The sequence below is a fragment of the Populus trichocarpa genome, chromosome 10 (assembly GCF_000002775.5).
Source record: "Populus trichocarpa isolate Nisqually-1 chromosome 10, P.trichocarpa_v4.1, whole genome shotgun sequence".
Taxonomy (NCBI): Eukaryota; Viridiplantae; Streptophyta; class Magnoliopsida; order Malpighiales; family Salicaceae; genus Populus; species Populus trichocarpa.
The window spans coordinates 16015602-16087690 of NC_037294.2; the positions used below are offsets into that span (position 1 = coordinate 16015602).

General features: G+C 32.3%; 5 protein-coding genes, 1 long non-coding RNA gene and 1 pseudogene across 7 annotated transcripts; 5 read left to right on the plus strand and 2 right to left on the minus strand.

Annotated features, from left to right (window-relative positions):
• The first annotated feature begins 25300 nt into the window (after positions 1-25300).
• On the plus strand, positions 25301-40088 carry LOC7468121 (E3 ubiquitin-protein ligase UPL6). Of its 2 annotated transcripts, XM_024609438.2 has the most exons (26): positions 25302-25606; positions 26042-26139; positions 26267-26394; positions 27803-27914; positions 28609-28789; positions 29933-30115; positions 30380-30559; positions 31512-31593; positions 31783-31898; positions 32023-32324; positions 32532-32628; positions 32791-32934; positions 33170-33253; positions 33337-33423; positions 33515-33655; positions 33750-33875; positions 34243-34341; positions 35414-35481; positions 36455-36521; positions 37401-37571; positions 37648-37737; positions 37933-38013; positions 38765-38838; positions 38947-39018; positions 39173-39262; positions 39407-40088. In XM_024609438.2, the coding sequence occupies exons 1-26, from the start codon at positions 25448-25450 to the stop codon at positions 39471-39473; spliced, it is 3099 nt and encodes a 1032-aa protein (XP_024465206.1). In that variant the 5' UTR covers positions 25302-25447; the 3' UTR covers positions 39474-40088. The 2 variants fall into 2 exon arrangements, with proteins under 2 accessions (XP_024465207.1, XP_024465206.1); XM_024609439.2 differs by lacking the exons at positions 37648-37737; positions 37933-38013; positions 38765-38838; ... (1 more) ...; positions 39173-39262; positions 39407-40088 and adding an exon at positions 37223-37316 and having other exon boundaries at positions 25301-25606; positions 37401-37547.
• A 568-nt stretch (positions 40089-40656) lies between these two features.
• On the plus strand, positions 40657-44016 carry LOC127905867 (uncharacterized; annotated as a pseudogene).
• A 91-nt stretch (positions 44017-44107) lies between these two features.
• LOC7485852 (30S ribosomal protein S1, chloroplastic) lies at positions 44108-47338 on the minus strand. The gene is made up of 7 exons (XM_002316025.4): positions 46898-47338; positions 46108-46383; positions 45674-45754; positions 45305-45586; positions 45115-45225; positions 44835-44921; positions 44108-44350 (listed from the first exon to the last, which is right to left on the minus strand). Exons 1-7 carry the CDS (start codon positions 47192-47194, stop codon positions 44213-44215), a joined length of 1272 nt encoding a protein of 423 aa, XP_002316061.2. The 5' UTR covers positions 47195-47338; the 3' UTR covers positions 44108-44212.
• A 3718-nt stretch (positions 47339-51056) lies between these two features.
• LOC7468122 (galactinol synthase 1) lies at positions 51057-52766 on the plus strand. Its single transcript, XM_002314939.4, has 4 exons — positions 51057-51438; positions 51563-51883; positions 52062-52196; positions 52294-52766. Exons 1-4 carry the CDS (start codon positions 51133-51135, stop codon positions 52507-52509), a joined length of 978 nt encoding a protein of 325 aa, XP_002314975.1. The 5' UTR covers positions 51057-51132; the 3' UTR covers positions 52510-52766.
• Positions 52767-65515: 12749 nt separating this feature from the next.
• Positions 65516-66403, plus strand: LOC7485853 (stable protein 1). The gene is made up of 2 exons (XM_002314940.4): positions 65516-65821; positions 66035-66403. The coding sequence occupies exons 1-2, from the start codon at positions 65679-65681 to the stop codon at positions 66216-66218; spliced, it is 327 nt and encodes a 108-aa protein (XP_002314976.1). The 5' UTR covers positions 65516-65678; the 3' UTR covers positions 66219-66403.
• Positions 66404-68406: 2003 nt separating this feature from the next.
• Positions 68407-69716, minus strand: LOC112329023 (uncharacterized). The gene is made up of 2 exons (XR_002984490.2): positions 69005-69716; positions 68407-68895 (listed from the first exon to the last, which is right to left on the minus strand). It is a non-coding gene; the product is annotated as an uncharacterized LOC112329023 (long non-coding RNA).
• A 1000-nt stretch (positions 69717-70716) lies between these two features.
• Positions 70717-71638, plus strand: LOC7485854 (stress-response A/B barrel domain-containing protein HS1). The gene is made up of 2 exons (XM_002314941.4): positions 70717-71105; positions 71269-71638. Exons 1-2 carry the CDS (start codon positions 70942-70944, stop codon positions 71444-71446), a joined length of 342 nt encoding a protein of 113 aa, XP_002314977.1. The 5' UTR covers positions 70717-70941; the 3' UTR covers positions 71447-71638.
• The last annotated feature ends 451 nt before the right edge of the window (positions 71639-72089 follow it).

The window sequence follows — 72089 nt, forward strand, 5'->3', positions numbered from 1 at the left end:
TATCAATAATTTTAGTTAATTTACAAATTAATTTAAAGATATTTTTACTGTTGAATAAAAAATATATACGATCTACGGTACTGTTCTTCTTTCTGGAAACGCCGTTTCTTCTTAAAGCAAGAATCAACTTGTCCTTTTCTTCTTCTTTTTTACACTTTGTATTTTCTTTTTACTCTTTTTTTTTTTTTTTGCTGGTTAAAAAATAAGGCAATCCTATACCCTCTATACGTGGATGTGACGCCATTGGTCGGTTGTTGTAATTGGCTACAAATTCTACATTTTACTGCCTTCGTATAAACAAAAATGCTATCAGGCTCGTCAATGAAAAGTATCAAAACTGGCTTGTTCATCTATCTCGCAAAGTTGACTATTTTTATCTTCTCGACAAACAAAAGGGTAGGTGCTCTCTTGCAGTGAAAATCTCACTCGGTTTTCAAAGTGAACATACAGGTGATGGTAGACTTTTGAGAATCACTTCCAGAATACATATAATTTATAATTTTATTATGTTACTGTTAATTTAGCATATGGCTAGCTATTTGACTTTTCTTTTTCACGGCTTGGAATTTTTTTATTAATTAAAAAATTCAATACATAGATTTTTTAATGTTTTTTTATATCAAAATATTTTTTAATAATAAAAAAAAATTATGCATGCATCTAATTAAATAAATCAATAATCATTTATATAAATAAAAAAATATTAAGGACTAATAGAATTAAAATTGAAAAGATTGTGAGACATATACAGATCAAAATATTTAGTCTCGCAACAAAGATCATTTAACCAATTTTTTTTAATGAATTTGTTTGTTTAAATTATTTTTTTATTAAATTAAATGATAATAAAAATCATCACATGTATAAAATTGATTGGGTAAAATAAAAGGAAAACAATAATATTATGTAAGGTTACATATATTAGAAATATTATCCAAAAATATATTTTATATTAAAAATAAATTTAATCTATATAAAATGTAAAACAAAAAAAGTATATATGAATCATATTAACCTCTTGAAAACTTAAATATACACAATATAATTTTTAAAAAATCACTAATTAAAAAAGATTGAATGAAAAAAAGTCACAGAGAATAGGTATTAATTAAAATATAAATTAAAAAAATATTTTAAAAAAACATGTATAAAAAGTATTAATTATAAACAAAAAATTAAAATAAAATAAAAGGGTCGGTCACCTGGTCCATAAGGAAAGGGCCCACGTGTGCAAGCTTTTAATTTTTTTAAAACATTTATTTAAATAAAAAAGAGGATGCGTCGTCTGAAATTACCAAGGTTCTAGCCGCAATGGTGATTGAAAAATCAAAAGTCTTGTTTTTTGTTTTGTTTAGAAATCTAATTTTCAACCTATTTTTACATGAAATATTTAGAAAACACCCCAAACACTTTCATAAACCCATAAATATCTATACCAAACGTTTAAAAAAAAACGAAGTCAATCAAAAACAAAAACTCTTCCCAAGCTTAGATCTAGTCATCTGCAAGCCAAGACTTCAATCACCACTGTGGTGCCTGAAAAATTAGAGCAATATTGTTTTTTCTTAAAACCCTAATTTTTTTTTGTCATTTCAACAAAAAAAATACCTCACCAACAAATGAATCCTTTAGCCCAAAATACCTAAAAAAAAGTTAATAAACCTGAAATCAAACAGGGTTAGTTTTGGTTTTCCTGGCTTAGATCTATTTTTTCAGGCAACACTGAAATTTTAAAAAACTACCATCAAGTCCCTCTCATTGTATGAAACAGACGCTAAGAAAAACCGTTTTAATGGCGTGAGTATAATTTTCTCTTTTATCACCGGAATCGAGTGTCTGATCTCTTTCTCATATATCTAATTAGAGACTGAAAAATAATTCAGAAAAACTTGCATACCAAAAATGAATTTTAAAAATTTAAAGGGATCTAAATTATATAAATTATGTTATTTTTTAAAATTGAGGATTCATGTGTATTACGTTGCTTAATATTTTCATCCACTAGTTTTCTTTATTAACTTAGGTGTTTAGCCAGCTTGCATGTATCTTGATTAATTTCATAAATTTTAAAATTAACAATCATATAAATCTCTCGTAACCGTAAAATTTACAAAACTAGAACCGGTTACCTCTGTTCATCTACTAGTTTTGTTTTTACTTATATGTGGTCTCGATCAGGTTATCTTTGTCCTATACGAGATTACGCCTTATGTTTACAAGAATACGCTTACAGGAACGTTATTTATTAACACCCACAGCGAAGTGCCTTGAAATTGTCTACATCACCATTATTGAACATTTAATGTTTATTTTGTTTCTCCACTCTCGTTTTGCTTTTAATTAGGATAACCGCAGCCTAGCTAGTACCTTCTCGCATCATACACTCTGAGTTGAGATTTTTATTTTTATCTTTTGTATCTTTATTAATTCGAGGAGACTAGAAGTGTGCAATACTGCAATGGACATTGAAGTGCCATCATGAATTAAGTGGATACGCCCAATCAGAGTACATTTGCTTGTCACAAGTCAACAATCTTGATGGTAACTGTTACATAAATGAGCAAAAATGGACACACTGAAGTTACAATTCAATTCGTTTTCTAGAAAGTGAATTTTGGTAAATTACTTTTCAATTTTTTTTATATTTGTTTGTCAAAAAAAAAGTTGGTTAATAAAAAATATTTTCTGATAAAAAAAAATTTGGTTTGGTTACCAGGAAAGTATTTTTCTTTTATTTTGGACGGAAAACACTTTCCGGAAGTTGTGAAAAATTTAGAAATATCATACTATTTCTTTTGTTTTGAATATTTATTTTTCAATTTCATCCCTTATAATTTAATTTTTATATTAATTTTGGTCCTCATTTTTATAATTGTTATTTGTTTTTTTCTTATCATTTTTTAATTGAAATTTTTGATCTATCAAATTTGATTCTCATTCTTTTGATTGTTATTTATTTTATTTGAAATAATTTATGAAATATTAATTATTATTATTTTAATTTCTTCATCTTTCAATTTTTTTTATTTTTTAGATTTGATCTCTATTATTTTGATTATTATTTATTTTATTTGAGATAATTTATGAAATTATGTTTTTTTTCAATTTCATTCTAATTCAACTTTTTAATTTGTAAGATTTGTTCCTCGTTATTTTAATAAACTTGAAAAAAAATAAAATATTAATAAGTTATTTTTCAGCTCATTTTCCATGACATAACCAAATACTGAAAAGTATTTTCCAACTTATTTTTCATTATACTATCAAATATCAAAAAGTAATTCACCTTTCTAAAATTTAATTTTTTTAAAAAACTACTTTATAGTAAATAAACAGATATTAGCCCTCTAGCAAATAAACGGGATCTATGCTCGGCAATATTTCCATTACTGAAGAAGGTTACAAAAGAGGGGCCACTTCATTGTTACTGGGCTCTCCCCCCACAGATAGCATAGTTATTAACTTTCTAGCTTGGTAATTTATTTATTTTATTATTATTATAGAGGAGAGGCTTGAACATGAAGTTTTTCAGAGGAGAAAGAACTCACTGTCAGTCGAGCCTGTTGATTTAACTTTTAAGCAGTAATGTTTCTGTTTTCCCAGGGGAAAACGAATCATGTCCTTTTCTCTCCCTTTCCTCCAAATTGGACTGTTGCTTGTTAGTGTATTGTTCCTTACCTCTAGAAATTGGTTTCGATAGGAAATGAGAAATAGTTTTTTTCCCATGAATATACCATGTTTTGCTGTGGATGAATTATCTAAATTGGGATTTGAGAAACTCTTTATATATATTTTTGAAAAGATCTATGATTAATCATTCATCAAAATTACAAAAGTAGTTTCATATACTTTACTGGATTTTTCAAGTAGTTCTCTTCCCAGACATTATGTAGTGCAGAGAGCGTCATTTTAATTAGCCGGATTAATTGAATGCTTCGATTTGCCTAGAAGGCGGGGTACAGCCTTATTAAATTGTTGCATTCAATTAAATCGCCACAAAAATTAACCCTCTCAAGAAGTTGTAACCGGCAAAATAGATATAGGATTGTAGATGCTGGGCAATTAGTTAATTGTTTTTCCCCTGTTTTAGACTCACCAGCTTCATTAATTCATTGAACTATAGTTAAGAGTAATTAACTTGAGGTTTATGCATTTCATGTACCGTGTCGAAGAACGATTAGACCTACAAGTTAAAGCTAAGGTTTATAATTTAATAATCTAACATTTATCACTTTATCTTCTTTCTTGCTGTTTTTTCTGACTTTTATTTAGTTCTCTCTCAATTAAGTTCTGTGTGAGGAAACAAAGAGTATTAATATTGAAAAGTCTTGGGATCATTCATGATTTAAAAGGTCAGTTGGGAGGCCATGGATCGAATGCAGCTCCGTCCTGTAAGAAGTATTAATATATACCATTTCGTTTTTAATTAAATACCCTAGTAGGGATGCCTACGTGCTACTCCTTGGTCCACCATATGCTTTCGTATTTTTTGAGACGAAATCGAAACGATAATTAGAAGCAGCTAATATATGGACAAAACGTTACCAAAAAAAAAGTTGAAAATGGAAATTAAGTGATATTTTTCGAAAGTAAGTTAATAAGGTTAGCTAAATCGGAAAGACTGGAATAAATTAATTATATAAAGTTGTATTCGATTCGAAGTTAAAAATCGAAGGTTAACTGTTAAGAAATTATAATATTAAGGCATAAAAAAGAGTTAAAAATGATGCGTGGAATATATTTTTGTAAGTGTAAAAAACAAAACAGTGGAATGGTGGATTTTAATAAAAAAAAATCATCAAAATTTATATTAAATATAATAAATAAATTAGTAAATAAAGTATATTAATGGTGATAATACCCCCTCCCCCCGGCGGTGACTCTAGTAGGTTTGATGATACTAAGTGGCCGTTTGGGAGTGTGGCTGCGGGTGAGGTTCACCCGCAGCCACACGCAATATCGTTTGGTAAGGGAAAAAAATTCCTTTTCACTGGTAGGACCCACTACAAATTAAAATGAAACCGCAAGTTTTGGAGAAGCAGCATTTGGCTGCTTCTCCTGAGGCAGGAAGTTGTAACAGTGGAGCATGGCTCCACTGTACAGTGCGAGTGAATTAATTCACTCGCTCTGTACACTTAAACTTAAATCAGTTTTTTTTTAAAAAAAAAAACCAGGAAAAGTTTAGGTTTTTTTTTTTAATTATTATTTCGAAAAACCAGGAAAAGTTTAGTTTTTTTTTAATTATTATTTGGACAAACCAGGAAAAGTTTAGTTTTTTTTTTAATTATTATTTGGACAAACCAGGAAAAGTTTAGTTTTTTTTTTAATTATTAATTCGAAAAACCAGGAAAAGTTTAGGTTTTTTTTTTAATTATTATTTCGAAAAACCAGGAAAAGTTTAGTTTTTTTTTTAATTATTATTTGGACAAACCAGGAAAAGTTTCGTTTTTTTTTAATTATTATTTGGACAAACCAGGAAAAGTTTAGTTTTTTTTTTAATTATTAATTCGAAAAACCAGGAAAAGTTTAGTTTTTTTTTTCTGAAAAACTAGTGCAGTTAAGTGATTTTACTCGCACTATTCACGTGAACATGAACAATATTTTTTTTTTAAAAAATTAGTTTAAGGTGAATTAAATTTACTCGTACTGTAATCTCAATTTTATTTCTGACAATATTTTAACTAATTTTATTGCATGCTCAAAAAATCATGAAAACTGTAGTTTTTATCGAATGAATTTTGTACGTAATGAAATTGTAAAATATTTTTTAAAAAATTAAGTTTTACTCGAAAAACTAGTATTTAATATTATTTAATAACACTATATAAATTAGAAGGATATCGCATGATGACGCAACATTTGTGGAATTTAATCGCAATTCCAATTATATTCTTAACGGGTCTGACCCAGTTAAAAAAAATTCAGGTTATATATTTATTTTAATTGTATTTTATTCAAAAAATTAGAAGGAGATCGCTTGATGACGTAACAAAAAATGCAGTTTTTGTTGTTGCGTGCTTAAGAAACCATGAAAAATATAGTTATTGTTGGATATATTTCGTATGTGATGACATTGCATATAATTTAATGGAATAATAAAAAATATTTGATATCAATATTATTTATTTCATGATGTAATAATAGTAGTTAAATCTACAATATTTAAATTAAAAATATTTTTTAATTATTTTATAACCTCAATTTGAAAAGCATTTTTTTAACCAAACACATTAAACTACTTTTTTTTCAACCTCAATTTCAACCACAGTTTTAACCAAACATCTATTTTTTCAAACCAACCTCAACTAAAAGTACTTTTTATAAAACAATTTTTTTCAAACCACAACCACAACAGCTACTGCAATACCAAACACATTCTAAATGTTTTTGTTGCTTTGATTTCTAATAAATAAAACAACGATATTTTCAATTTGAACAATGAAGTTTTTGTGATTTAATCTGATTAGTGGTTGATGTCCTTACATTCATATGTGTTAGATTTTTATTTGATATAACTAAAAAAAGAAAAGAATTAAAATACAAATCAATAAATTAAATTATTAAAAACAATTTTGTTAATAATTTATATGTTTACCACTGGAATTGTTTTTATATTTCTGAATTTTTTATTTACGTTAGAACAAGCTTTTTATTTTATTTTAAGAAGTAAAAAACCATTAATTTTTTTGTTTATTAATATATTTATGCTGGTACTGTTCTTATATTGGAAATTTTATTTTGCTTTATTTTAGAAAGTTAAAAAAAGTTACGTTAAATTTTATTTATTTAAAAATGACTTTTATTTTACTTTTTAAAATAAAGTAAAAAGATTTTTTTCCAACTTGAATAAAAAATAAAGTAAATAAATAAAATCTTAGAAAAATATCTTAATAGTTTTTTTAAAAATTTAAACCAATAGAAATCTAACATGTGTTTCTTCTCCTTTTACTTAAAAATCAAGATTATAAAAAAGAAAATGACTTCATTTTGCATAAAATCTAACATGCGCCGGGCCTAGTTTTGAGTAGAGCTTTCTTTGAATGAAGTTTTGAAAATGACTGCATATTTATTCCTCCCACTTACTCCTCGTCGTCGCGGATACTTCTCTCGCAACTAGTCATTGTAATGCAGCGGAACCTGGCGTCGAAATGGAGACCGCTCAGTTGAGCGGGTGCGTACTAACTAACGAGAAAGAGCCAGGCCCTACTCACTTCCAAAGATTTAGCAGGAATCCTCTGCTCTCGCCTGAGAATATTTAACCGCACATGGATAAGGTCTTCCTTCCTTCCTTCCTTCCTTCCTTCAAGGAGAAGCCGGGAATGGCCTGTATGAGTATTTGTATTGCATTCAAGTTGATTATGTTTTGCCGGATTAACCAATAACCAATCATATATAATCCTTGCAGATCACAAAAGGCATTCAAGGTAGATTTATTCCCATTGTGCCTCGATCCTTTAACTATATTTTAAAAACTCAGAAAACAAAAATATTATTAGAAGTCTTTTTTTTGTTGATTTTTTATTTATTTAAGTTGGCATTTTTTATTTTTGAATTCTTAAAATGAAGTAAGAGTTTCTGCGAACATAAATAGAAATATTTTATATGGTAAATAAATTAGATACATTTTCATTTTGTTTTTTGATTTCTTAACTTTTTTATTATATTCTCAAATTCTGATAATATTTTCTTTCTAAGAAAAAACTGAAATCAATAAAACCATGACATGCTTTCTTCTTTTCTATAAATTTCTTTAAAAAAAAAAGACTTTTAAGTGATTATCTTAAATAAATGTCACCCTCTGATTTTCATATCCATGATCCGATGGATATGAAGTTTTTGGCACATTAAGATTAATTATGAAGTCTAATAAGATGCTTGTTTTGTAAAGTTTTTTTTATCTTAAAATAAAAAAAATTAAATTTTTATAAAATAATGGTTCGTTCAATCGTAGCCCAAATTAAATCAAAGGTTTCCAAATGTGTTTTGAACACTTTCTATCCTCCATTAAACCACTAATCGTGGGGAGTTCTAATCTACCAAAAAAAAAAGCGTTAAAAAATGAAAGCAACAAACTAAAAGCATGTTAATTAATCACCTTGTTGGGGGCAAGGACCCAGATGGACTATTATTTTTTTAAAAAAATAAGTAATTTATATGATGTTGAAGATAAGATGATTAGATAAACCAAAAACGAGGAAATATTTTCATAACATGGCATGATGATCACGTGTTATGGGCTTAAAAGAAAACATTACTTTCTTGTCATTTACTACTTTTAAGTTATTGCTCTGTGTCCAGTATACCTTTCCTGTCTCTTATGGCGGGGGACATCTCTGTGTTCCACAATCATTTTTCTTTTTTCGGTGTTTTTTTTTGTTGGTCGGAGGGTAATATTAATGTTGTCTTTTTTTAAAAAAACTTTTAATAATACGGCATCTGAAGTTGCAGGCCAACGAGATCGAAATGCCACTCGAATAGTTAATTAGCCCCCCATAAAGCAAAGAGAAGAGGCAATATAGCAGCAGCAGCAGCAGCAGCAGCAGCAAAGAGAGAGTAAAGGGAAAGGGAACCGCGCACATAACATGCCGAACTAGATGTTAAACAAGGGACCCATATTATCATACTCGCACACTTCAATCCATTCGTCAACATTTATATCAGTGGCACTTATCAGCAAAGGGATAAAATTTGTGGAGGCCTTTATACATAATTGACATGTGAATGGAGGTTAATCATGATCGAGTATGCTCACGAGTATAATCGATCGTCCGTCTAGGTTCATGTCTCTCCTTGATTGATGTGAAGCATTGTGTTCAAGTTGCTTTTGAGGAACTCATTGTTCAAAGAAAAATCTTTAGAATCTTTACTTATTCGATGAATCTATTGTCTGTGAGCGGAGCTATAATCCAGACACACACGTTCATTGTTGATTGGATATGGTTTTGATGGTGAAAATTTAATTTTCCATGTTCGCCATAATAATAATAATAAAATGCAAGACAAGACTTTGGTATGCGGCGAGGCAAGGGTGACTGACAGGGCCAAAGCCCCTGCAGAGATTAAAAAAAAAATACAAAATCTTCGGAGCTTTTTAGCATATCGATAGAGAGATAGAAGTAGCATATTTACCTAGTAACTCTTTAAACCTTAAAAATGTTATATTTTAGTCGTTCGACATCCGGTTTTCGAATCCGTCTTTCGTACTTTTATCCGAGTATTTTTGCTGTCCCACTTACAAGAATTCTTGGCTCCACCGTCGGCTTGGTGGTACGCAGGGAACATAATCATGCCTAGCTAGGGCCAAGGTTCCATTCCCATTGCCTTTGCATAACTACTCTTAAAATTCATGTGTTATTAGAGTTAGATTTAAATTGGGTTTAATGGTCGATGTTCTAGTGTGGCCAGCCTAGGTAACGCTGGAATAGTAGTGGATAACCACATCGATATTCTACTGTTTGGAGATATAAAAATAAAAAAATGACACATAAAGTATTTTTGAGATAAATAACTTAATTTATATATAGAATTAGAATTGAAAAGGGTTATTTTATGTGAAGTTTAATTAGATGAAGTCTAGCACCATTCATTTTTTTCAACGAGGAAATCACTATACATATTGGCCACTTCCTGCGGAAAGAGAGGCCACTGATTAAAACATCATAAATAGGCCTTTCCTGTTGAAGTTATAAACTTACATTGTTTCAAAGCAAGTTGCTGTGATTGTATCTTATTAACGAAAATTAATTGAGAAATTAGAGGGGAATTCACTTTGATGCAATGTTAACTTAAATAATGCTTTTTATTTTTTTATTTTTTTCTCAATTTTATCATTTCATATTGGATTTTCTTATCTTGATATCATTACTTAGATCTTGAATTCAGTATAATAACTTGGATCGAACTTAGACTATATAGTTTTTTTATTTGTTTTTTACAAGGTTATCTCAATCTTATTATCTTGGTCACAAGTTCGGCGGGTTGACTTCGGTCAATTTTTTTGTCAGTACTTTTTATTTTTATTTTTTTTTATTTTCATCCTTCAACATTAGGTTGATTGGTCTTATAATTTGTTTTGATTTTTTTATGAGGTTATATCAGTCACATAACTCGGGTTACGAGTTTAACAAGTTAATCTAAGTTGACTTAAGTTGTTTTTTCTAATTGATTTTTTTTTCAATTTCAACTTTCAATATTTGTTTAATTGATAATTGAGTTTTATAATTTGTTTTCTATAGAGTTATCTCGGTCTTATGACTCGGATCACGAACTTGACAAATTAATCTAAGTTTACCTAGATTGATCCAATATATTATTATCTCAATATTAAAAAAAATTGAAATTTATTTTTAATTAAACCATGTTTTTAACAATTATCTAGATTGTTTTTAGATTCATAAAATTAATTGGGTCCCGTCAAATTAACTTTTATCCAATTTATTTATTTTTAATTAAAAAAAAACATTAACTAACACTTAAATATTTTTTTATACTAAAACAAATTAATCTGACACAAGGAAATAATCTAATTGAAAAGTATAAGCTAGTTATAAGTGGGGGTTAACAATACAGATGCAGTGTGAAAGTGGCTTTTTTGGAAAAGTAGAAGTTCTGGACAGATTCTTGTTACCGGAGGACATTTTCTATACTCCCCAAAAGGGGACGAGACAAAAAAAAAAGCAAAAAAGAAAAAGATGAAGGAACTCCAGTCTTTTGACATGTGTCCCATAACACAAAATTCTTTAAAGTGTTATTATTATTTTTATTAGTATTGTTATTATTATTCTCAGGCCACCAAAACTCTTCGAGCTAGATCTAAGTGGTACTGCAGGCGAGTGGACTTCATTTTCATCACTGTTTTGCAGACATTTTAAGAATATAAATCCTGTATAATTAACAAATTACTATTATGTTTAACAAACTCAATCATTTAATAACTTTTTTTTATGTACCAAGTACTAAATAGTATCATAGCTGGCTATGTAAATGTAAAATCTTTACTTTAAGAACTGAAAAAAATCCTGAGATATTATTGGATTGAATAATTGAGAACGAGTTGTTGAGAATTTGTCAAAAAAAAAACATGGTTAGTTGGTATGTATAAGGTAACATTAAAAAAAAAAACTTTTAATATTAAAACTTTGTTGGATTAATCTTAAATATATACTCTTTAACATAAAATGTTAATAAATTACAGGTGAATGAAGAATTAATCTCAAAAAATTATTAATTGGTATATTTTGTAAAATACAAAACCCTCTTAAACTTTGTATCCTAAATTGAAAAGAAACAAATTTTTTTTAATGTTTATAAAGTGGATAGTTGAAAAATTAAAATTGATTCAAAATGGCAAGCAAGCTTTTAAAAGGATAAAGTTCTAGGCAAAGTGAGTTTTGAGCTTAAACTCATACACACCTGTCGGACCAGCTCGTGGTCAGGTTTTGGGTCAGACCTGGATTTAGGTTTATTATAAAATAATATTTTGAATCACAAAATTTTTTTTTCCAATTAAAATTTGGATTTGAGCCTGGCCAATGAAATGCTATTTCTTTCAGCCTATTGATTGTCCAATTCAACCCATGAATGTTAAAAAATCCAGAAGCTTTTGTTGCAAATTTAAACAGTTTTCAGTTTAAAAAATATAGATTTATGATCACTGTGTTCAAAGATTGATAATGTGAAAATTAATTCTGATTATTACCATAATTAATTCTTTAATTTTTTAGCTTTTAAAATCCACAATAAAAAAGAGGGTCAAGGAAGAATTTTTAACAATGTTCTTGAGATTTTTATACACTCTTCCTCACCATATATATTTAGTGTTTTCTTCTCTTTTTATATTTGAGTTTTCCTCTGAAATCTAGAGTTTAGGTTCATCTTGTCAAGAGATATTTGAGTTACATAACTTTTGATTAAAAAATCTTATTTAGAAGTACATCTAAACCAAGATAGTGTTGTTGGAATCTTATAAGATATATTGTAAACATCATAATTTCACGAGTGATGAGCAATGAAGACTTAAGGACAAATGATTCATCCTTAACAACAACAAGAAGTTTTATTACTTTAAAGTGTTTCAAGAAGTAATTTTTTTTTTTTGTTATTTTTTTAAAGTTAAGAATAATTATTTTTATTATTAGCATGCATATTCTAGAACTTTAACTTTATATCAATTGCAAGTTTAAATAGATGTTTAATATGCATGCTAGTGTTCTTTTATTATAGTTATGCCGAAAGCATATTTGACTGAATTTTATTTTTTCTAGTTTATAGATTTAAAATTAATTATATACACTGTAAACTTACTTTTCTTGAATAATTTTTTATGTTTTTAATGTTTTTGTTATGAGAAATGATGTTTATCACTAATTTAATACATTTAATCACAACTATGAAAAACACGAGTCACCTTAAAAATTAAAAAAAAAACTTAAATCTTTTTAAAAATGATTTATTTACTATTTCAAATACTACGATGCATTATTTATTTATACAAGATAAGATATGTTATTTACCGTATTTTGACATAAATTGTTTGTTTTTCAATAGACTAGAAAGATAGACTCGAGTTTGGTGTCTAAAATAGGCGCTCGATACCACCTAATTATAAAGTAAAAAATAAATAAATCTGAATCAACCACTCTCATGTGTGTAACTCAATGATTGACGTTAAGTTCATTGAGTTCTTACCTTATATTATATGATAATGCACGAGCTTAATTGCCCTTTTTATAAATTATTTATGTATCATTGTTGACATTGTACCAAATAACAAGCAGCTAATAGTTGAAATCAACTAAACTCGTGGTTTAGGGCTTAGAACACGCGTACATATATCCTTACATACATATGGCAACAAATAAAAGTTGACAGATTTCAACTTAAACAAAACTTGTTTCAAGATAAAGTCAGCTGTTTCATGGAAATCCAGTAGCCGAAGAAAGAATTACAAGAGCATTAATTAAGAGGAGATATACATGAGAGTGACACCATCCATTGTTTCCTGGTCTTTAGTCGAAAGCAAGCGGGTTTTAGGGATCAATGGGGTTGACATTTCCACTGGACGGTGTTCATATCCACCCATATATATTGTGGATAGCAACTAGCCTTCGATCTCAATCTGGGTTTTTTTTTTTTTTTTTTATAGTTATCACTCATTAAAATTAAATTATTTCAAATAGATCTTTTATGATCAGGTAGATCAATATCCACGTCTAAAATAGAATTTCTTTCTCACAATATATCTTTCTCTGAATTTAGAACTCTTAGATATTAACGCAGAGCTGATAAAATCCACTCATCCCTATAATTAAACCCAATAGCTATTGTATTCTCTTGTTTTCATTACAGTTAAATTATAGCATAATTGAACTTCTTTTTTTCTTATGAAGCTGAAGCGTCTTTGACCCAAATATATGTTGGTAGCACCTTTTTTTCTCTCTTCGCCAATTTTCTGACCTCTTTGAAGAGGCATGCGTATGATTTTCTATTGCAAGTTGTATTTGTTAGGTATAAAGGTTCTTATGAAAGTTTGACAAGTTTATGTCTTGGTAGAAAAAAAAAAGCATAAACTTAAAAGGCATGCCATGAAAATCATACAATTTATTGTACTTTAACCATCATTGGTTAATTATTCAAAGTTTTAAATCTAATAGGGACAATTTTAATGATTTTTCTAACAAAAATAAATATATTTTTTATTTTACAGTTGAAACGAGTTGAAACGGTTATATTATTTTAATATAAGTAATTGAACTAGTAATATCAGTTGAGTTCGAGATCATACTTAAATTAAATTTGAAAGTTGTTGTTTTGTATTTTATTTTACTTTTCTAGTTATTTTTTAATTATTTTTCTTGTTAGATTGAAATTTCATTTAATTTGAATTTTTATTAATTAAGCTGGTTTAGTTAAAAATTTTGTGTGTTATTTTTGAGAGTTTTCTCTACAATTATCAAATGAGAGTTTTCTCTACAATTATTTTGGACATTGAGAAACTCTAATTTCTTTTTTTTTTCAATCACTATACATTACATAAAAAGCATGGAAAATTCAAACTAAATGTTAATTAAACTAATATAATAAAAAGGTGCTGTTAAAAACTAAGGAGACTTTCTTGCGCGTATAGATATCGTTAGTCATGTTCAATAAATAGCCTCTTTCCGCGTTCTGTTTTAGTCAGTCGAGCCTTGTCAAGTATCTAATGTGACAAAATCGGTGTTAAATATTTCGTCTAAATTAAACTAATATAAATATATTGAAAATTTAATCAATTTGGTTAAAGAAAGTTTGTGCTTAATCAAAGGATCATGCTCGCCCCTTAACAGCTAATTTTTTATGATTAATGGATTTAATTTTCAACTTATCATCTAAGGTTGGAATCTAAAAAGAGATCATTAAATCATTAAAAAAATTTATCAGTGAATGCATCATAGTAAATGTGGATTATATGTTAATTAAGTCCTGATAAGACAGTTGCATAAAACATTGGCTCAAGAATTACTTGAATTTTTTTTTGGTCAGGATTGTTTTTTTTTTTAAAAAAAGAAAAATAAAAAACGTTGTTTTATTTTATATATGATTAAGACTTTCATTTCACGCCTTAACTACCGATTATCCATAACAAGACTAATCAAGTTATTTGTTCCAGGTGAACAGTACCCATACATTTTTCGTGATAAAATTGATTTAGCTACATCATTGCTTCTGCAGTAATACGAGTTGGGTCAGTTTTTTTAAAGGAAAAAAAATATTTGGGAATTGTTATTATGTTTTTTTTAGTAAAAAAGTAAAATTAGATTATATAAAAATTGATCTTAACTAGATCAACTTAACAAATTTAAAGAAAATTTGAATGATAGATAAAAATGTAATTTGAGTTTAAATAAATCAGGACGACATCTTTTTTAAAAATATTAAAACAACAACATGTTAGATCAACTTAAATAAATTCGGGTTAATCTGTCAAATCTGTTATTCAGGTCATGAGATCATAATAAACATATAAAAAACAATTATAATTTTTTTTTATTAAACCTAATTTTCAATCAACTCAATTTAAAATGATGGAATTTAAAATAAAATTCAACTAAAAAAATAAGTTAAATCAACTCGGGTTAACCTGTCAAACATGGATCATAAGACCGAGATAATCCTATAGAAAAAAAATCGAAACAAATTATGAAACTTAACTATCAATCAACTCATTGTTAAATGGTGAAATTAAAAAAAAAATCAATAAAAAAAGAATATAAAAAACCACATAAGTCAACTAACCAAACTCATAATTCCAGTTATGAGATTATAATAACCTCATAAAAAGCAAAACAAAATAAATTATGAAGTTTAATTCTTAATTAACTAAATATTGAAGGATGAGATTAAAAAAAATCATCTAAAAAAATAATAATAACTTGATTCAATCGGCATAACCTGTGACCGGATCATAGGAATGTGATAACCACGTGTAGAAAACAAATAAAAAAATTTATAAATTTCAATTTTCAATTAACATGATTTTGAAGTATTCAATTGAAAAAAAGACAAAAAATAACTCGGATCCACCCGGGTTAACTTGCCAAATCCAGATTAGAAGACTGGGATAACTTCGTAAAAAATGATTTAAAAAAATTATAGATTACGATTTCCAATCAATTTAGTGTTGAAGAATGAAACTAGAAAAAAATGGACAAAAAAATAACCCAGGTCAATAGTCAATACGGCTAACCTGCAAAACTCGCAACTCGAGTTATGAGATCGAGATAACTCTATAGAAAGCAAATCGAAATAAATTATAAAGCTTTATATCTAATAAATCAAATATTAATTAAAGGATGAAATTGAAAAAAAAAACTAAAAAATTTAAGTACCGAAGTTAAAAAAAAAACTTGGCTTTTCATTATTAATTAGTATAGTAAAAAGTCAATCATGTTTAGTATATGTTAATGAAGTGATAAAAGGATTCAACATTGTCATTAAATTAAGCAATCGTGGCATTTTATAGTTAGACATATTTAGCTAATTAAGTAGATGATCAAGAAAGCAGCCAAGGAACAAAGCAATGGACGACCCACATTGTCTCATCTCCCGGACGCATGCTTTCATTATAGATAGAATTTTTAAGGTTAAAGCATGCGTGTTTGTTCCCTTGACCTTTGCCATTTATCAAGTATACGTGACTATGTTGGTTTCTAACTCTGCAAACTTGACAGATTTATATTTATCTGATTCCTTTGATTGATTAAAAACATTTTCTTATGGTCGAGCGTGTTTTTGCGCCACCAGGGCTTAAGATCATAAGTTTTCTTAATTAGTTTAATCATTTTCGATTTGATTGTTCACCGTCTTTCTTAGTAAAGTTCACACCACCAAAGTGGGAGGGAAGGAGATCTGATACGAATGGATGACGTGGCACAGAAACGTGTTAGACGACTTGCTTATGGACACATGTTCATTGGCCACCATAGCGGGGACCAAAAGAAGCTTTCATTTGAGATCATGATAATGAAACATCACTTTACGTTGGTGACCTTCAAAGGGTTCGATGGGTCTTATTCCCTTTGTCTTCAACGGGCAAACTAGGCGCGCGATCAGATTTGCATAATTACAGGTAGTTGTTAATTGAAGTTCCTCCTACAATCAGCTGGTGGTGCGTCAATTTGTGATTGGTTCACGTCTGCATTTTGCCATTTAAATGGTGGGGAATTATACTTGCGTTTGCCAACATTACATTGACATCTAATTAGGGTTTGACGTGTCTAAATTATGAGAATACGTGCCTTTCTTTTGGTTTAATTGCTCAAGCTTAGACTTGGAGGAGAATCACGGCAGTCAGATACGAGGATGTATTAGTTAACCGTCCATAGTTACGTTTTCATGTAGCAAATTGACCACAAGGAGTACTATCAAATGAGGACAATATCCATCACCAAATTGCTAGCTACTCGATAATTAATCAAGACTTGTATTTCGGCGTGGGGAACCAACGATCCTGTATTGATCCCTGCTCCGAATGCTCAATCATCGACGCGTAGTTGTCTGAGAAATAGATTATTAACACATCAGAATGTTGGTGATCAATTTACAGGGAAAAGTGAATTTATGATCAAGTGAATTTGTTGCCTGGTTTTGAATCATACATCAGTGTATTCCTGTGGATCTTCTTGTGTGTTCTATGCTGTTATGCTTGTGAGAATATGACTGGTTGATCTGTGAGAGGAAAGCTTCAGTTAGGAGGTCATTCTGATGATTATTGGTAGTTCTCCCCGGCTTCATTGCTTCATTGTATTATCTGTGCAGAGTTATATGTTGTTCTTTGGCTATTTTTGTTTTTCGCTTTCCTTAGTCTGGGTTGTTTTCTTTGTGTTAATCTGCCATAATATGATATTATGCAGATCATGTACTAATCTCGCTTGCCAGCTTTTGGCGTTTAATGAAATACTTATCTTTCAAAAAAAGTGAATTTATGATCTGATAACAATGATGATCACAACGAAAATAACAGCAAAAGATGACGAGGACGAGGACGAAGTTGATGGTAGTGGAGATGTAACTACAGTAGCAGCCTCGCTGTGAAAATGAAAGCAATAAATAAATACGTAATGTAGCCTAAGATGTTGATGTTGTAGATCGAGCATGAATTTATGGTGATTAGAAGTATGACTCAGAAACTTAAAGAAATTAAGATACTTCAGTCCAGATTCAATGGCTTCTCTCATGTCAAGTCCATGCTGTAAAAGGACCCGTGTCTTTTGGATTTTCTTTATTTCTACTTTTGTGTTTTTTTAATAAAATTAACTTACTTCCTAGTTGCGCAAGTCAATCAAATCAGTCGTGTATTACTGTAGTATGCTATGATTAACCACCTTTTATTCCCCCCTTCCAGATGCATACTATTGCGCCTTTTTTTGTTATATAAAATAGTAATATTTTGATTTAATTATATAAAAGTTATATTTAATCCTTATATTATAGAAATTAATTAGATAATCCCTTAACCAAGATTAACCATCACCAATTTATTACTCTTTGTTCTAAAAATGCCTTTTTTCCTCATCATATTTTCCCATCAGAACTACTTCTCCTTTCCTCTTTTTTTTGGTAAAAAAAAAATTAAAAAAAAAAGATTGTCGAAAGAATTAAGTTATAAGCACATTTAAGAATATGGGTTAAATATATAGTTTCTGAAACTATGAGGATGAATTTTTTTTTGTGAAAGACCATGAAGACTAATTAATTAACTCCATATCCATTCGTTGGTTTTTTTTTTCTTTTCCCTGCAAATACTTGGACCTCGACTGCATAATGGAGTAACATCTCTCACTTTTAATTACCTTCATCTCATCCGCCGAATGGAACACTATACTAGCCAACAGTTACTGTTGATTTGAGATCTTGGCTATGACGTGGTATGTTCAGATCTTAAGAATGGCGGAAAGAAAATTCAGATACCTTCATTTTATAGTCCAGGATCTACCTCCAATTTCACCCCAAATAAAAAAGTATCATGATGTATTCCGGTGACACCAACCATTTGTTTCGATAATGCTTGGTTTATTAACAAAACCCACCAAGTGCATTTTCAAGAAAGATGAGAAACTTGGCGCGCTCAAGGGAGTGAAAGTCCATAATATTTTGATTATGTAAGACTAAAATACTGGCCCGGTCTGAGTGTTGAAGGTTTAATCAAGCTGATTGACAAACATAGGCAGCCATGGCCACAAAAGTCAGCAGAAGAAACAAAATGTTGCAGCAGTGACCAGTCGTTTCATGGTCTGAATAGGATAACTTTCCTGACCTTTGAACAAAGAGCAATTTTAATTGAGTTAGTTGTAGAATTTCAGAATAACTTCACTTCGCATCGAGTTGCTGGAGCAATACTTCCCTTACATTTCAATATGGTGCATTGCTTTGGGTCATTATTTGGACAAACCTTAAGCTCAACGAAATCAAATCATTTTACATTATTATTAAGAGTAAAATGTGTCAGGAACTCGTCAATTATTAGTCCATTATAGCCTGGATCTAATTTATTTAACATATATATATATATATATATATATATATATTCATGAGAAAAACTAGTGAAAAGAATTGGTCGTGGATTGTTAAATTATGTTAGGATTTCATTAAATAACTCTAAACAATGTGATTTTTGTATAATTAATGCGAATACAAAATTAAAAAATATTTAAAATACAAAGATAATAAATACCTAAATCATCATAATTGTTTAAAATAATTAAACCCTTGAGGATATCTAAAATTTAACTATTCTCGACATGAGACAATCAGATCTAAGTCATAAAGTTATATGTTATTCTTATACTTTGTTTTGCAAATTTATCAGTTATATAATTGGCCTCACATAAAATATGATAAAAAAATAAAAAGCAGAATAAAAATTTCATGAAATCTCCATGTTAAAATTTGTGTTCTACGTTAAATAACTTAAATAAAGATTATTTACATTTTAAGTTTCCCTGGCATATTTTACCCTAGTTTAAGCATCACATTCTTTAATTCTCGCTACTTTGATCTTAAAATTAATTGAATGAGTTTTTTCCCCGAAAGGGGGATTTCCTCGTATCAATGAATTGAATTAACTTTGTGTTCTAAGTGCAACTCTTCACTAGGGCCGGCTTTTGTTTGATTTTTTTTCTATTATTAATTTGTTTTTGCTATAAATGATAGGTTAGAATTCCAGTAATATTGGTGTTAAGTCGAGCTAGAATCGAGGATTAATTTGTTTGTTTTTTTCCTCTAAAAATATTGTATGTTGTTTTTCACTTTTACTATCAGTAATGGTGATCCTTTTCACCTTTTTTAATCCAAACAGCTAACATGCATGCATCATAAATCATGGGCAATAATTACAGAGGAAAGTAACAAAAGTATGAAACAGAATGACGAGTTTGAACTCAGCAATGCCCCCAAAAGTGGAAAGCAAAGTGGTTGAAACATCCCTTTTCTTTTTATACATCTCCCTAGCTTGGAGGCATCCGGTTGGTTAAAGCACAACAAAAATAATGGATTGAGTTGAAACAAGCTCACTTAGCTAGAATAACAGTACTGTGCTACCATTTCCTTAATTTATTACACACAATTGATCAAAAGCTGATAATTAATAGACTTGGTATTATTTAACCAGACCATAGATCAGGATGTGAACGTTACTAGTCATTGTGCTTTGCATGTTAGAGACTTAAAGCATCAGATAAAATTTTAAATGATTTAGACCACCTTTTTCTTATCTTACTGGCAAACTACAAATGTAATTCAATTAGAGACTAGTTTTATAAATACTTTGGCCTAAAGTTTCAACACCTATGGCAGTCTATAAAGCCATCTTCAAGACTCCATTCGTGTGCTTTGCTTAGTTGCTTGTCAACAAAGGATGCTCATCAAATTAAATTATTACATCCATATATAACAAAGATCTAGAATGGCTTAACTCAAAGTTAATAGTATAATTTATGAATTAATCATGTCTTGTGGAGGGGTACAAGTTTGTGAGATTAACCAGCAAAGGTTTCTAGCTACTTTCCGGTCAACAAATGGATCAGGTAGTGCAGTATTGTATAATTTCTTTAAGAAAAACCAGTTTATTTCAAATCTATGTGCCACGGCATGTGCTAATGGTCTTGTTTTCCCAGTTTATTTTAGCTTGTAGTGTTCTCCTTTTCCTTTGGCACCCGAAATTGCCATAGATCCACCACTCACCCAAATCAGCTTTGCCAAAGATGTCCCAGCAGCAGAACAAAACAATATTATATTTGCCAGTCAAAACCAAAGTTTATAAAAAAACTGGGTTGAAAACAAGGTCAAAGCGATGAAAAAAAAGGTCAAATGGCATAGTTGGAGCACAAAACCGAACCAACCCCAAGTGGGTAAGGCAGGAGTCAGCTCAGCAAGCATTTTCACAGTTGAATAACATCTTCTAATGAATGATAGAGTAGAATGAAGCACTCTTAATAATAAAATTTGCAAATGTTAATTTGCAGGAACACCTAATTTTCTTTGACATTGATTGAAGGGTTGGACTCCTATCCGCTTCGATTGTTGAACTTTTCAAATGGCTTAAACAAGGTTAAATACGTTTTACATTTTATTTTTATTTTTGGTTATAACACTCGAGTATTCTTGTTTGCTATGATTAGAAACCTCCTTAATCAAATCTTAAACAAGTTATCAACATTAAGATTAGAGTATTTGTAATAAAACCCCTCTCTCGTTAATTTCCTTTCCTTAAATTCAACCCAACACGATAGTATGTCTAGGAAACCAGCTTGTCATCGGAGCAAAACCATGTGAACATGCATGGTTAATTGCCAGGAGTTATATTTTAGTGGCCTCCGGGACGGCAAGTCTTATTCAACAGGTTCGAATTATCCAAGTTGTAAAGGTCGACTTATTGGCGGCCTAGCCTCGTGGCCTTTTTTTTTGCGATTTCTTATTTGACCCGGAAATGGGTAGGACGTGGCCGTCCTTTTCTTTAGAGAATCTAGTAGCTACTAGATCTCTTACAGGGCCCGTCCTTTACAGACAAGGTCCAATCACGGCCCACGAAAACCTGGAGAACCTTCCTGAAGCAAGAAGAAGAAGAAGAGGAGAGATTTTGTTGGTTGAATTTGCTTTACCTTGCAGTTGCAGTGCTGCACGAACTAATATATGTTAGGTCAAAAGAGATAGAAGAAGCCACCGTCCTCCAACCATGATACTTTTGAAATGGACTAACCCGTGCAAAATCTGGGCATAGATAGGCTCTGCGTTTTTTCACAATTTATCTTGGCAAGCCCACGTTACTGTAGTCACTAATTACTAGCGGTATTTAAACCCCGTTTTGCAATATCTGAAGTCCTTTCCAATAGGTGGTTCAAATTTAAACTCAGATGGGGCCTCACAGGGAAACCCAGTGGAAGAATGGACCGGGGTTCAGTAAGGGCTGGGATATGGGCTCATATCATAGGGGGCTTTGCAGCTACAGTTGGTATTTGTAGCTCAGTATGGGCTGGGATATGGTCTGGGCTATGGGCTGTTAGCATCGGCTTGGACATGACTTTGGAGCAAGGAAGGTGTGAGGAAACTGATGGCGAAGACTGACTCTCAGGTAGTCCTCTGTCTCCTTTAAATAAAACTGTAACATGCAAGATAGTTCACATGTACCTCTTCGGTTTTAGACTGTGAAATTAGTTGAAGCTGGTCTAGATATCTATATTAATAATAATAATAATAATAAATAAATAAATAAAAGAATTTGAAGGTTCTGCGCGTGTACAGGGAGGGGAATATCTGTGCAGACAAGCTAGCAAGCTGCGAAACTTGGGTGTCTCGTTGCTGAATGGTATCACTGGACCTACCATCATGGGATTGCATTTGGGCTAATCTTACCGGGCTAGGAATGACTTTTTCATCAAATTCTTTCACCACTTCACTTGTGAACATTAATTATATTTTATTCAACTTAATTATTTACTGTTTTTTACTAAATCTCGTCACTTAATATTCATGAAAATTCAATCCAATTCATGGTAACATTTTTTTTATTATTTTTAAATGACCTTGAATGTCTTTAAAGGAATTTAAACACGTATTTACACTGTATCATTTATATATGTATAAATATATACATTCTAGAATACGTGTTAATTGAATAACATTGTATATGATGATGAATAGTTGATTTTTTATTTGATTAGTAGTTGAGTTTGATACATAGCCGAATATAAAAAAATAATTTTTTAAATATATAAAAAATATTTTGTATATTATAATATTATTTCTAATGGAATGTATAACTCAATATTGATGGACAAGAAAGAAAGAAAAATAGTTTTAAAAAAGTAATTGAAAAAAATATGAGTCAACTCGGGTTAATTTACAATCTTTGTGACCATAGGTGTAAGATTAGGATAACCCAGTATAAAAAAAAGAGAAAAAAAGATGCGAAGACTAGTTTTCAACAAATTAAATATTAAATGATTAAATTGAAATAAATCAATTTTTTAAAAATGACTATAAAAACAAAAATCAACCCACATTAAGCTTTAAAATTGATGTCCTGGTCATGAATCAAAAACTAATCTCATACAAAACAAGTCCTGAAAAATAATAAAGAAAAGATATATAAAAAAGGTTTGAAAATAAAAAACACTGGCTTTTAAAAAATAGGGGAAAGCAAATCTTTTAGACATGGTCCAAGCTCCAAAGCTTGTAATGGGTAAAATCTTGGACTCTATTGATCTAGATTTAACAAATCAAAGGGATCAAATATGAAGAATTAACAAATTAAAGGGTTGATTTATATTTTTTAACGGGCTAGCATGAAAATCTAAGCTGCGAAAAAATAAATGATCATTAACGCCAGACTGTTGGGAATCTTAAAGCACGTGTCGTCTCGTCGTGTAGGGGGTGCCATGACAATTCCAATGCCTCTGATAAAAGGTTGAGTTCGGTGGCTAGGTGACCCTCCACACGCCTCCCACAAACACTTTAGCAAGTTTTTGTTTTTTTAATATTTAATGTCTATTAAAATACAACAATGTCTCTACACTAACATGATATTACAAAAAAAAAAAAAAACAACCCTCGTTAAAAAGTAATGTTGATAATGTCTTCAAGGACACCAAAGTAACTTAACTATTTTTTTAGAAAAAGACCATAACTCCCCTGATTGAAAGGCAACATAATTTTTTATATTAGGGGTAAATAAGTATTTTTATTGTATAAAAAATAAATTTATCAATTTATCCCTACACAAATTATTAAGAACAATTGTGTTAAAGTAAAAAGAAAATTCTACTTCAATACCTAATTGAAAGTTTTCTCAAGCAACTAGCAATTTTTCTAAATCACTATTACAATGAGGTAGTCTCAATCTAAAGCTATAGTAATTCCTCCTTAACCTTTAATATTTTTTATTTTTATTTTCAATTTAATTTAATTTCTCATGGTTGAACAGAAAGGTAGACTTTGTCTGCCACTATAACTATAACTTTTACCAAAGTTAAACAACTAGAAAAAGCTGATAAAAAAAATTACTTGTCTATTATCCACCTTCTATTACTAGAATCCAATATATTGATGTAATTGATAGTATATTGTAAAACATTTAAAAGTTCAGAATAATTTTAAACCCATAAAAAGTGATGTTGGTGAAGAAGAGTGCTAATTTACTTGAAGATTTCTCAAAATAAATACCTAAAAAATTACATCGAATCTGTTTATGAGTTTTTCATGAAGGGATACAGGGAAGAAATTTTTTGATTAAACTAGCAATACTTGTAACTGAGAAACTAGTTATTTTCGTGTTTTGCTATGAATTGAATAATTGTTTTTAACAAGAAAAAATAGATGTATAAGATTTTTAAATGTATTTTTTAAAATTCCAGTTATAAATCAAAAAGGCTTATACATGTATTTAATTAAATACAACGAGAAACATCTATGTTAGTAAATACAAAAAACAAAGTATTAACATGTCAATTCAACTTGTCTCGCTATAAGTCGACTAATTTATTTTTCTAACGCAAAAGAATTTATGTGTAGATATTATTGATGTATTTTTTAACATTGAATAAAAAATATAATCGTGAATAAAAAAGTCAATGCTTATATATAATAAACCATAATAAAAATCACATGTGTTAATAAAAACACGCAAGATTTCAAACTTATTTTTAACATAGCAGAATAATGAAAACAAAGTTGCAATTACTACGATGTTTTATTTAGTTTTTGTATAATATTTTTTCTTTAAAAAAAGTGCAAAGAAATTTTTTTTAATTTTTTTTTCAAAAAAATAAAGATAAGAACAAAAATAATAGTATAAATAGGTCAAGTGTAAAGTGATAAATATTTAAAGTATAAGAAAATAATATTTTTTTTCAAAAATAATATAAAGAAAATAAAGGAAAACCTAAAAACATATTTAAAAAATAAAGATAAAAAAATAATAATAAATAGACCAAGTATAAAATGATAAAAATTTTAAATATAAAGATGGAAAAAATTTAAGAAAAACTTGTTTTCTAAAAAAAAACTTTAAAAACTATAATTTTTTTACTTTACAATAAAAAAATTAGTAAAATTTATAATTATATTATTTCTGCATGGAAACACCATTTTTTGTTTTTAGTACACGTATAATAATAATAATAATAATAGTATAATGTTGTTAAATCACAAGTGTAGAATTTTAATATTTATGAATTTACAGCGGTAAAGAAAAGGAAAGGGAAAATCATGCAATTGGTCGGCTGCTCCTTTACACGTACGACGTTCTTCTTTTCAAGGACCTTTAAAAACTCTATTCATTATGCGAAGTTTCCCAGTCTTCCTCTTCTTCTCCAAGTCTTGTAAAACTGAAGACGAATTCCTTAAATATCTATTTTAAACCCGGATCTATTGTTTTAAAACCGGTGATATTAGAGTTCGACTCAGAAGAGAAACGATGTTTTTCAACGGCGATCCATCGACACGGAAGCGAGTGGATTTAGGAGGTCGGAGTTCGAAGGAAAGAGATAGGCAGAAGCTTCTTGAACAAACTAGATTGGAACGGAATCGTAGGTTGTGGGTGAAGCAACAGAATGCTGCTGCTCTCAAAATTCAAGTTAGCTTTTGCTCCTATTATTATTATCTTTGTTTCTCAATTGATTGTAATTTACGCGTGTTAATTTGTATTCTTTTTAGTTCATTAAATTCAATGCCATGTTTGTTCACGCGAATGCTATATGCTCTACACGTAACGGTGCTGTTTTAGGCATGGAATCTTGTTGATTTAGAAACTAGGGATGGAAGGATCACGAGAATTAGGGTTTTTGTCACTTCATTGCTTTAGTTGCTCAAAGTCAGTTACAATCTGTGTTTGATTGAAAATGGATTGTTTGATTTCTTTGTCCTGTTAGATGTTGTAGCGAGAAAGCTTTTGCAAGGTCAATTTTAATCTAAATAAAGATCCCATGTGGTGGCTTTTTTAGTTGATATAAGTATTTGTTAGGACTTGTAATGCATTTGTTGCAAAGTGCTTACTAATTAGTAACTACAGAAATGGTTTAGAGGGAGAAAGGCAGTGGAGGCTGAACAGTCTACGGTTCGAGAGCAGTTCTTTGGAACCTATGGGAAGTATTGCCAAAATGTAGACAGGTAAAGCGGCAATGTCCTCATCTTAATGTTATTAATAGCAGTTGTGACAATTTATTGTGGAAGTCTGCGTGATACCCTTTTTGATTGAGATTCTAAATTCTTCCTCCAAATTGTCCTGTGTATCCAGGCATTGTTTCAGTCCAGATTCAGAGTTCCTCCGGCAGCTGTTATTTTTCTTCAATGCACAAAATAGTGATGATTTCACTATCCTTGTGGAGACTTGCCGATTGCTTCTGCAAAATGTTCGAGATAGTGGTATTTCCATAACTGTAAAACTTCTAAAATGGAAACCTTACATGTATGTTTATTTATTTATTTTCTAAAAAACACAATGTCAAACCTTACATGTATGTTTATTTATTTATTTTCTAAAAAACACAATGTCATCAACAAGGGAAGCTTGTCCAATCATAAGATATCCTCGTGTACAAATTCAAACTTGTTTGAGTTGTACTTTCTCTATGTAAGAATGTCTCTGGATTTGGCATTTGTTGCATTTCGATTCTTGACATGCTGATTATATTTTGCTATTTTATTTTAGCCTTCAACATTTGTAGCGCTTTTGAATTTGACATTTAAATGACAATCTAAAGTGGCCGTGGCGGAAAATTTATTAATTTAATATTTGCTCCTGACAGTGGATGGCAAATATTAAATTCCAGAAAAAGGAGACAAGGACTATAATTTTGGGATGTTATGCTGCTTTAGGTTGTACCATACTTGTTCCAACCTTTACATTTTTCTGAGAAACTCTGATACACAGACTTGTGAGAAAGTGCTTTAATTCAAGCATTTTTTACACTCAGAGAGACTAGTATACAACCGAGCTATTTTCTGCCAGCCCTTTGTTTATTTGGGAAGGCACCTAGCCCCCTACCCACCCAACCCAACCCCACCCCTTTACTGAAGATTGCCAACGGGTTTGAGCCCCCTTTACAACTGAAGTTAAGTACAACAGTAAAAGAAATAACAAAAGCCATAAAGCCAATCTTTTTTTTTGTTAACGAGGTTTATTGTCATCTGCAGGGTGAAATCCTTCCCTTCATTGATGAACAGTGACAAACCATTCAGAAATCAGGATGTCACTGTTTAATAAAAGCCTTCTAGGAGATTTGTATTTTTCAACATAATAAAATCAAACAATGTCATTGTTTAGCAAATGCAGATCATTGGTTATGGAACTTTTTGTCTGGGTCAGGTGTGAAGATTGCCATCGATGTTCTTAGATGGGCCCACATAATTAATCAGAAGCATGTTCTAGGGTGGCCCTGTAACAAACTCTGTGCTGTTGTGGTAATAGTTAAGAAGCATGAACAATGAGCTATCAGCTATGGTGCCATAAGGCATCTCTTCTCTCCATAATGATGGGATTGAGGGTGAGTTTGAGGGTTCATCCCACTTGCATAAGTAATTATAGTGGCCCATTGATGAGAAATGGAAAAGGGAGGAAAAAACATAAAGTGCAGTCTATTTGCAAATTGCTGGGTGTCTTTGTTTGTTCCTAATTTTGGACTCGATTGCTTTGTTTCATTTTACTAGGTTCACTAGTGCAAGTAATGCGTTATTGAAATTCCACTGCATTTCTCAGTTTCCCTCTCAATGTACTCCATTTGCAGCACAGCATTTTACCAGTTTGTATTAACAATCTGTCATTATTCAACAGGGGACATTGTGAGCCTATTTGCTGGTGTGGACTATTCAACCAAGCATGGTTTGGTGGACTATAGGGTCAAGCAACTTGCATTTACCTGTATTTGGGCTATCTATCAAAATAGGTTTGCTTTGTGAACACCTGTTTGAATATATCTGAAATCTGCTGAACTTTCAGCTCTACTGAATTTGGGTGCTAGTTGGATGCAATATTTTCCCTGTTATCGTGCTTGTGCTAAACTCTAAGTACATGAGAGGCGTCGTCTCTTGATTCTGTTTCCATGTGTAGTCATATCCTGGTCATGATTTTGACTATTATAGCTCTAGGCACTCTATTATGCAGACCCTAACAAAAGTTCTTTCCTGTCTTAAATTTTTTAACCTTACATCGATTGAATTCTGAATGTCACTATTAAATCTCCTTAGTCTGGAGGTAAAACTCCCAGCATGGACCCGATTTATACTTGCATAGGGTGTGCCAAGTTTCAATGGCTATGTATTTGAATTTTTATTGGCGCAAATATTATTTTAACATGTTGGATTTTACTCTCTGTTTTTTTATTGCTTTTTTGCTTCAATTGACCTTGCATGTCTATTATTACTTGTGACGTACATGCTTGCTGTTTTTAGGATTTATTTACATTTTGCTTAACTTTTGTGGTTTTGATGGACATGTGCTTATGATGTCTGATAGCCAGTACATTCTCTTAGAATTGTTCTTTGAGACAATATTTTTTAACATTATCCTTAATTTTAACAAAAAAAATTTAACTACCTTGCTGATACATGATGCCTATTGGCATTTTGATTGTGGAGCAGAAAACAATTGAAGGATCAACTTGTGATGGTGCCCAGGGATTCAAGCCTAACAGCAACTCTCTTGCTGGAAGCTGTAGTTTTGCTGATCGATCCCAAACTTCCATGGGCTTGCAAGGTTGTTGGTTATCTCTTGCAAAGGAATGCATTCGCTCTATTTAGAGAAATTGTCCTAACAGGAAAGGTATGCATCTAATTATTACAAATGCTTTCTTGGTTTTTGATTTTGTGCTAGAAGGTATATTCTGCATAATGTGCCATTTCTTTCCATTAGCTTTCTACTAACTTCCATTATAAACTTACATTTCTGTTTTCTTACTAAAATTGTCTGCATGCAAACATGCACTACCAAATTCCATATCTGAAATTTTGTAACCTTAGAGTCATAATGTTGTAACTACCATAGTCTAAAAACTTGCCCAAATTAACATGATTTGAATAGCATGTATAATGGATACATATCTTTCAAAAGCATGCTACTATGAGGCAAAAGAAGTAAGACCATCGGTTCGTAAGGTAAAATAAACTTTGAATACCCCGAATCATCGTCTTGTTTCCTGTATTGGTAACATGGCTTATGGCTGCACTCTAAGGGCACTTTATTTTCAGCCATTCTTTTGCCAAGGAACCCAAAAAATCAGATGTTACCTTCCATTAATTTTCTTTTTAATATAACTGCTGCAGAAGAATGAAAAAAGTTGCAGGAATTTGGCTCCACACACACAGCTAGAGAGGGTCTGAGATAAATCAACTGAAAAATGCGAATAGAGAATGCTGTGAAGTTTCCAACTTTTCATTTTTTTCCTTCTTAACATGATAACCATGTGTTTTTGGGCTTGTGATCTACCTTTATAAGAATTGATCCTTTTAATAAAAATAGTGCAGTAATAAAAAAAGACTTTATCATAGTTCAGGATGCTAGCAATTTGGCTGGGATTAAAAGCTGCTGAACCTGGACATGAACTTGTTAAGGCCTGTTTGTTTTCGCGTTTCAAAAGCGCTTTTGAAAAAAATTGAAATTTTTTTATTTTTTTGTTTCAAATTAATATTTTTTTGGTGTTTTCAGATCATTTTGATGCGCTGATGTCAAAAATGATTTTTAAAAAATAAAAAAATATTATTTGATACATTTTTGAGCGAAAAACACTTTGAAAAGCAACCACTACCACACTCACAAACACCCCCTAACTGACAAATGCACATATTAGTTGTGGTGGTTATTATTTCTGATTTTGCTGTGCTGCTTAAAATCTGTCTGGTAATTACGCTCACCCTATTCTGAAGTAGTTACAGATTACTGCATGTGGTTTTCCTTAATAATGTGCAGGAGAATACGAAGAGTGACAATTCCATTAGAAATGCATCTCCATTGGAGCGTATTCTTGCCCTTTTGATATCTCACATTGGTCAGCATCCGTGTATTTGCCCCAACATTAATCCGCAATGGAGTTTCTCTTCTCAGATGCTGACAATCCCTTTATTATGGAGACTTTTTCCTAGTTTAAAAGAGGTATTTTGTTTTAATGTTTCTTCTGGTGGAATTAATTGCCTTCGTTTTTTGTTAAAATTCTATGCAATATAGACAACTGTGGCATTACTTGTCATGGAAAAAAAATGCAGCAGACTGTTTCTTTTATTTTATTGATCTTGTTGAATGGGATATGCAATTTTTTCCTACTTGTTTTCTTCTGAGCTGAGCTGAAAATCATGTAATTGTTGTTTGGACTGCTTATTGTTTCTTAGGATTGTTGCATAAGTGACTTTTTCCTTCCAGGTTTTTGCAACTCGGGGGCTGAGCCAACATTACATTCATCAGATGGCACAATGTGTGCGGAATGCCTATGTCCTGCCCAATGATGTTTCTGTGGAATGTCCTGGTTATGCCTGTCTCCTAGGAAATACGGTAGAAACTGCAGGAGCTGCTTTGTCTCATGCTGACTGTTCCTTTGAGATGGTAAGGAATTCATGATAAATCATAGTAGATAATTGTGTTATTGTATAAACACACACAAAAAGAATACAATACATCTGTATGGATTAATATATTATTTGTTGATATATAACTTCTTTTCCCTCTTTGCAAGATGCAAAACTACTAGCTGCTTTCAAAATGTAAACTATAGGTTGTATGTTTAAGGATCGTGATAGTCAGGCAAAAGATTTTGAAACATTATGGGAAAAGGAGGCTGGTTACCTACCAAAATTATATGAATCTAAGACTTCTGAAGAAAGATATTGATGGATTACCATTGTGTGAGGAGTCTTTCATGCTTGACCTTAAGAACCTATGACTTGCTGTTTTGACAGCATTGATATGACTTGAAATACAAAACCAGACCATACTGACACATTATTAGCTTGATTTTGTGCTTAAACGCTTAATTTTATCCAAGTGGATCACCACGCTGCCTGAGACCTCACCCGTTGTGGTTTTGATTCAGCTGTTAAGCAATCCATAAATTTTCCTCAAGTAAGATTTAAAATTCGTTTTTTGACAACTGCACATGAATACTCTCTAAATCTTTTCTCTGCTGTTTCATGTATGTTTAATGTCTGGTTTGCAGATTTCTATCATTTGTAACCTATGTTTTTTTCTTTTCACCATTGAAGATTTGTGAACTTTTTCCTTTTGCTTCCTTTACAAATTCTGGAAATGATATATGGTGATGACCACTTTAACTTATTTTAGTTTTGGGGAAGTTAAAGTATTGCTAATTATGAAAATCTGTAACTTTCTTTTCTTGACTGACAGTTTAGATCTTTCTCATCATTTCCCCTTAGGATTAAAAGAGAATAATTGTTGTTATCTTTCTTATCCAACTTGCCAAATGTGTTACAGCTGGGAAATTTTGATTCAACTTTTGTGGATTCTGAAACTAATTTTCTTTCTTGTTTATTTCAATTAGGCTATGGACCTTGCTGCTGTTACAACATTCTTGTTGGAGGCACTTCCTCCTATAAAATCGTCAAGTCCGGAAATTAGACAAAGTATGCACTCTTCATGATATATCAAATTTATTTCTTTCCTTGATAAGTGCCTGCTGTGGATTTTCTCTATCTGGAAATTCTTACTTATACCATAACCCTTTGCATAATCTTCCATTCGTTCATTAACCTTGTGGAAGCTGAATTACTGTCTTTTGATCTGAGTGTATACATGTAATTGGTAAACTTCAGGTTCCACTATGGATGAGGATGATATGGCTTTGCCTGATGAAATGGAAATAGTTTTAAACAAGGATTTGGAACAACAGATAGCCCATGCTATGCATTCCCGCTTTCTCTTGCAATTGGTATGTAACATGCTTTTTTTGTATCAGCTTGACATTAAATTGGCCTATCTATAATAGTGAAAGCAATCTTGACCTTTTAGAATTAAAAAAACTAAGCAACTTTTTTGACTTTGTTTTCAAGCAGACAAGTGTTTTATTTCGGGAGGTTTCAATGGTCAGTGGTTCAAACCATGGACTGGATGACAAAGAGGTTGCAGCTATTGGTGCTGTTTGTGCCTTTTTGCATGTTGCTTTCAACACCTTGCCAGTCGACCGAATGATGACTGTATTGGCATTTAGAACTGAACTTGTTCGAGTGCTTTGGAATTTTATGAAGCAGTGTCATGAGAATAAGAAGTGGCCATCCTTGCCTGAGCAGTTGTCATATCTGCCAGGAGATGTACCTGGCTGGCTGTTACCTCTGGCTGTTTTTTGTCCTGTATACAAGTCAGCTTCTCTCTCTCCCTTTGGTGGTTTCATTTCCTTCTTGTGCTGACATGTTATTCTGTTTTTTTCCATTTGGTTTTATATATCCCTTTTATATTCTAGATTAATGTGTGGCTGTATCTGGTCACGTTAGTTGTTTGTTGCCCTTCCCCTTGCTTCTTGAAGAAGCGAATATTTCTACTCTTAATTGTTTTCATGGTTTGCCAGGTACATGCTTATGTTAGTTGGCAATGAGGAGTTTTATGAGCAGGAGAAGCCATTGTCATTGAAGGATGTTCGGTGTCTAATTGTTATTTTGAGACAGGTAACTTATCATGGATGAATTTTAGATCAACAAGCTGTAAAATGAAGACTTGAACCGGAGGCTTTCTGTATCTAGCCACCTTGTTCTTACATGTGTTGCTGCTTTCTAATGTAAATGTGTTATAACTCCAACTTCTGTTTCTTCATTTTCTATTTTCTGCAGGCCCTATGGCAGCTCCTGTGGGTGAATCCTACAGCACACAGTAATTCAGTTAAACTTGTTAAAAACACTTCTGCTTATAACGGGAACCCTGTTGAATCTATTAAACAGAGAGTTAGTCTTGTAGCCTCTGAACTCCTCTCTCAGGTAATTCTTAATCTGTTGAATTTTTTTAATCTGAATTACTCAAAGTCTTACTTGCAGGTCATCCTATTGCAATTTGTTGTTTTAATCGCTAATCTAGTCACTGTAGATTCTGTAAATGTTTTTGGTTTGATAGAATATTCACTTGTATTTTGCTTAGACTATGCTAGCAATATGCAGGAGATATTGTTCCTTTAGTTTATTTTTTTTTAAAATTTTTAATGGAATATTATTGTAGTTGCAAGATTGGAATAACAGACGACAATTTGCACCACCCAGCGATTTCCATGCTGATGGCGTTGATGATTCATTCATTTCTCAGGTAGTATTTTATCTCAAATGTAATCTTCAGGTTCCTGGAACCTAGCTGTTATGATGTTGATTTTGCCCATTTTCCCTTTTCAGGCTATAATAGATGGAACCAAGGCAAATGACATTATGAATCGGGCTCCTTTTTTGGTACCTTTTACAAGCAGAGTAAAAATATTCAATGTAAGTCTTGTCACAAAGTTGCACTCAAAAGAATGTGAAGCTGTGAGGAATAAAGTGTCAGTGTAGTTATTTATATAAATTTGTCTTCCAGTCACAATTATTGGCCATTAGGCAAAGACAAGGATCCCATGGTGTTTTCACGAGAAACAGATTCAGAATACGACGGGACCATATTTTGGAAGATGCTTATAATCAGATGAGTGCATTGTCTGAGGAGGATCTTCGAGGATTGGTAATTCATTTGTTTTACACATTAATTTCCAAAAACAAATATTTTCAATCAGAATACGACACTAGAGTAATCATGTTTGGTTGTTCACCTACAGATTCGTGTATCATTTATTAATGAGTTTGGAGTTGAGGAAGCTGGCATTGATGGTGGTGGCATTTTTAAAGATTTCATGGAGAACATTACTCGAGCTGCCTTTGATGTGCAATACGGGTTGTTTAAGGTGATAAATTTATGTTCTGTGACATCCATGCATTTACATGCTTCAAGTTGAAAGCTAAACCAGTCTGTGTGAACTTGCATGAGTTGAATCAAAGCATACACCCAGGAGTACAAAGATATTCACCCATGTATAATGCTGTGTTATGACTTACAACATATATAAATTTTATATGAGGTCTCTTAAATAATATTGGGATATATTACAACATTTTGAATCTTTTGATGGCTGCTGTTTTTATGCATGCATGTTTGATGTGTTACATATCAGCAAAAGCACTTTCCTTGTCTTCTTCTTTCTTGCTTTAATTTATGTTGTTGTACCTTCTACCTGATGTTTTGTGACTGTCTGCTTGGCATTGTACATTCAGGAAACATCTGATCACCTACTCTACCCCAATCCTGGATCAGGAATGACACATGAACAACATCTCCAGTTTTTTCATTTCCTTGGAACTCTTCTTGCAAAGGTTTGATTTGCTCTCTCATTCAACCGATTCATCACATAATATTTAATGGTGTTGATTGCATGGTTTGGAGCTTCAAGGTCAATTGCTTTGTCTTTTAATGCATATGAAACCTATAGAACAGCATGTGCCTAACATAAACTAAATTTTACTGCTGGCATCTGAAGATTTGCATGTTATAGCAACATGGGCCTGCACTTTTTCATGTTCAATCTTTGATTGTCCACCTTAGGTTATTGAATTTGATATATCTTGAATAAGAATAATACCAACATTTTTAATGTAATATACATAAATGTTTTTGTGCACGTAAGTGTTTTTGAATTGATTTTGTAGTATTATATCTTATCATTTGCTAAAATATTGTGATTGTGATTTTGTTTTATATTCTTTTTTAACCAAATGTCATGGTCATATCTTACACGAGATAAAATGGTGTAAGATATATTCACCTAAAATGGGTATCATAGTACTAGAGAGGAATGATTAACCTAACTATTTTCAGATAGTTCACACCAAATAACTGGAACAGGGCCTTTTGAGTTGCTGATGGGACCTTTGGAGTCTTAAATGTCTGAAAAAATTAAAATTTCTTTTCCACCATTAGGTCATTATGCTGGTAATTTTATGTCCGCTAATTTATGTGGAATGGACATATAAATTAGATTTTAAGTTGGAGCTCTCATGCACGAGTACTGTTGTTTTATTGCAGACAGCTTTGCAACCCTCTTAATTTGTACAGAAGATTGTGGAATTCCCTTCTCTTATATAAGTATTTTTTTTGTTACAAAGTAGAGGCTCAAACTCGAGACCTCTTAATGAGAGGGGGAACACCACTGCCAGTCGAGCTACTGTTCACTGGCTTATATAAGTTTGATCATGCTTTGAAGCTTGCAACATGCCACCGATTGCAAAAAGCATTCCACTTATCTTAGTTTTATTTCTTGGTCCCACACAAAGAGCCTTTCCAGGGTTTAATACTGAAATCCCTATTGGTCTTTGTCCTTTGTCTCCTCAATATGAAGGATCTAATTATGTATCCTTATCCGGTTCCCTGTTACTCTTCTCTGTGCAGGCTATGTTCGAAGGTATTCTTGTTGATATACCTTTTGCAACATTCTTCCTAAGCAAATTAAAACAGAAGTAAGTTTTCAATGCTATACCCGCTAAATTGTAGCTGTTTTTGGACCTTTTTAATTTTTCATGGCTGCTACCTTCGAATTCCATGCTTTATATACAAAGTGGCGGATCCATAGTGTAATTAGCGGGGTCAATTGACCCCACTCAGTTTTTTTAAAATGGTAATAATATATGTTGGATATAAAATTATATAGTTGTTTTCCTAAAATGACCCCATTAAATAATGCCAAAAGTAAAAAACAATTAAAGAGGAGGGCCAAATTTGTAATTATAATTACCTTGTACAGGTAAAGAAGAAAAAAAGGAAATTATTTTGAAAGCATGTTATGTTAGGAATAAAAGAGTTCACATAGGAAATGGTTGAGAGAAATAGGGATTGATATTTGTAGTAGACTCATATTTGTATTATAGTTCTTAATTGTTTCTTCTCCAATCTTCACACCTCATTTTATAATCTTTCGAAAAGCTAAATCAAATTTAATCATTTAAAATTTTTAATTGTTTGGAAAACGAATGGTATGGAAGTGTTTTTCTAATAAAAAATGTCATTATTTATTGATTCATTGCTTTTATATCCACCTTTTCTTTTCCTTATATTTGAAAGTTTTTAAAAGAAATTATTTCTAAATTAAATTTTTTTTAATATATTTATTTAGTTTTGAATTAATTTAGTATACAAATTTTTTTATAAAAATATTATTATAATATTTACATAAAATTATTTTTGCAATATGATTAAGAGCTATTAAATGACCCCGCTACAAAAATTCTGGATCTGCCACTGTATATGTATGTATTTTTTGCAAAGCAGATACCTTAGGAATAATTAATTTTGAACTATCTGTGCAAGTTCATATTATTTTAGTTTAGGAAATAGAAACTAATTTTGACAATTTCACCTATTTGGTTTTTCGTTACCATGTACTATCTCTACCTCAATTTTAGTATTTATTTACGAGTTTTGTTGGTTGATCAGGTACAACTATTTGAATGACTTGCCTTCACTGGATCCAGAATTATATCGCCACCTTATTTTCCTGAAGGTACTATTGTTATTGTCTTCCCACTGACCATGAATGCTTCAGTAACTGCTACTGTCTTGTCAGCTAAACAATAAACTTCTGTTTGCACTGATTCTTTAGCAAGCAGGAACCTGGAAATTCATCTATAATTGTGCTTGAGGTACAAATAAATCCCCTTGAAATGAGCTGCTGTTAAAAATGGAGACACTGTGTCAACTAAAGTAGAAAGTTTGAATTAACTCTATTTTGGGGGGATCCATCATAATGTTATATGTCTATGGGATATGTCTTAAGGGATTGAAATAGTGTTTTATTCATTTGAATTGCTTAGCCAAATACAGAACATAGTAGTTCATTTTCATGAGCTGGATAAGTCTTTATGCAATTGGTTTTTGCTATTGATCAGCTGTTATAGCTTTTATTCCTGTCTGTCCCAAAAAGAGTAATTGCTCCTATTAGTTGACCACCTGACTTCCATACTTTTGGTGTCAGAAATGGGACCAGAATGGGGTCATGGTCTTGGGGAATGAAATAGCTTTTACTTTGTCATAGAAGGCCATTTACAAGCAGGCATGCCCATCTAGAGGGTTTTAGATTATATGGTGCTGGTTCAATTTTCTGTAGGGAGTCAATTATATTTTCCCTTATCCTTTTCAGAAGCAGGCAGGCATGTCCATGTAGGGGGGGTTAAGATTATGTGATTCTAGTTTCATTTTCTGTAGGCACTGAAGTATATTTTTCCTTCTTTCTCGTCCTTTTGGTGTTGGAATGGAACTTTCAACTGATGCGGGGAAAAAAAAGAGAGAATCTCCATCTGTATGACATCCTCTCAGATTCTCATTGGTTCTTTTGATTTTAGGTTCTCACCTTTTTCTTTACTTGCATTTATCTTAACTGCAGCGTTATCAAGGTGATATTTCTGACTTGGAGCTCTACTTTGTCATTGTAAATAATGAATATGGCGAGCAAACAGAAGAAGAGCTGCTTCCTGGGGGACGAAACCAACGTGTTACTAATGACAATGTCATTCCTTTTACTCATCTTGTATCTAATTATCGTCTGAATTATCAGGTATTCCAGCATTTCATTAGTAGTTCATCTAGTTCACGCAATGTTGTCATCTAATCATCGTAGTAATCACTTTCAGATACGTTTGCAAAGTTCTCATTTCATGAGGGGCTTTCAGCAGCTTATAAAGAAAGAATGGATTGATATGTTTAACGAGCATGAACTTCAGGTATTCTCACCCAGATTCTTATGAACAAATCATGCTAGCTTTGCATGAGATGGATACCTTGCATTGCTAATCTCATATTTAACATCAGTAGAAAAATTATACACTAAAGAATCATCAGCCTTATGTGTAAACTTAAAAATATCTCCCAATCCCTTGTTCCCTCCTTTATTTGACGTAGCTACTATTTGTTTACAGCTCCTGATATCAGGTTCACTTGACAGCTTGGATATTGATGACCTGCGCAGTCATACCAATTATGCGGGTGGTTATCATAGCGTAAGTTAATTTTGTTTGTCTTAATTGTAAAGTTCTAGTTGGAAAAATATGAGTATCCTTAATTTTCTATTGCAGCTTCTTATGTGTATACAGAGAAACAAAAGTATGCAAGAAGAGAGAAAAAAAGAGAAAACCTTACACTTAACAACTGCTCTCTTAAAAATTATGAAAAAAATGCAACCAAATGATTTAATTTAAAGAACCTCAATTAAGCTCACAATTTCTCCCCGACAACAAAGTCCCACTATAAACAAGGTGAAACTAATCCTACTCACCTGCCAACACGCCATCCTCTCACCATTCATAATCGTGCATGCATGCATGTTTTTTTGAGACTTTAATCTAGAGCCCAACCTAGGGCCTCAGCATATTATCTTTAGAGTTAATTTAGTGGTTGAGAATTGGCTTTGGTAAATTTCAATTCTTATTTGGAATTGTATTTTTCCTTCATGTGCAGTTCACATATGATGGAGATATAATACCTTTGCTGTTTTCCTAGAAAAATACTTTGCATTGATTAAGATTCTGAATCTTGTTCCAAATTTAGCTGCCGTTGTGGCCCTATGTGAGGTGGTTCTCTGGATTTTGGAATAAATGGTCATTTGTTATGGGACATATGTTCATGCTCTGATGACTACATGGCTACCAAGGCATTTAAACTATACCTAAGTGAATGATTAAGCCCACCTTTATGTCTATTTTCTTGCAATTAAAAGCTACTTAATTAATCTGTTTTTTTCCCCCTCCACAGGAGCATTATGTTATTGAGATGTTCTGGGAAGTTATGAAAGGTTTTTCATTGGAAAACCAAAAGAAATTTCTGAAGTGAGCTTCTTCTTCTTCTTCTTCTTTTTTGTATTTTGCCACCTCAATTCTCAATTCTCAGTCAGCTTGAGAACATACTACCAAAATGATAGAAAACAACTTTTATAGGTTTGTGACCGGTTGCTCTCGAGGACCTTTGCTTGGATTCAAGTATCTGGAACCCTTGTTTTGTATACAGAGGTAAGAGCTGTACTAAATGTAATTAGGAGAAGCAGATTTTGAAGTTTGTGTGAACCTCTTTGTTGATGCGTGTCAAGATTTTTACTATTTATTTTGTTTGTTTTCACCTTTTTAATATAAATTGATTTCTACAATTATTTAACTTTTTCTTCAGGGCCGGGGGTACTGCTTCTGAGGAAGCTCTTGACCGGTTGCCGACATCAGCTACTTGCATGAATCTTCTAAAGCTTCCACCTTATAGAAGGTTTGTCCCTGTAATAGGATCTGCTAATCTGATGTTTACTTTATTCTATTCATATTTGTTGTCTTGGTGCATATATAAAGGTTTTGTCAGGTACTCAGCTCATTGTTTACTTACTTAATCAACCTTCTCATGTTTGTGACACAGCAAAGAGCAGCTAGCAACGAAATTGCTATATTCTATAAATGCGGATGCTGGTTTCGATTTGAGCTGATGAGTTGTGTTTTGATAAAACCAAGGGGAGAAAACATAATCCACGTGATGTTGCTCCTGCAAACATCCGTTAATACACTGGAGTACCAAGGGCCAGCACAGCTTTGCTGGAGACAGGTGATTGTAGGAGAAAAAACTGAAGACAAGAAATAAGAATAGAATAGCCTTTAGATTCATTTAATGGAAAATCCCCTAATGGGGTTCATGTGTACATATGTGGATACCCCTGCAGTATATATCGAGTTTGGCTAAACTCACTCACGCTGGAGCTTCCACAGGTGGGTCCTGTCCAGGGATACGATTTGTAGACTGTAAGTTGAAAGAATTGCTTCTCATTATGTAAAAAGAGAAGACTCTTTCTCGACCGGGTCCCTGCAAAAGCTTTCGTGTCTAGATGATCAGGGACGTAGTCGATTATGTATTGTACTCTTATGTAAGTTGAATACACTTTTACTTCTTTCCATCGATTGTATTGTACTTGTGTAATTATCTGTAGATGATCAGGGACGTAGTCATTGTGTTTGGCTAGAATATCATAATTCAGATAGAAACTTTGATTTCTCAAAGAGGAAATCTGATTTTAAATAAATTAGTTCTGCTTATGCGATGCTTTACAGATTCGCTGTACAAATTAATCTCCGAGCTCATTGTTTCTTGGGCTTTCATTCCTTCCCTTCTCACTGAACTGGCCAAGTCTGAGTGCTAAGTCATAACAGGAGGGAGATGGTCAAGACGCAAAACCCCCTACCCTCGATCGCATTGCACAAATTGGTTAGGCGCGTATCCAATTTGAAGGGGGACAGATTGGATTACCTGCCAAGATCAGTATCCCTTTGACGCTTAAACAAAATTAAGAGAGAGAAAAAATCAATAAGATGAAGATGGTTCTGAGGAGGACGTACTTAATATATACGCTCTTTATTCAACTCTTGTGAGATTAGACTTGGCTTCTTACGTACGAGTTCGTTACGCCAATCCATTTAATTGATGGTTTGCTGCAGTTATTTATGGAGGCAAGCTATGTGTTTAGTTGAATTGGCTTTCTATTATTTCCGGATGTGCTTACAAAACAAAAACTTGGACCGTCATTATTTATTGCCTCATTGGCTCTATGTTATTTCAGTTAATTGTCATGGATTATCAATGTTGGATTTAATTTTATCTATATTTTGTAATTATTATCATATCCTCATTCTTTGGGTTCCATTTCTGTGCTGGAAAATCGTGTAGAAACACCGAGGAAAGAAGTTAACCGTTGTGTCAAAATGGCAGAATTTATAGAACACAACTTACAAGGTGTTGATTCGGCTATATTAGCTGTTCCTGTAGCTCTTGCAAAGGGAATAGGTTGGGAGGATCTTGCTCGGATGGTGAAGGATGAGAAGAAGGCAGGAAACCCTATTGCTGGCTTAATTGACAAGCTCCATTTTGAAAAGAACTGCATGGCATTGCTAATAGCAATAATATCGATGAAATGGATGATGATGAAAAGACACTTCCAGTGTATAAGGTGTTACTTCTGTACAAATTATGACTAATGTAATTTAAGCACACCTGCTAAGAGTGAATCATGAAACTCTGTCTTTCACAGTGTCGACCTTTTGTTGCTAATCTCAGTTCATGTACGTGATTATTCAGTTTAGACGTTGGATTTGAGCTATGTCATCTGTTGATTTAGTCTATTTCCACTTTCAGATAGAAGTTGTTTAAGCACTTTCAGCACATGCCAATGCTCAGAGGTGGTATGAACTGAAGAAAAAGCAGGAGTGCAAGCAAGAAAAAACTTTTACCGCACATAAAAAAGCTTTTAAAGCGGCTGAGAAAAAGATCCATCTCCAGCTTTCTCAGGTAGATTTAAATTGTAAATGCAATAATACGGGATTCTGGCCTACTTTGCTAACTATTAAATGTGCTTACAGGAAGCATCTGCATTTTATGTATTTAAAAACTTCAAAATTTATTAGCATTAGCACTAAGTGTGATGTGCAGCTTAAATATTCTGAGGGATATCATGTTACTGGGTAAAACTTGATAGGTTTACATTGTTTTATACAAGCATTAATAGGGTGTATATTGATCGCCAAGCGTACTAAAAGACCATTTATTTCTGAAAACTGCGTGCATGCTTGTATGTGCATGAGGTTTGCTTTATTTATCATTGATCACCTATGAACGTGCTACTTGTATTTTAATTGTTATCATAAGCTGGGATATTCTGTCTTCTGAATTTTGTTGTTTACATGCCTATGCTGGTGGTGAATGCAGGAAAAATCTGTTGCCACTATATCACACATGCATAAGGTTCACTGGCTTGAGAAATTTAACTGGTTCATCGGCACTTGGAACTATTTGGTTATTAGCAGGCGTGATGCTCAGCAAAATGAGATGACAGTCAAGCGTTATATGTCAAAAGGAGATTTGGAAGTCTTTTACTGTAATCTTCAGATTGTCAACTCAAGAAATATTATTTAGTGCTTCACTTGGAAGTTGAGTTGATCCTTAGCAACATTCAGATAGTAAGATCTCTTTTTGACACGAAATCTGCGAGTAAATGCTGTAGTGATATTCATTGAAACTGTGCAACAGGTATGTCCATGCAGATCTGGAGCTTCTAGTACTGTGATAAAAAACCACAGGCCTGAACAACCTGTACCTCCTCTCACATTAAATCAAGGAGAATACCTTACAGATGAAGGAGAAGTATGGCAATCAGGACGAGGAGAATTCGGATGGCTTTACTGGCTGGGAGCACTATGACTTAATCTACTTATATTTTTTAGCTCCCAGTTCAAATTTTTTTCAACCATGGCACGAAAAACTGTGTGTGTGTTTAGACACCAGATTTTGCTGTTATAAACATTTTGCTACATCTTTGAAAAGATCAAGAAATAATATAACAGTTGAGCTTTTCTGGGGCTGAAGCATGGCCAATTTAGTACCATCCTTTTCTTTCGTAGAAGAGATAATAACTTTGGATCCCACCTCTCCATAACCATGGACTTGTCAAAGAGACTGAAATTCAACATAGTGAAATTTCTTCAAATTAACTATGCTATATACACACAGCATTTTAACTAAATTAGCATGGTCGTTTTAAATGTAGTAGGATGTAATTGTGATCTATCTATAGAATTACATTTCTCCATAAAGCAGGAGATTTCAAACTGTCCAGCGAGTGTATTTTCTTCTAGGAATGGCAATATCGCATGTGATCACGGTATCATTTCTTTATCAGCTAGCACTTTGAAACTGTCCATGCATATGATTTTTCAGTCTGCTGGAAATACAAGCAAGAATGGAGAGATTCAAAATGGAAATGAAGCTACTGACAAAGGGAAGATACCTGTTGCCAGTATGTTCTCTAAACTTCCAGTGGTAATTTGGCAATGCCAGATTTTTTTTTTAATGCTACATCAATTATCAAAGTACTCGATCATTTGTGCTTCCACAAATGCTCTCTTGATTATGCTTATGAAGAATCCCATTTTAGGGAGAACATATTAAATTGTGATTTTTTGTGCTGTTTCAATCTGGCAGGTCCTGAAGATGCTCCGAAAGTATGTTATAAATGTAAAAAGTGAGGTCACCTATCTCGAGATTGACCAGAACATTCTGATGACAGTTCAAATAAACGTGCAAATGGTGCTATAGATAAACCTGGTGTGGGCTTGGTTGATTCCACCTCTGAGATGGACAAGGTGGCCATGGAGGAGGATATTCATGAGATAGGCGAAGAAGAGAAAGAGAAGTTAAATGATTTGGACTGGGAATCCACTGCCTACCGATATTCTCTTATATGCCGTGCCTGTCTGTGCAGTGCAGTCATACAAATACCACGTGAAGGTTATTCCTGGAACTGTAAAAAAAGGAAAGGGTATCTCTTTTCCTCATATTTTCCCGTCATTGGGGAGCTATTGTAGCTGCTATATTTGTCTGGTTGGGGGGGTTTGGGGTGAACCTTGCTTCTAGGTTTTGTTCTCCCCTTGCAATTTGGATTTTATGCGTGTTCTGCTTTTAATTCGTAGAGATTTGACTAATCTATGGATTCGATGTTTTTCTAGCTGCAAAAACTGCCACAAACTTATTTAGCCACATGCCTGAAGCAACTGGTACAGAGAAAGAATTGATGAAAGAATGTACAGATCCTGAGCTAGTAGCTGCAATTGTTGGCAATGCAAAGTTCACTGCTGCAGGACTTGCACAATTGAAGCAGAAGCAGAAGAAAGGTAAGAAGAACAACAAAGGTGAAAGTTAGCAAGGAAGCCTCCTGTATAGCCGTTACAGGAAGGAAATTTCCATTTTGGACAAGGTGATTTTTTCTCGTTAATGCATCATACGAGCGCCAAATTTTACTTGGAAATAGGTTTTTAACTTAAAATATTGTGACTTTTTTAATATCTTCAAAATTAGAATGTTCACCTGCTGGAAATGGCAAGGCAGATGATATCAGTAAGGAGTTCTGTTCTCATTATTTGGCTCGAGTGAAAATGACAATTGTTTAAACCTGTCTGAAGATGTTTTTTAGGGGTTTTAACTTTTACCTAATTGGGCTCCTATTAAATTGAAGACTCAAAATCCTATTGCTGCCCGCACTGTCGAGCACATATGATACTTGTACATTAAAACAACACCGAATTGAACAGAAGGCGGCCTCGTAACTCATTTGTAGAAGGGTTGCCGTTTGAACAAATATTTAACACAAAGAAAGGCAAAAAATTAGAAAAGCAGAAAGCTTAAAACTCAATCGGATTCTTCCTCTGGTGTACCATGGCCATCAGACTCATCAGCAGGGGGGACATCACTCAAGTCTAAACCTTCTGCAGGCAAGTCTGAAATATTCGGACCCAAGATCCCACCGGAGCTGAGAGGTAGTCCACTCTGTACAGACAGATACAATTAGGTTAATCCAGCTAATTCAGATATGCCTAGATATCCACATAAACATTTTCAAATAATGGAAATTAAATACACATTCAGGTAACTTTAGATGCCAAAGAAGAAAAAAGAAACTAGTAAATCAGAACGTTTTTTTCTTTTAGGCATTAAACGTCTCCTTAGATAAGTACCATCCAGCACCAGCAGACCAGGTAAGTGAAAAGGAACAAGCGTTTTGTCTAATGCATATCATCACAACTGACCTTATTCTATTATTGAAAAAATGTAAATTATTCTATAAGTTTAATTAATTTAAATGAGGTTCATAATGATCATCATTCAAGACACAAGCTATTGCTCAAATTCATTCACGTTAAAAAAAATTTAAGTTTGCTCCTATCTAATTTTACATGACAGGGAGAAATGAAAACAACGTTCTGTTCGCCTTCATGAAATCCTTTAGTTTCAGAGAAAATGACTGAAGTACCTCAGGCTGGAATCTCAGCATGTCAGCACGAGCCATAGCCTCTGCCTGGGCAATTCTCTGCCTGAATGTCCGGGCCATCTCCTCAGCCTATTAATACAATACAAAGATATGAATACATCGCATGTCAGAGAAAGGATGAAATAATTTCTAGCATCTTCTATACCTCTCCTGTTGAAGGACAAAAAAGTGATCATACTACAGCATAAAACATCTAGCTTTATATTATGTGATCCAAAACATTTGACAATAAGGAAGGTTAATGACAATATCCAAGAATTACCTTTTCAAAGACAAGTTTTGGATTGCGAATCATATCACCAGGAGTAGGTTCCAATTTTTTGGTAGAAAGACTTACTCGGCCTCTCTCACGGTCATGGCTTAGAATCATCACCTGCATAACATAATATGGTTTAGATATATGAAAAAGAACAGAGAATACCTTCTTTGTAATATGGCAGCAAGTAACCAACCTTCAGAGTATCACCAGGTTGAAGAACTGTTGAAATATCAGAGACACGATCATGACTAATCTGACTGACATGAAGAAGGCCATTGATTCCACCAATATCAATGAAGGCACCATATGGTTTGAGGCTCTGAACGGTTCCAGTGACCACCGATCCAATACCTAGCTGTGCTTGACTGTCAGCCATGGCCTTGCGATTACTGAGAACAAGTCTAGACTGCTCCTCATCAACGTCAACAAATTTCAGGGGAACCTCTTTATCAAGAAGTTCTTCTGCAGATGATTTCTGGTACAAAAACAGGGAAAGATGAGAATTTGGAATTGACTGAAAGCAAAGTCAGACAATATGGCAAGCCTGGTTCAAGAACTAAACTGATGATATCTGTGAGAAAGGGACGAATCCTTGAAGGCCTTCGACAACTGCAACTACTCCACCTCTGTTTCCACCAACAACCTATATACACAACATTCCATTATTCAAAGTTTTGAAAATAAAATAATTTATTTGTGATTTAAACACCACAACACCACACATGCTATTAATAAAGGCCTAAAAGCAGGTGATTAGGAAACAAAAATTGATAAGAATAGATTCCACAGTTAACCATGCAATCACACTGCAAATAAGTAACAAAATATTGATTAACCTGCAAGCACTAAAATGACAACTAAATTTTTGCACCTGACCACCACCCAATTAAAAGCACTGGACCAGACACATAATAATAACATTCCGTATGAAAATGGAGGAAATGCAGTATTTGTACAAGTATAGATATAATTAATGTCAGGAGCATAAATACCCACCTTACCCTTCACAATGGCATCCTCAGCTTGAAGCTGCCTACACCGTTCCCAGGCAAGTTCATACTGGATTGACCTCAAGCTCAAGATTAAGCTATCATCAGCTTCATTTTCACCAATGATAACAAACTCCTCTCTCATCCCAGGAACTATACCAGCTTCTTCCACGCGTTTTATTTTGTGAATGCTTGCCTCTTGCACTGGTAAATATGCAGAAGATTTTGCAGTAATGTCAACAAATGCCCCATTGTTATCAGTCATAAAAACTGTCCCCTTGACCTGATTGTAAAAAACACATGCACAATGGAAATCAAAATGCTATCCGTCAGACATCAAATAATTGCCTAGATTTCACTTCATTTTTCATTTGGGTCTTATGGGAGTTCCCATATGATTGTTTTTAATTACCTTCAAAATTCGTATAGACAAAGCATATTGCCCATACTATTAGGAAGAAAAAGAACACACATATAGAAAACAACAATAAAAAACAAAGAAAGATTACCATCAAACACTTAATTGATTAAAAAAAATCGTTCACTCGTTTCCAACGTAATTAAGAACTACCTTGTAACCATTTTCATTTTCCCCTGAATTTGAAAGAAGAAAGCTTCAATTTTTCTTGGTGCCCATAATTCCATAATCCCACATAATTCACATAAATTTCCTCATTCATGCATAAACCCACCAAGCAAAAACATCCCATTTTCAGAATTGTAGTCATCTATGTCAGAACCAACGAAAGGGAAAAATTCACAAAATAAATAGAAGGAAGTGAGGTTATGCTACTGACTCTTGTGCCGATCTCAGAATTGTAGTCATAAGTATCAAGCGCAGCATGAAAATCTTCAAGTGTAAAAGAAACTCCTTCCAGAGGAGCAGTACGACACCGTTCATAAGCTTCTTCAAAGAGTTCTTTAAGTTTGTGCCTCTCTTTGGTCTGTACATTTGATATTGCCACTGCTTTTGCTGTTACAACAGAGTTAGCAGCCCTCTTTGGCTTTGAGAATGTTGCTGCTCTTTCTGTTAGTCTTGAAGATGATAATGGTGGGCATATGAGGCCTGCAAATTGCTGAGCCAACGATGCCATCTCTCTGTTTTCTTTCGAGTGTAGGTCTTCAAGTTTTTAAGCTAGATAAGGCAAGGTAGCATTAGAGCCGAGAGGGAGAGAGAGGAGAGACCAAGTGCATTTTTGAGAGTTAAAGGTGCGACCCATTTGTTTCAATGCCAATAGATAATTCACCTCTGATCAGTGAAAATGGAAGGGTCCAAAAATAAGGAGGTGTCGTTCATTTTGGGCTCCTTGGATCGTCAAGCCTTCTTTGAATTAGAGTTTGAGCTTTCAACTTTCCTCATGAACCAGACCATCGTGCCCATCTGGTCCAAGCTTGTAGATCGCATCTGGAAAAAAGACTTGATTTTTATTATTATCTTTTATTAAGTACAATATTTTCATTAATATTTTTTTCATTAAATATTATGAAGGATAAAATCCCGATCGGTCTCAAATCCCATTGGAAACATAAAATTAAATCCAAACCTAGTTATTCAAGACCTGATCCAGTTTAAAATGGGCATGTAGAAATTCATTGTCATCCATGAACAAGAGGCGGGCCAGACACCAAATTAGCTTGGGTTATCTGGGCATATTTCAATCATTTAGGCCTTCAACAGGCCCACTCAAAAACTTAAAGTCTGAACTTCCATTTGAGACGATATGTCATCAACTCAAGCTTTAGGCCGTTTTAAATGTCACATTTTCATGTTCTTCTTGTTTCTTGTAATTTTTCGTTTGTTTGTTTTCAAAACAGATGGCTAGTTTTTGCTTTTTTGTTCGCGATATAAAAACATTTTTCGATTAATTAAATAACTTTGGTTTTTTGCATTAGACTTCTTGTGTAATTACATTTTAAACCTTGATTTTATAATAAAAATTTATTTTTATTTATGTTATATGTAAAAACTCATTCCATAACAATTTTAATTAAATATATTTTTTAAAATTATTTTTTAAAACCACAGCTACAAAAACTATGAAGCTTCATTGATAAGGAAAACGTCTTGAATCTCAAAAGAATAAAATGTTGGTTCTTGATATTTTTTTTAATGAGGTCCCGCTTATACTTTTTTCAAAGCTTATATATATATGTGGTCCATCTGCTCGAAAAGAATTTCAGAATATGATGAACTGTCATCCAAATCTACCATAACACGAAAGAAACAGAAGGACACGTGTTTGAGATGTATTAATCCACGTGTCAATAATTAAGACATTAAGAACTTTGCTTGATTAGAGGGAGTAATTAACTGGATAAGAAAAAAAGAGTAGAGGGATCAAATAATACGATGAGTCCCTCACTCGCATACGGTTTTGAATGGTGCACGCACTTTGTAGTTTGTACTGCTTCCCTGAGACTAAATTGAAAGTTTTTGGAGCAATAAAAGAACCGAGCACATATCTCCACTTGTACAAGGATAAAGAGTGATCCATGCTAACCATCTAGGTGGTGACTCAGTGGTAAGAGCTTGCACCAAAAGATTTGCTCTCTCTGTGGTCTCAGGTTCGAGCCCTGTGGTTGTTCATATGATAGTCATTGAAGGCTTACATGGTCGTTAATTTCAGGGCCCATGGGATTAGTCGAGGTACACGCAAGCTGACTCAGATACCCACGTTAAACTAAAAAAGAGTGATCCATGCTTCTGTGACCTTTTCTTCCCCGTGTCTTAAACCCGAAGAAGACAGATACTCCAAAATCACTCGCCAGATTCCAAAGTGTTTCTGTGTGATAAGAATATGCACACTTGTTTCATCGATACAAGTAGCATATCCGTGTTCGATCATCTTTGGTATCGTCTCGAGCATAAAAAATGAGAGTGGCATTCCTACAAGCGACTTCAACTTTCCAATTTTCTTTCATGCACCAGTTCTTTTTTGAACAGCCTGAATGAATCTATTCATGTAGACACGTATTTCAAACGCTAAACGGCAATGATTCTGTTGTATTTTCAGTTCATAATTATCTGTTATTATATCACGACCACTGCAGCCATGATCATCCCTGTCGATAAATCATTTTCTGTCAGGAGAAATATATATCTGGCGGATGTTTTCCTCTCTTTAGCAACTATAGAGCGAGTGATTTGAGCATTATAATGCACAGTGATTGCTCATAATTTTCATATGCTAATTGCGCATGTTTTTTTCTCAGTTATAAGAAGAAGAAGAAAAAGGACGACAAGATAACTAGAAGCCATTGCATTAGTGTAGAATCCACCATTAGCTCCTCCATTGATCATCTGATTGGATGACTCACAATTTTTGTTGTCAAATAATATTATTCTCTGAGTTATTACCATCAAGAATATATTTTTTTTCGGGATTATAGCCTTCACGTTCAATAGGTAGTGATTTTTTTTGGATTGTAGTAATTATTAGAAATTAACTAGCTACTTTCCAATAGATACTTACACCCTCTTCCCTAATTATATTCTTGATACTCTCTGAATTATTACCTAAAGTGTATCCTTTCTAATTAGATGCAATTTTATGATAAATCATATATAGCCTTCGCGTTTAATACGTAGTATTCTTGTGGTTCTAACAAATTGAAAATCAGAAAAAGGAAAAAGAAAATAATTAAAGTAAGTTGTTATCACTCCGAAAAAGATTCCCTGTGAAGAAATGCAATGATTGTGAATATTGCGTGGAAAGTAGAAGTGAACATTAAGGTCTACTCTTTTATACATGCAGGATTATCTCCATTAATTGCCGGGTTTAAGAAAAAGATTAAATGCAATAGCCATGTCTTGAAGATGGTTATAAAGTCTAAAGTTTCCTTCTTCATGTTTTCATTTAGAACAAATTTTAATAGAGAATATATAAAGAAAAGTTGAAAAATATGGAAATACGAGTTAAAGGAGAAAGAGATTCTTGGTGGTGATTGAGGAAGACTAAATAAGGAAACATAATCAAAGCAAATAAATTATTAATAATAGGAAATTAACGTCTTATGTTATAATTAACAACTGAAAGGTAATACCAAAAATAAACAGCCAAGAAGTTTACATGAGTGGATCGATCCTCTCATAAGTTTTTTAATATATAGATTAATTTTTTAATATAAGGAAATTGTTTACATTGTATATTCCGAATAAATAGCATTAATTTCCTAAAGCTAGCTACATAATTGATCTCCCTTGGGTACGTGTGTCTTTGGTAATCATGTTTTTTCTGTTTTAGGGATGGCAATTGTACCGATTTTTGAGAAGGGTCATATAATATTTGTACGATTAGGTTCCATATATGTGTATCAAGGAGGGAGCGGGGAAATGTTTTTAATTTTCCCATTGAGTTTATGACGCACTTACAAAATCCTAATTAATAAAATAAACATATTAATTAAGACTTCACATATGATGAAAAATAAATAAATTTCTTAGAAATATTCTTTACTAACATGAGCATTTGAAGACTAGAAATCGAGATTTACCAGATTCTGCCCTTATTTTCTTGAATTTTTACCGGAAAATTTCACCATTTTCAAGAGTAGCTAGCCGCACATGAGCTACACACCTCACTAGGAGTATTCTTGAAATTCTCGTTGACGTTCAAGGGTATGATAGAATGCAAATTCAATCAAGGGGAGAGAATGATCAAAACAATTGTAATTAGATAAAAAATTGGTCTCCCTTTTAAGCGAATTTGCAGAGTCTTTTAGTTATAAATAAAAAGGAAAAAGGAAAAACGTTGCTTTTAAGGTGTCAAATGCTCAAATTGACAAGTGTAACCTCCAAACGAAAGCAACAGAATACGAATGCTTGCCACGCTCTGGAATCTAAATTAACATTTATGAAAATAGATTCAAAAAATATCATCGTAACCTAAATTAGTTCATTGCCATTTTCACCACACTCGACCATTCGATGCCTATATATAAAGAGTAACACCCCTTGAACTAAAGCTCATACCCAACTTCGATAAGTGTACGTTTCTTCGTTTTCTTTGTTCTTGATCTCCTTATCTAAAAAATGTCACCAAATGCCATTATCGAGCCCACGTTTAACTCCCATAAGAGGGCATATGTTACTTTCTTGGCTGGGAATGGTGATTATGTGAAAGGTGTTGTGGGTTTAGCCAAGGGTCTAAGGAAAGCGAAATCTTCATACCCTCTTATGGTGGCTATTTTACCTGATGTGCCTGAGGAGCACCGCAAAATTCTAGAATCTCAGGGCTGTATCGTCCGTGAGATTGAGCCAGTGTATCCACCAGATAACCAGACTCAATTTGCCATGGCTTATTATGTGATTAACTACTCTAAACTTCGTATTTGGGAGGTAATTAGTTATCAACCCTAATCATCTTTCTTTCTTTCTCTTTTGCGCTATGGATCTACATATTTGATGTGATACAATGGCCTTTAATTTACTATCTAATATGTGTTCCACCTGTTGTTTGTAGTTTGTGGACTATGAGAAGATGATATACCTGGATGGTGATATTCAAGTCTTTGACAACATTGATCATCTTTTTGATGAGCCGAATGGATATTTCTATGCTGTGATGGACTGTTTTTGTGAGAAGACATGGAGTAGCACCCCTCAGTATCAGATTGGATACTGCCAGCAATGCCCTGAAAAAGTTCGGTGGCCTAAGGAGATGGGCTCACCTCCTCCTCTATACTTTAATGCTGGCATGTTTGTCTTTGAGCCTAAGCTTTTAACTTACTTTGATCTCTTGGAGACCCTCAAAGTCACCCCTCCTACTTCATTTGCTGAGCAGGTAATCTAGAGTGGTTGAGAATATAGAGTTTTGTTATTGTCTAGGCACGTATAAATACAAATTTTCTGCTATGCTAATAAGATTGTTTTGTCAGGATTTTTCGCACCGTCCAAAAAGAACTGGCAGACTTTGCGTTCTTTCATTAATCTATCACTTTGTTTTTGGTTTCGATTTGCAGGATTTTCTGAACATGTTCTTCAGGGATGTGTACAAGCCTATCCCTGCTGTGTACAACCTTGTCTCGGCGATGCTGTGGCGCCATCCTGAGAATTTCGAGCTTGACAAAGTGAAGGTTGTCCATTATTGTGCTGCGGTAAGAGAGTTAATTTGTCACTAAAAGTGTTGTTTTTTAAACACATGAATCTATACATTATATCTTAATTGATTTTCATTTTTGTTCAAATCGTTAGGGAGCAAAGCCATGGAGGTATACTGGCAAGGAAGAAAACATGGATAGAGAGGACATCCAGGTTTTGGTGAAGAAGTGGTGGGAAATATACGAGGATGAGTCGTTGGATTACAAGAATATTACTGTGCCTGTTGATCAAGAAAAACTTGGACCCCTAATAGCGGCATTGACTGACGATGGAGTGATTAACCATAGAAATCTACCATCGGCAGCATAATCTCGTATACCTCTAGTGTGCTCGGGGCATTATTTTTTAGCCTTATATAAAAATTATATTTTAGGGCATTTATTTACTAGCCCTAGATGCTTTTTCAGTCTTGACCGTGATCACTGATCAAGTAAAGAATATATGCATGTATGTTAATTAAGCACGTTATTAGCATGTCATGAGTTGTGAAACAGCAAACTTTGACATCTACAAAGTTGGAAAACTAAGAATAAAGAGAATATATTATGGCTATATATTATTAACTATCTTGGGTTTTTTTCCCCTTAATTTTAGCTTTCTTTATTCTTAACCTGTTTTTGGCGAAGCTCTTCGGCCGTGATCTTTAGTGCTGCTATTTTTCAGTAAAATATTTTACTCCGTCATAAATGGGATTTTCCCCTACTGCCCAGCTTAATTTATGCACACTACGATGCTATTGGGTAATGTGGCTGCGAGTGAAGTTTAGCCGCAGCCACACATATAAGTGTTTGGTAAAGCAAGTAAAACTGATTTTGATTGGTAGGATCCACTAATTTTTGCTGCCCAGCCGCAGGATTGGAGAAGCAGTTTTGCTTCTCGTGGGTATTTTTAAAGAATTGTTCAGTGAACAGTGAAACCATGCTCCATTGTCGCACTGTTCAGTTTTTTTAAAAAAAAAAACCAGTGAGAAAAGTTTAGTTTTTTTTCCCCTGAAAAACCAGTGCAGTTAATCATGAACAATATTTTTTTTGTTTTTTTTTAAATTAGTTTAAGGTGAATTAAATTTACTCGTACTGTAATCTCAATTTTATTCCTGATAATATTTTATCTAATTTTATTGCACGCTCAAAAAATCATGGAAACTGTAGTTCTTGTCGAATGACTTTTGTACGTAATGAAATTGTAAATTTTTTAAAAAAAATTGTGTTTTACTCGAAAAACTAGTATTTAATTATTGGATAGATTTCATATGTAATGACATTGCACATAGTTTAATGGAATAATAAAAAATATTTGATATCAATATTATTTATTTCATGATGTAATAACAGTAGTTAAATCTATAATATTTAAATTAAAAATCATTAATATTAATATATATATTTTTTAATTATTTTATAACCTTAATTTGAAAAACATTTTTTTAACCAAACACATTAAACTACTTTTTGTTCAAGCTCAATTTCAACTACAGTTTTAATCAAATATATATTTTTTCAAATCAACTTCAACTAAAATTACTTTTTATAAATCAATTTTTTTAAAACCACAACCACAACAGCAACCGCAATACCAAACACACTCTACAAATTTGTTCCTTTGTGCGAATATCCAGCTCCAAGATTCTCTTTTGGTTTTTCTAATTGTAAGCCTGTGCGAAATTCATTAAAATTCCATGGGAGCAAAGCGCTTAAATTCGCTTTTACTGAAGAGACTCCCATTCTCCCTCTTCCAAGAATTCTCTTGTTTATAGTCTTGTCTCTGTAAAAAGAACAAAAAAATGAAATAGCTATCAAGAAAATATATGTAGGCCTAGTTACTGAATGATCTTAATTAAAGCCCGAACTAGGGATGATGGACCCAACGGTAGATCCTCAGGGATAACTAGGGATTGGTGAATTTTCATGTATTGAAGCCCGAACCCTAAGAAATGCTACACTTTTATATATATATATATATATATATATATATATATATATATAAAATTAAAAAACACTTTTATAAAAATATTTTTTAAAACACCCCAACTCAATCGTGTTAGATGATGGCTGAGCTCAATAATGTGTTGAACATGCCACTTTTTTATTAACAGATGCAAGGCCGGGCTTTGCCGAGGTTTTTGATCAGGGCCATGCTGCTCGAAGTTGAGGCTAACTTTGATGTGAAACTTAACTTTTTAAATATGTGTGTGTGCATTATCATCTTACTTGGTTATTTTTAATCACATTGAACAACAAAATAAAACAACTTCTTTCAGTAAAGAGAACAAAACAATGAAGAAAATAAACTTAATAATATATTTGTATAATTGTTTGAAATATATTGGCAGCATCAACTCCTCCCTAATAAAAGGAAACACTTTGAGAAAAAATGTAAAAAAAAAAAAAAAGTGTCAATGGCTGCTGAAAAAGGCCGAAAAAATCAAATAAGAAGTCAACTTGAAAAGTGAAGGTTGGAATTTTGTAATTGAATGAAAGATCATATAAACCCAGCTTAAGAAAGCAAACTGAGCAGTGAAAAGGACAGTACGCTGGGCCATCCGGAGCTTGAAAGTACTGGCCTGGCTCAGAGGTCAGAACTAATTATAATCGGCTTGGGTCAACATGCTTGAAACTCATGCCCGAGCCCATCAAAAAACTCTCAGGCTCGTATTGGTCCATCAGAGGTACTGATGAAGCCTCATTAATGTACTGTAACAGCTTTGCTTCAATGGGCCGTGGTCTGTATCTCAAATGTCGAATATGTCCATTGTTTAGCCATAAGATTGATGAGAAACCTGAGCGTTTGGATATCAATATCTAGAATTCATTTATTCTAAATAGAAATATGAATTGGAAAGAAAAGTAGGTGAGATGGTTTTTATTAACATGGAATTTACCTAATTGGAAAGAAAACTTGAATCATGAGAACTGAGAGCACAAGTGTTTTTGAAGATTTTTTATTTTTTTTAATAATTTTGGATTGTTTCAATATGTTATATTAAAAATAAATTTTAAAAATAAAAAAAAATTATTTTAATATATTTTCAGATGAAAAATAATTACTATTACTTTTCAAACACTAAATAATAAAAAACCAGCTAACGGATTAAACAGCTGGCACGAGTGACCCAACTATAGCGTTGCAAATACTTGAAGAGGCTTACACTCCTGATTTTGGTGGGTTCTCAGAAAAAGACAAACTAATGGTTGTTGGTTCCTTCAATAAGAAAAAAAATAAAAAATAAAAAATTATTATTATCACTGTTTCAAACACTAAATAATAATATAAAAAAAAAAACAGCTAACGGATTAAACAGCTGGCACGAGTGACCCAACTATAGCGTGGCAAATACTTGAAGAGGCTTTACACTCCTGATTTTGGTGGGTAGTTACTAGTTAGTTCTCAGAAAAAAACAAACAAATGGTTGTTGGTTCCTTCAATTAGAAAAAAAAATAAAAAATAAAAAATAAAAATGGTCACGTGGTAGTAATCATGCAAATCTTTGACGTTGGAGATCGAGAGAGAAAGTTGAGGATAGAGTGGGTACGGTCCATTATTGACAGAGTGTCATAACTTTATTCGAAATCATATCTTTTTGATCGGCCATAAATGATATGTCTGTTCTTGGACATAGCCTGCTTTCCATTCCCTTTTCCCTCCGTGGGACCCCTTAATGCATCAAATCTTATCCCGTTCACTAACTTTTAGACAATGAACTTAGTGAAGAATTAATTGTACTCAACTGAAAAGCAACCTATTGCTTTGGCCACTGGTAATTTTTATTTTTTTGACAAATTGTGAAATTAACATACAAAATCAAAATAATTAACATAGCAAAAAAAAAAATTTATTTTATGAAATAGCATATTTTTATTTTGTTGTGCTTCTAAAATATGACAAGTAAAAACTTCAATTATCTTACTTATCTAGTCGACCAATTCATAATGGTCAATGAAATTAGTCGATTAGTTCTGAAAATAAAATGAAAAATCACTAATATAGCCAAAAGCAGGGAGGTCTCAACGAAATTTTTGATATCTAAAGATTCGACTGTCTGCATATCTATTATAGGAAAAATGATCTCCAAAAACTCCTATAAAAATTTAAGTGAAATCCAACGGTTGAATAAAAACTTAAGGCCATTTTTAGTTGTTATTATTCTAGTCTGGTGAGACCAGACCTCCTCTTGAGCCTAGATCTATACTGTTGATACATAAATCCATCTGTTAGGCCATCAGCGTAATCTATTCGGGGGCAGATTCTCATTTAGTTATGGTAGACAAACACTTAATTGCTTAAGGTCACTCGTTATCGCAAGTTCGACTATATCACTGACATTGAAAAACAACGACTCATAAAATATATTTTGCAAAAAAAGTTCATTAAACTATGATTTTTATGAAACGGCCAACCAATTAAACCAAATGATTGGAGTTTTACATTATCGCGTTTCAAAATCTTGATATTTTTTAAATATTGTTGTTTTGAAGTGTAAAAATTATCTTGTCGCACCTAAAAATAACGATATTTAATAAATATTGCGTTTCTGAAACGTGATAAGATGAAAGGGTGTTATTTTATTAAATATTTTTTAAATTGAGTTATTCTACCAAAAACAAATTCAAAATTGTGGTAATTTTAAAAAATATCCTATTTTTTTCATTCAACTACATGTCGAGATTGAGTTTCAAAATAGAGTTTCCTTACAAATTAACTGTGATTCAAACAGAATTTGACGGAGAATATAACAGAAAGAATCATGTAATCATTTGCTTGCAGGAGCAATATCGCATTTCTAGAATGTATTGTTTTCAATCGTATGTGGTATTTGTATGAACACCAAACCATCAATGATTCACAAGAAAAATATTTTCTCTAAAGATTTCATTTTAACAAAATTAATTCCATATTTGCCTCGAATCCATGCAAGATCCAAATGGTCCTGCATGTGATGATCGACTTGTCGCCACAGCAGGCGAAGAGCATCGATGATCCTACCCCAGGTCTGCCTGTCTCCCGTTAGGAATTTATTCGAGAAGGCTAATCAAGAGATGGGGCAGAAAAGATGGTTGGGCATATTCAATGTATACGAACCTTCTTTTTTTCTTTTTCTTTTTCTAATTGATTTCATAACAATATAAAACAATGGTTAGCTTAATAGTTGAAGATATTTGCTTATTTCAAATTTAAAATTTAAAATTATAAGACGTAAAAATTTATTATTATTTTTCAAACACGCTAAATGCTCAATTAAAAGCATCTAAAACTCTTTTTGTCTCGTGTACTAGCTCAAAAATACATTAATTATATATATAAAAAAAAAAAAACATAAATCAATCAACCTTTATGCTTTATTCCATGATGAATTACAATCACGTATTCTTATGTGTAAGGAAAGAATTATATGGTATTTAGGGAGTAATTAGTATCATACTGTTAATTAATTTTTAGATCCATCTTAAAAAAAAATCCCATACAAAAAAAATAAAAATAAAATTTATAATTCATAATTCATAAAAAAATATAAGAATGTCTACACCAAATATTTTTCTCTACTAATTTTATCCTTTTTTATTTGAAATAAATAAAATATAATGGGACGGAAATTCGTTCCAAATCTGATACGCATTTGTTTTACTATCCTTTCACTCTCCACCTCAAGCTTAAGCATATTCATTACCACCTCCCCCACCTTGTTAAAATTAGTTTTAGGTGAATAAAAAATATGATATATCTTAATTCTACTTGTAGTTTTCTTAAGTTCTGATTGTTTGCCAATAAAATTATAACATTCATGGAGTATGATTTATGAGGAAACACATTATTTTTTATGCATAGTTATATTATAAAAGGTGATTTAAGATCATTTTTTTTATGTACACTATCAAGCTCAATGGTGACTAGGTATAGCATGGGTCACACTTAACGTGCCCGGGACTTGGCACATTGCCAAGCCTAATCATGACTGGATCTGACTAGTGTCATACCTAACGAGCCCGGGGTTTGGTACATTACCAAGCCCAATCATGGTTGGGTCTTACTAGTGCAAACCCAAAAAGTTAGGAGCTTGACACAATGTCAAGCCCAATTATGGATAACTGTGGCTAGTAGCAGACCCTGGAGCGTGTTTGCATTCGAGAAAATTTATAACAATAAGTTATTCTTGATCTGGTGTTTTTTGATAAAGATACACTCATAAAATCTTGATTCATCATTAACCCCAGTCTTTGCAATATAATAATATGCGAAGACTTTAATTAATTTTCTATTTAGGGTAGAAAAACGAGTTGTGCTCGTATAAAAAGGGGGTATATGCTAGAAAAAATATGCATTTGAACTAAAAAAAATTATTTCATGTGTAAAATACCGAGAATTTGTACTTGAAAGTATTCTAAGAGATCGAGGATACCATGGTCATCATCTATACAAATTTCTTAGTGGATGTGTGGAAGCCAAGGAGGGTGAACCTATACTTCGAAATTTCTAAATGATTATAGGTTCTTTGGAGGGTGGGAACCTGTAGCTTTCTCAGCATTGTCATCCCTTGGCGATTGATGTATATAACACTAGAAAGATCACATTCATCCCTTGAAATTCATCTTTGAAAGATTGGTGTATATAGCACTGAAGAGACTACGTCTATCCCTTCCTTGGATAATTGCAAATTCTAGGATAAGTGTTGAGGAGCCTTCAACCATCACCTGAAAAAAATAAAATATCATTTTGAATAAATCATTTATATTCAAGAAACTTATATTTTTATCAAGTATTATACATCCTGAGATGATCTAAGTGACATGTATGAAGGAGGTTTTTAGGAGAAAATATGTCTTGGAGGTGACGCTAAGATATTTGCTTAGAAGTTAGAATACCCTGATTACTTCGCTTGGAAGATCAATCGTGGTTGGGTCTCGCTAGCGTCAAACCCAACGTGTCAGGGGCTTAGCATACTGTCAAGTCCAATTGTTGTTGTGTGTGGCTAGCAGCAGACCCAATGCGTTTTCATTGTGGCATCTTTGTATTCAGGAAAATTTATAACCGTAAGTTTTTTTTTATCTGGTATTTTTTGATAAGGATATACCGATAAAATATCGGTTCATCACAAGGTATGATTATTACATTGGCCACCGTGTTTTCATCAAAGAAAAAAAATGACTAAAGAAAACCTTGATTTGATTATGTAATTAGAAATTGAGATTTATCTGCGCTTTCATTATGGCATCTTTGTATTCAAGAAAATTTATAACCATAAGTTTTTATTGATCTGGTATATTTTTATAAGGATATACCGATAAAATATCGGTTCATCACAAGGTATGATTATTATATTGGCCACCGTGTTTTCATCCAAGAAAAAAAATGACTAAAGAAAACCTTGATTTGATTATGTAATTAGAAATTGAGATTTATGAACAGATCTCCTATCATCGATCATGATGTTAACCGAATATGTTGAATAATGTATATGAAAATTATAGTTGTTCTCTATTTATATATTATTATTATTTTTTAAGAAAAAAGAGTGTTTCACTACAAGATTTAACAGTTTTACCGACGGAATTTTTCCGTCGGTGTAAGACACATATTCCGTCGGTAATTAATTTACCGATGGAAATGCTCCGTCGGTGAATCTTTCGTCGGTAATTTTTTTCCATCGGTAAATCCGTTGGTAATAAAAAAATAAATTTATCCGCTTCATTTCGTCGGTATATCCCTCGGTAATAATATTTTTTTATTACCGATGGAATTTCCGTCGGTAATTCGGTCGGTAATTATTTAAAATCATTTTAAAAAAATCATTTTATAAAATTATAAAATAATTAAATTAGCATAAATTAAAACTGTATAATATATAATCAAAATGCTTGGAAAAAAGAATAAGAAAATCAACTCAAACAAATTTGCAACAAATAAATAAAATGAAAAAATAAATTCAACTAAAAAAATTCATATGAAAAAAATAAAGTTGCAATTGCTAAAAATTTAAAAATCCTATAAATAAATGAACTAAAAATTGATCTCACATGAAAAAAAAATCTCACAACAACATTTATACAATTATTAAGAACAAAAACAATTAAAAATAAAATAAAAAACAAATATAGTGAAACAAATCATGAAAAAAGAAGAAAAAAGAAAAATCTTACCTTAATTTAGTTGCAAGTGAAGCTAAGGAGAGAAAAAAAAATTTCGTTAAGCATATTAATTAAAAAAAAAACTAAGAGGATAAAAGAAGAAAGAAGAAGAAGACATACCCATGCATGGAGGAAAAGAGAAGGAGATGAGGAGAGAAAAGAAGAGAAAGAAATATATATTGATGTTTTTTACATATAGTGAAGAAGAAGAAGAAGAACAAGAACAAGAAGAAGTAGAAGAACAAGAAGAAGAAGAAGAATAAGGAGAAGAAATGAGTCTGTCTCTTGTGAAATAAGGGGATTCAGGCTTTTTATTGGGGCGCGTTACCGACGGATAATTGAATATTAATATTTTTTAATTATTCCGTCGGTAATTCCATCAGTAATATTTAATTTATATTTTTAATTTCGTAAAAATTTTTCAGAAACCGCCAAAAAATTACCGATGGTTTTTCAATCCGTCGGTGATTCTGTCTGTACTATTTAAATGAAAAATTTAAATTAATTGAATTTTTTCAGAAAACCGTCAAATAACACTTTCTGGAAAATACTTTTGTTGGAAGAAGATCTGTAGTTCTATACTGTTCGAATAGGCCGGATTCACATATATGATAAGGAGATTTGTCGGATGCACATATGGAGTAATTATCTCGTATTGAAAAAGAATAGTAGCAAAAATGTGCTTTTAGAGGATGATGAACTCAAAATCCTAATCTAGAGAATTATGCAAGCCAGGAGATACCCTATCAATTGTCCCTTTAATTCGACTAATTATTTCGGGGTCTAACTTGTTTATCCCAAGGAAACCTCGACAGATTTAGATTCGTGGAAGTTGCATGACATAGTCGAATATGAGAAGATAAGTTGCGTCAAACATGTGAGCTCCGTTTCACCGAATTCTCTCGGAGTAGAAAACTATGGAATGCATCCATTTTCTGTTTCTTGCTACTTGTAAAACTGCTGAAGAAGTTCTGGGCTCCTTGTCTCGAGTAGAGCAGGGAGGAACCGGGGTGAGGAACAGCGGTTTTCGCTGTATCGATGTAATGGTGTTTTCGTAAGCATACCAGTTATTTTCCTCACTTGACAGACAGATGAAGATAGGGTATTATGGTCTTTTTCGGTTTAAATTTGTTGTGCCATTAGACTTTTGAGCGTGCCAACAACCACACCCTGATAAAATCTCCTTTTCCAAAGCTTATTCGGCGTTTGATTAATTGTTTTAAACGACATCGTGTTAAATCAAGGTCCATTGGATTTCCTTCGATAATAAAAGATTCCCTGCCCTTTAACAAACAGGTTTCTCGCCTTTTTTTGTTCTACATGTTTCTATCGTTTTTTTGTCAAAAATAAAAACCAAATACAATTTTAAAACCTTCCTCCCTCCGCAAACTTTGTAATGTTGCAGAAATTATAATTACAGAATAAACTAGAAAAAAAGAGGCTATTTCATTGGAAAAATTAGACGTGTCAAATTACAATTCAGTCCCTCAACTTTTTAATTTTTATATATTTGGTCATTATAGTTTTTTAAATTTATTTTTTTGTTATAAACTTTATTTTTATCATGTTTTAATTCTTAGATGATGAGGGAGAAGAAATATGCTCTCTAAAAAAAAAGGAGAGAGAAAAGTTTTGGTATGCGGTGAAAAAAATAATTTTAATATTAATGGGTTCGCCTTCTAGAGATGACTTATGAAAATGATTTTACTATTTAATTATACCAAATAAAATAGATTGAGATTCAGAACAACAAAATTTGAACTTGGATAATTTGAACTTGTTCTAATATATAAATATGGATAGAAAGTCAAAGTTTATAAACAAAATTTTCCATTATGAGTATTCTTTTGAGTCTCTCGTGTTATTGAAGTTGCAATCTTGCTTTCATTGCTTGTCCATGTTTGATTTCAAAATTAGTATTATAAACATACATTTTAATTACAATAAGACGTGGAAAATATAGATTAACACTTTAAAGTGATAATTAGTCTCCTTGTTGATATGGGCAGAGTGCATACTCTAATTAAGGCTCGTGAATTACTTTCAATCCACTCAATTTAATCTATTGCAAGAGAGAAATAAAAAGAACTCATTAGAGTAAATAATAGAGTATATTTAATAATTAATTCAATCTAAAATTGAAAAAAAAAGTAATTGGATTGCCTTGCAAACCGCTCTCTTAATCTATTACCATGTATAAATATTTTCTTAGCTAATAAGCTAATTGTATATATTATTATAAATTATTTTATATTAAATTATTTTTCTATAAAATATTTAGACATATCTTTAAAAGTAACTATGAGATCATTTACTAGAAACAAGTAGTATACAGGCCGGTTATTTTTTTATTTTATAAGTGTTTTTTAAAAAATAATTTTATTTTATTTTTTAAAATTAATATTTCATATCATTTTAATATGTTAATATTAAAAATAAATATTAAAAAATAAAAATATAGTATTTTAATAATATATTTTTAAATAAAAAATATTTTAGAAAACAAGAATGTTTCCTTCTGTTATACATGCAAGAAAGTGGTCGTTGGTTGTAAAGAAGACGAGAGACATTTTCGAGGGGGAGTGGTCCAGGCTCATTAAAAAAAGGCATGGATAAAATAATAAATAGTAGGTGTCCTCCCGAGCATTTATGGAAGAAAAAACAACAAGGGGTGAAAGGATGTGGGCCATGTGGCCTGTATTAAATGTGTGGGGTTGATGACAGCTTTTCTTTCTATTATTATTTTTTAAGCGTCTCTTTCACGTGTTTTATTTTTTAATGAAAATTCACAGATAAGATAATAAATGGTAACTGTACTCTCATGCATTTTTGAAGGAAAAAACAAAAAAATAGAGTATGGTCATGATCTAAATAAATCAAAACACCTTATTTTAACCAAAAAATAATAATAATAAACATGTCGATGCTAGTTCTTAACTGGTTCCGCCTTAATCCAGGTTTACCGAACAATCTAGATTTCTGATTTCATACATCATGTTTTTTTTATTTTATTTTTTTTAACTCGACCCGTTTAAATCCAAGTTAAAAGTTATTTAGGAATTTAATTTCAGTTTTTCTTTTTACTGTTATTTTTAAACACGTGTGTGATGCCCTTTTCATTTCTTTGTAAAGGAACAGATTTGGGTGGGTTGGTTTAATATTTTTTTGAGTATTTTTTAATGATTTCAACGTGTATTTAAAAATATTTAAAAAATCAAATTATTTAAAAAAAAATAAAAAAACACATCACTCATCACGAATTTGATTTATTATGAATCGCGTAGTTTTATGATGAATTTACTTAAATAACCCTTCAAAAATAACTCGCACGTCAGATCTCACATACCTCGCTGAATGCATTTAGCTAATCTGCAATCTGCTGAGATTTTGTTGTCTATTGATATTCTTGTCTGGGGCTTAAGCTTTATTTATTTACCTTCTTTTTTTGTCACGTTTGTGCTTTCTAAATCTAATCTCTATCAACAAGTAGATCGCAGGGCAAAAACAACCAAACAAAGCAAAACGACGTTGTTATTATATAAATTGTCCATGACATCATATGATCAGGGCTCACAATCATACATTATGCTAGTGCCTTTTTTCTCTCCTTATGGTACCATCTTCTCTCTCTTGAACACTTTTGAAATTTCTCACGTCAAATGCATTCCAAAAGTATGTTAATTTGTTTTGTAAAAATATTAATTTGAAGATTTTTTTATATTCTTTAATAATTTTAATATGATTGTATAAAAATATATAAAAAAATTCAAAATAAATATTTTTCTTAAAAAATATATTGCATTGCAATATTAAACACACAACTAATTGCTTTAATATGTTCCTCGTCAACAACAACACCAAAATATTATTTTTTATTATTAAATAATATTAGTTATTTAATAATAAAAAATATCAATAAAATAATATAATTTTCAATGTCATGGGTAGAACCACAACATCAATTAAATTAATGTCGTGTTAGTGAATAATAACATTAATTAAATATTACAATTTTGAACTAAAATGGATTTGATTTTAGAGTGTTTTAAGAAAAAATAAAAAGTGATTGCGGGTTTGTTAAGAGAGAAAAAAGCTTTTGACATTGAATTTTTTAGAGAGAGGGAGCTGCATCCCTCCATGTTCTTTGATTTGGAAAGATGATTAAATTTCACAACATGATATATTTTTGATATGCAATATGTTTAATTATTGCTTTTCTGAAACACGATAATTATCTTGTCGTGTTTGGTAATAGCGATATTTAATAAGTATTATTTTTAAAAAACATAATAAATTAAAAATAAGTTATTTAAAAATAAAAATCAATTGTATTATTTTTAAAAATATATATCACTGTGCTATTTGATACCATTTGGCTGGAACTGGGACCGGAATGGCTGGTTTGAACTTTGAAGAGCTGTTAGAAAATAAACGGAAATGTGGAACCGAACCATTACCGAGAAAGCAAAAAAGTCATCTTTATTAACCGTGATTCCTATCAAGCCTGGCCGTTGATATAATAATTCACTCTTTCATTCTGTACGGGCAACTTTTCAAACGTGATACTAACTTTGATGATTATTCTACGGTAACATACACTTCCATGACCTACGACGGATTTATGTCTTATCTTTATGGAGCTTATGTAAATTTTTGTTTCTTATAACTTTCAAGTTCGACCATGGAGCTCCTTTCATTTTTTGATTTTCTGTTTGGAGGAGAATCTCAAAAAAAAATCCGATTACTGAAAAAAAAATCTTCTTCGAAGAATCAAGATGAGTTCCAGTGCCGGTCCGACTGAGCCTAGATATTTTTTGGTCGCATACGCCATGACAGATATCTCTTTCTTTGATTTTTTTTTATCACAGGAAACTAAAGTATTTTGGGGTTTTACCGTTCCTTTTGTTGTTTGCTATGACTACTTTACATCGTGAGTTGTCTTTTATTCTTTTACTACAAATGGGCTGCCGCAGCCAGGACATTAGGCGTGGAAAGTCAAATTAAAAACAGAGCTTTTAAGAGTTAAAATTTACTAATTTTAATACTAAAATTTATAATTATTCAAGGAGAGACAGGGGGGGAAATTGCAGGGGCCCCGGCCATCCCCTGGCTCCTGGGCTACGTGGCGGGTCTACCACCACGTTTTTATCGTCATCCTTCTTGTCCGAGAGCAGATAATTTCCTGCTTTTTACTAGTATGAACAATAATACCCGGTGTGCGGCACAAGAGAATAGATAAGATGCAAGAGACGCGGGAGGGTTGAAGGCTCCCAGCCCATCTATAAAAAGGGCAGAGCATCATGCAGTTCAGCAGTTGACTACAAAGAGAGCAGCATACATCCATAGAGAGAAAGAGAAGACATGGCAACCAGAACTCCAAAGCTTGTGAAGCACACATTGTTGACTCGGTTCAAGGATGAGATCACACGAGAACAAATCGACAACTACATTAATGACTATACCAATCTGCTCGATCTCATTCCAACCATGAAGAGTTTCAATTGGTAATTAAAACAAAGCCACTTTTCTACCTTCTCTCTAGAGTTCATTGAGTAATGACAATCGTGCTTCAATTGATGTATTTATCACGCACAACTAGCCTCTCGCTGCAATGCAAATTGCCTGTAATTAATGCATAGTCCAAAATACAGTCAATTGGGTCTTTGAATAGCATGTTTCTAATACTATTAACAATGTTTTACTTTATTATGTGACAGGGGCACGGATTTGGGCATGGAGTCTGCGGAGCTAAACCGAGGATACACTCATGCCTTTGAATCTACATTTGAGAGCAAGTCAGGTTTGCAAGAGTACCTCGATTCTGCTGCTCTTGCTGCATTTGCAGAAGGATTTTTGCCTACTTTGTCACAGCGTCTTGTGATAGACTACTTTCTCTACTAAATGCTCAGGAGTAACGACTTCGGCCGGGCTATTTCATGGGAATAAAGTAATGTAATGTGCAATAAATGCTGGTTTTGAACCACTGAATGTTCGTGTCTTGATTTCTTGTTTGTGCTGTGCTATGTGAAGGGAGTGCTGCTATTCCTTAAAAATAAAACCCTTGGGGTTGAGTTGTTGTTTTTCAATCTTTTTCCCCGGTTAATTTCGGTCTTGGTGTTGTTTTCTTCCCATTTTATGCCATTATCCTCGAATGAGCTCCACCATTGACGCACTTTCACGACTGACTGCGTGCGTATGTACTTCTCTGATGCCAAATGCCAAGAGGAAAAAAGAAACGATAAGAAGAGGAAAAGGAAAGAACCAGCATCGATACTGGAAACAACCCTCACAATAAAAGCTAAAATGTAAGGATTCATCACTTAAAGAATCTGCCGTTTAAAACAAGTGAATTTGCATTGGCCCTTCGACATTTTTATTTGTTATTTTCTGTTATTGGATCCTTCTTTCAATTAATTTATTTGGCACGTCACATGTTTCGCATGAACTTCAGTCGGTGTTTTGTGGACGGTAAAGCGAAAGGAAGAAAAGGCCAAACAAATTTTTTGGAAGTGCATGATGAAAAATCAAGACCGGACCTTGTAGACAAGTTTACCAGTCAAATTAAACGGGCAGGACAAGAATTTAGAATTCAAATATCGGAAGCCATATATATATATATATATATATATATATGACGTGTAAAAAGCAAGGATGGAAAGAATATTCCAGTGTCAGAACGTAGACATAGTCAACTAGAATGCAAACACTTTTATTGACGAGTTCCAACCGACGTTAATGCACCAGGGTAATTAATGTTAAAATTTTGAAGAAAAAAAATCGTTTGAGTTGTTATGTTGATACAGAAATATATCTCATTCTCGAGTAAAAAAATATCCTCTCATCATAAGAACCATGCGTGGGCCATGCGAGTGATCCGCCAGGCAAACTTATGATTATTTTTTTGGGCAAATAACAGGTCATCATTCTCTTAAAGATACAAACCATAAAAATCCAGGCACGTGAGACCCGCATGCCCGAGCTCTTTTTTAAGAGGGTCCAACGTGCTGAACCGTTAGGCTCTTTTTTAGTTTTTTCATTTATTTTTTGTCTGTTGTATGATAAAATTAAGGAAAAAAATGTTAGATTTGGTTTGGTTATTTGCGGTCACGATTTTGATAAGTTAAGACATGATATCCAATGGCCTTTTTTTTTATGCATTTCAATTAAAAAATATATATATATAATCTAATTCTTTATTATCATTGATTTTTTTATTTGACTTAAAATAAAAGGAATGCAATCTCATCTCATCCCCTTTTTTAATCATGCACCATAGAGAAATTATATCTAATTTAGATCATGTTCATGGAACTGGTTGTAAATTTTTTCAGTTTATTCAAGCGGAATGGAGTCGATATAACATGATATATTTTTTAATTTTTTTTTTGTAAGTTTAATTTTCCTTCATATTTAATCCCTTTTTTTTTGTCAATTAAGACACAATCAAGAAGAGAATAGGGAAAGGAAAATAAAAGAAACGGGTTAACCAACTGGGTTAACTAATTATAATTGTGTTTATTATCAGAGTTGTGAATTTCACATGTTAACATGAGTTAATATATATGTTATTGTTTTTTTCATTTTACTTTCTTAATTTTTTTATTTAATTCTTTAATATTTTATTGTTTCATATTTATACTAAGGTTAGACTGCATGACTATATCACTATTTGAATAGGCAGATCAATTCACTTTTGATTCGTTAGGTCAAACAAGCCTCGTCTTTTTATAATGGTTGATTAATTTTATCTAATACATGGTTAAATTTTTTTATTTCTCATTTCAAATAACTCATCATGTGCAGGTAAAAATAATAACACTTATATTTTTTGAATGCAATTATTGGTTTCTCATCCAATCCGCAACTAAACGGTGCAATACGCTAGTTAAAGTCTACATTATTTTATTGCTATATCTATATTTTATTTTGATTTCTCTAAACCACTTGAATTATATCAACTTCAGTGTAATTGTCGCACAAAACTAATTGGAAAAATATTGCAAATATAAAAATATTCCTAACTTTGGACCGTTTCCTTTCTCGTAATGATGCAAGAAAAAAAAAACAACTAATGTGAACGCAAAAGCACTGGCACAAAAACATCAATCTAGTAACAACCTTAAACAGGGGAGAAGAATTTCCCTCCACGTTTTTTAGCAGCACACAAAAGATACAGGCTGGCAAGATAATTCAGCATTTTAAAGAGGCCACCATGGCCCAGGCCAGCAACAACATGTGGAAGAGAAAAAAGAAGCGGGAGAATCAAGAGACCAGAACTTGTCCAGAAAAACCACCAATAAAACCCTGAAAATGATATCCTAAACGGGAAAAAAAAAATGTTTTGATAATTTTTTCAACCATATACCTAATCCTGCTTCCTCTCACCCCAAAATCTACATGTGGTTTTGCTTTTAGAACTGAAAACATAGATTAAAAAAAAGAAATTGGTCTACAAAGATCAAATTAAAAGCAACAGTTCAATATATGCTTTTTGTAAGTTTAAATCCATCAATAATACACAATACCTTCCAGGAACTCTAGCAAAGAGCTGATTCTTGTTGATCTCGGAGCTTGATTACTACAATAATCAAAAAATTAAGCAAACCATCGATCAGTAGAGCAAATAATAGAGGAAGAATAGAAGCTCCAAAGTTGAGCAGATAAGAGTGATTAATCTAAACTGTTACCTTGCTTACTTGCCCTTCTCAATAGGCTGATTAACATATGAACAGATTAGAAGCCGACTCGGAGGTTAAACCGATGTAGGAATAACATTAAAGACTTGGGATTTCAACCGAAATACCTTCTTTCCTTGCAATCTGACATCCTCTTATCAAGCGTACAAGAATCACCACCAGCCTAACCATCCTTGTCATCGGTGATGCGCAAGCAAATCCCTGCCTCTGCACTTGTTTCTTCTCCATCATGAGTACCCTTTCCTTTTCTCTTCTGGCTTTTCGTCGTCCCCTTTTCTTCTCCGGTGAAATGAAAAGACCCAACTACCCTCGCTAGAGAGTTAGAAAAAATTGATCAAAAGGGAAAAGAAGTCATTTTACCGTCCCAACAAAACTAAAAGGTCACTGGTGCTCCTTCACAAACCATTAATGACTATAGGTTATATAAAAACACTAAAATACCCTTGAACCATAGTCATCTCAAGTTTTCTTGCGAGGGCACAATTGATAATACACCGAAGCTATGAAGAGTAAGAACAGGGTATATACACAGTGTTTTAGCTGCATGTTTTACAGTTGTTGTTAATTGTTAATCGTTGATGTTAATAAGTGACGTGACAGGGATAAATATCTTTGGTGTTGAGACGGAGGGCCTGTATCGAGGTCACACTAGAGCATTTGAGACCACGCTTGATAGCTTGGCGGGCTTGCAAGAGCATCTTGATTCTGCCATTGTTAATAAATTAACAATAATAAATAATTTTTATTTTTAAGAATAAATTATATATATATATATATAATATAAATAAATTAGAATAATCTCTCCCAAGTATTAAATACATACAACATAATTTAAAAAACAACCGTGATATTTAAAAAATGCAAACAAACAATCTAAAAAATTAGAGAAAAATATTATTAATATAAATATAAATTAAAAAAATACATATTAAAAAAAGTATCAACGCAAAAAAAAATATAAAAAAAGAAAGGTCACACACTCTTGAACCTAGCATGCTAGGTCCGCGAGATTGACATATTTTGAAAAAGTACAGGTTATATGTTATTTGTCCCATTATCAAAAGACCAACGCGTCCTTACTAGCAAGTGTAGTGGTAATTATTTCAGGTGTACAAATAAAAAATAATAATTTTTTCTCAAAAAAATAAGTTTAAGGAAAAAAAGATTTTTTTTTAAATTACAAAATGTTGAATATAAGAAAAAAATTGGTATTACATAAGTCAAGTGTAAAGTGTAAAGTGATATATATATTAGATGCAAAGAAAAAGAATAAAAAAACAAAAACAAAATTACAAAATACAAGTTTATCACCCTTCGAGAAAAAAATTAAAAAAATACAATTTTTCTACCACTACAGTGAATTTTTTTAAAAAATAATAAAATTATAATTTTGTCACCATTACAATAAAAAAATTAAAAATAGTTATAAAATTTTAATTTCTAAAGTGATTTGCCATTTTCTTGCAGTATATTGTATACTTTTATTTATGAATAATGAATAAATATGATTTAAAATATATACTTACATATATAATATTTATATTATATATATATATAATATAAATAAACAATAAACAATAAATAATACCTAGATAATTAATATTAAATAAACATATGATATTCAATAAATAAAAATTACAATTTAAAATCTTTTATTCAATAACTAATAAACAAGATACAAATAGAGTAAATTTTTTCATGAATGATTGCCGTTGTCATCCCTGATTTTAATAAATGCCGAGCCATGTCAAGAGGTGTCGTTCAAAACTTCAAATGAGAGAAAGTAACCTGCAGGTCCTCGTAGCTTGCTAGCTTCCCTATAAAAGGGGCATTGGGTCATACATCCTCGCAGCACCGAGAGAGAGAAAAGGAGTGAGATATTCAAGAGAAATACGTTTAGAAATCAAGAGAGAGAGAGAGTTAAGACAATGGCCTCGAAGAAATCTGCAATCGTATTACCTGGTTCAAAGGTGTTGAAGCACATAGTTTTTGTACGGTTTAATGATGGGATCACTGATGAACAAATTGAGAAATTCATAAAAGACTATGCTCATGTCGCCGATGCAATCGAACCCGTGAAGGGATTTGGCTGGTAACATTAAAGCATATCCTTCTCTCAACTGATTTAATTTAATTTTCCAGCTCCTTTCTTCAAACTAATTAAGCACTGCTAGCTCTGATTTCTCTCTGTCATGATTGTGATTAATTTCCTAACACTGATCTTTACCATTTTAATCTGTATTGTGTTGTGACAGGGGTAAAAACTATCCTGTTCAGCAACTGAACCATGATTACCTTTACGGGTTTGAGCTTTCATTTGACAGTCAGGATGCCTTCAATGAGTATCTTCAATCTCCTGCTCTCACTGAATTTCATGCCAAGTTTTTGCCTGCCTGTGCAAGCCGTATGATCATGGACTACTATCTCTTCTAAGTCTCTCCAAGGATAATGAACCTCTGCTGCCCTGCAATTTTCATTTGTAAATGGAAATATGCTGAAGTAATAAAGATCAACTCGTGTTGAATGTTTCTTTGGTTAAGTTAAATTGAAGTGCTGTATATGTTGGAAACCTTTGTGTGGTTCAGGGTTTAACGATCCTTATCAATAAACAAATATTTTATGATACTCTTTTTTTTGTAGTTCTTTCTTTCTATTTCCAATTTTTTAGTATTTAGCAATTAGCATCCCTACCTCGCCAGGAGTCATAACCTACTTCTCGAATTTTCTTTTTTTCCTTTTTTTTTTTAATCAAAGGAAAATGCAATTTCATCGATGAAAGTCGGATTGCCATGGGCTTAGCTTCTTACATTTTATATTTAAAGGTCAGTATTTTCCAGAAAAAAGAGCTGTCTCAGATATCACATGACAAACTTTTTATCCCATATTACAGACAGTGTATAAATACACATTCACCTTCACCATTCCAATCAAATGGTTTCAACTCCAAGTCAAGGAATGTCGTGAGCAATGATAATAAATCATGCTCGAACCATCAACTCTCAGTGCCTGACCTCACATGGGGATGGCGATTGTATCTGTTTTTACAGGGATATGTTTTTATTTATGTGAATACAGA

Coding starts and splice junctions, on each gene's coding strand:
- LOC7468121 (XM_024609438.2), top strand. CDS start 25,448: ATGTTTTTCAACGGCGATCCATCGACACGGAAGCGAGTGGATTTAGGA. Junction 26,140..26,266: donor TATTGCCAAAATGTAGACAG/GTAAAGCGGCAA, acceptor CTGTGTATCCAG/GCATTGTTTCAGTCCAGATT. Junction 30,116..30,379: donor TTTTTCCTAGTTTAAAAGAG/GTATTTTGTTTT, acceptor TTTTCCTTCCAG/GTTTTTGCAACTCGGGGGCT.
- LOC7485852 (XM_002316025.4), bottom strand. CDS start 47,194: ATGGCATCGTTGGCTCAGCAATTTGCAGGCCTCATATGCCCACCATTA. Junction 44,922..45,114: donor CAAAACTTGTCTTTGAAAAG/GTAATTCTTGGA, acceptor TTGTATTAATAG/GCTGAGGAGATGGCCCGGAC. Junction 44,351..44,834: donor TGCTGAGATTCCAGCCTGAG/GTACTTCAGTCA, acceptor CTGTCTGTACAG/AGTGGACTACCTCTCAGCTC.
- LOC7468122 (XM_002314939.4), top strand. CDS start 51,133: ATGTCACCAAATGCCATTATCGAGCCCACGTTTAACTCCCATAAGAGG. Junction 51,439..51,562: donor CTAAACTTCGTATTTGGGAG/GTAATTAGTTAT, acceptor TGTTGTTTGTAG/TTTGTGGACTATGAGAAGAT. Junction 52,197..52,293: donor TTGTCCATTATTGTGCTGCG/GTAAGAGAGTTA, acceptor TCAAATCGTTAG/GGAGCAAAGCCATGGAGGTA.
- LOC7485853 (XM_002314940.4), top strand. CDS start 65,679: ATGGCAACCAGAACTCCAAAGCTTGTGAAGCACACATTGTTGACTCGG. Junction 65,822..66,034: donor ACCATGAAGAGTTTCAATTG/GTAATTAAAACA, acceptor ATTATGTGACAG/GGGCACGGATTTGGGCATGG.
- LOC7485854 (XM_002314941.4), top strand. CDS start 70,942: ATGGCCTCGAAGAAATCTGCAATCGTATTACCTGGTTCAAAGGTGTTG. Junction 71,106..71,268: donor CCCGTGAAGGGATTTGGCTG/GTAACATTAAAG, acceptor GTGTTGTGACAG/GGGTAAAAACTATCCTGTTC.